A 72,089-nucleotide genomic window follows, 5' to 3' on the forward strand; every position below is an offset into this window, starting at 1 on the left:
AAAGGTGATAGATATACCATAAGAACTAGGTAATTCCACCTTATAAGCATTGTTGTTGATCCTTTGCACTATCTTGAATGGACCATCAGCTCTTGGGGATAACTTGGCATTTAGTTGTTTAGGAAATTGTTCCTTTTATAGATGTATCCAAACCAAGTCTCCTACCTTAAAAGTTTACTGCCTTCGATGCTTGTTATGTTGAGTCTTGTATATCAAATTTTACTTTTAGATTCGCTCGCGGACTTGCTCATGCAACTTCTTAATTTCCTTAGCCCTTTGGTCAGCATCAGAGCTATATTGCTGCTTATCAAGTGAAAGGGTCAACTTTAGCGGACTAAGGGGATGAGTGCCATAAACAACTTCAAACAGACACTTCCCAGTTGCTTAATTGATAGAGATATTGTAGGCAAATTCAACATGAACAAGAATGAGATCCCATTGCTTCAAATTCTTCCCCACGAAACTGCAAAGAAGATTACCAAGGATCCTATTGATTGCTTCAGTTTGACTGTCTATTTAAGGATGACTAGCACTGTTAAATTGGAACTTAGTTCCCATCTTCTTCTATAGTGTCCGCTAAAAGTGGCTGAGAAACTTTACATCATGATTAGAAATGATAGTCTTGGGAATGCCATAAAGGCGCATAATCTCCTTAAAGTATAAGTCTGCTACTTGAATAGCATCGTTAGTCTTCTGGCATAGAATGAAATGGGTCATTTTTTAGAAACAATCCACAACTACCATGACAGAATCTTTTTGCCTTTGAGTCTGTGGTAAACTTAGAATAAAATCCATAATTACATCTTCCTAAAGTGCTTCTGGAATTGGTAAAGGCAATAATCCAATATTCTAACCCTTGGATTTAGCCAAGTGATAAATTCTGCATCTTTATATATGCTCGTTGACATCCCATTTAAGTCGAGGCCAGTAAAAGTTCTCCTTTACTAGGTCAACAGTTTTATCCTGTCTGAAATGTCTAGCTAATCCACTGTCATATGCTTCCTAAATTATAGCTTCTCCTAAAGAACCTTGTAGAATGCATAGGGATTTGCCTCGAAATAGAAACTCATCATGTCTGTAGAACTAGTGGAGAGGTTGATTTATAGTTGCTTCCCACACTCCTCAGAAATCAAGATCATCTTGATACAACTCTTTAGAACCATTTCAAAGTTGGACACCCAAACCTAAAATGATTTGTTTTCAAACTATAACACACATAATGGTGTCTAAAACTCACAATCTAGTGCCAATAGCTTTGAAACCACTTGGACCAACTCAAATGGACCACAAACAACTTGATAAACCAATTATATCACAACAACAATGATATATACACAATCTGGCCATCAAAACCCTAATTCCATAATGAATTTAAGGGGTGATAATCTAATCGCAAATAACATACTATGGCCTACCACACATATAAAAAATTACAAAATCATCACATGCACTAATATCTCAACCTCACATGACAATTTCTACATAGACATGTCATTTGAGGTTGAGTAACACTTTAGAAAGAAAATGTGTTGCCGGTTCGTTACTACGAGGAGAAGAAAATTTATGCTTACTAGGCATGGAGTTCAGGAAAATACACACATGCCCAAATGGTTGCATACTATACATGAAAGAGGATAAAAAGGAGCAAAAGTGTTCGATATGTGAGACTCCAAGGTATAAAGAAAATAAAGCTCCTGCAAAGGTGTTATGGTATCTTTCAATTCTACTAAGGTTTAAATGGTTGTTTGCTAAAGAAAATGATGTGAAGGATATGAGAGGCAGATGAGAGGATTTCAAATGGAAATCTCTGACATCTAGCTAATTTAGAGCAATAAAAGAAAATTGATACTTTATTTCCCAAGTTTGATAATAATCCAAGGAACCTCAAGCTTGGACATAGTATGATGGCATAAATCCTTACGGAAGCCTTAGTAGCATATACAATTCATGGCCTCTCCTCTTGGTGATTTACAACATGTATCCAATGTTGTGCATGCAATGTAAGTATATCATGTTGTCTATGATCATTTTGGGACTAAAACAATTGAGAAGTGACATTGATACTTACTTAAGACCCTTAATTGAAGACTTGAAAAAGCTATGGGAAGTAGGTTTGGATGCGTTTGATGTGAATAAAAAGGAGGTATTCAAGTTGCGTGCGATGATGTTTTACACCATAAATGACTTCCCTGCATATGAAAACTTGTCAAGCTACATGTTGGATCATGTGTTTTAGTGATTACAAAATCAAGAGAAGAGGTATTTGTTATGCGTGCAGATATAAAGAATCATGGATGAAGAAGTTTATGATAAGTAATTTAAATTCTCTTAGATTCAATATGAAAACTTAGAGAGCTTAATCACTTTTCTTAATCACTAAATGAATGCATCATATGTCTCGTCTATATGCATTAAGACTTATCTAAGTATGTTAAAGTTTGCAAACAATGTCCCTCCTATGTATCTAAGTATGTTAAAGTTTGCAAACATTATCCCTCCTATGTATGGTTTTTCAGAGATAAAGTTTGCATTGTGAAGAGGTAGAATTGTAACATCCAAAAACTTCAAATCTGGAAAAATTAACTAATTAAGGGATAAATCAGTTAAAACGATGATTAATTAATTTAATTATATTTTTGGTTTGCTAATTGGCTTTTTAAGTCATATTGCTCTAAATTGAGTTAGGATAGAAGTCGGATCAAATTAGATGGTATTGAGGGGAGCAAATTGACATTTTGCTCTCTGCATCGTGAGCCGTGGCTTGTGTGTCGTGCATTGCAGCACATGGTACAGCATAGGCATAAAACACCAAAATGATCTGAAAAAGTCATTTTTGGTAGGAGAAAGCTTGAAACTTGACAGAGGAAGATTTTGGCACTATTATGGCATCATTTTAGGAGGATTTTGAAGATAAATTGGGCCTTCAAACTCTTAAGTAAGTTTCCTACCCTTCTCTCCTACCTTTTCATCTCATCTTTCATGGGATTTGAAAGTAGGAGAATTTGCTTTAAATGGATTAAACTATGAGTCTATATTTTAAAGGTTTCTATTAACTATAAAAGTTTGATTTAAGTTTCTCAACCTTAGATAAGTGGTAATATGAAATTAAATTGTTGTTTGGTGAAAGTTGGATCAAGCCCTAGCTTGATTATAGGGTTTTGAGGTGTGACAAGTTGAGATGTCAAGTGTTATGTTATAATAGAGTTAGAGGGACGCTTGAAGGGATTGTGTGAGAAAATTATAATCTTGACGAGCCTATTTCTTAAAAATATGAGTGAGAAGTGGGAGAATTGGGATGTTATGGATAGCTAATAGTGCTTATGTTAATTGAAAATTAACATATAGTACTTTTTGATGTAGATTGTGGTGTGAAAAACTTTCCTTGACACAAGAAGAGATTTAGTACCACAGGTAACCCTTTTAGTAACAAAAGGGTTGAGGTAACTAGATAATTTGCATTATTTATTACCTTGTATAAGTTATTCTCAAGTTGTTCTTGCATGATTTGTTATGTATATATACATATGAATTTTTAAAAGTTAACTGTTTTAGAAAATGAGTGGAGTATTCAGTTGTAAAACGTCATGTTTTAGAAGTAAGTGGTAATATTCATTATATTGGTTTAGAAAGTGGTTTATGCTTGGTCAAGTGGAGATATGTAATAAAATGTGGCATATTAGAGGGTGGGAGGTCACCTTAATGGAGTTAGTGGAGATTAAGTCTATATGACACTATTGGCACCTCGGGATGCCAAGTACAACTCATATTTCTCCTCAGTGCTTGACAAAGGGTGTAGTGTTAGAGACTTACTCTCCTTAGTACCTAGAAGGGTGCGGAGTTGGAGACTATACTCCTTAGCATCCGTAGGATGCGGTGTTTGAGTAACAACATACCAATTACTTGTAATAGGGGCAACTAGTAATTCAGAAGTGGTTTAAGATACCTTGGCTAGGTAGTCCTATTATGGATGGTGATCTTAGGGACCAGACATGTGGTTTGGTTTCATGAAATAGCCTACTGTTTTGGTCGAGAGTATTGGAGGATTGGATGGTTAGTAATCATGCATGTAACTTGTGGTGATTTTATATGGTGTGTTATTATGCTTATTTTGAGTCTTGTTTATAACTTGGCATGTTAATTAATAATGTAGATTATCTTAGTTTCTGAGATATTTATCTCACCATATGGTTATCATTTTACAAGTTCTATCGCTGAGTTTGAGCAGGGGAAGGAATCGGGCAAGGACTAGCAGATTTGCTACATTATGAATAGTAATGCCCAATTTTGGTTTGAGTAGTGTACATAAGCTTGTGATATGATATTATATGTTGCCAACTAGAAATGCATATCATTTTGATTGGTTGCACTTGTTTCATACCATGTTATTTTATATTTTAGCCCAATATTATTTATGATGTGAATATGTAGTGATTTTTGTGGTGATGGGCTAAAATACTAATACAAGTGTAAGGAATGTTTTATATATGTGGTGACAATGTATATGTGGCGTATTACGTGGCAATAGAAACCAAATAGTATATGTGGTGTTGATTTTGTATTATAGCCATGTTGAGTGAAATTGGCATTAAGTGGCCAAATTTTGTGTTTGAATGCTCAATCAGGTGTATTTTGATCCATTGAACTTAGTTCAAGCCTCAAAACGGGTTAATGGTTTAAGTTTTTGAATGCTTGAAAATCACTTGTAAAAAATGACTTTTGCATCTAAGTATCTAAAATTCTCAGATTACGTCGGATCATAATGAAACTTATACCATTAGCTTATTGAATAAGCTTCGTGTAGATGTTTAAATCACTCCAATCGGACATTAGATATGAAAATGGTGCGCATTCGAAGTTCATCCCAAAAAGCTGTCATGATAGCATTTTGCTGTCATCGACACATGTGTCGTGGTACATTACGCGCACGTTGCAATATAGGTATAGTAGCTGAATTTGCCTTTCTATGCTACATGCCGCAGCGTATGGATCTCGAGCCACATCACATGTGCCAAAATACTCAAAAATGATATTTTTGGCTCTATTTTGAAGTGTTTTGCTTCTCAAAACTTTTTCATGCTTCCCATACCTTTACAAATCATTAAGTTTGAGCTCAAACTAAAAATTTGAAGGGTTTTTATGAGGTCTAAAATATTCCACAATTATTTCTAAAAGTTTATTTAGTTTTTACCCTTATATATATATAATGTGAGCTTAGGAGCAATCCTTGTTCCTAATTATGATTATTTGTTGTGATAGTGTGGTGAATTTTGGTAATGTCAAGGCGGATATTAAAAGAATTACACATGATTCTACAGGTCGTTCATGAGTTTTTGCATGTTAGGCATACTGAATGCTAGATCACAGAAGTGTGAAGAAGTGCTTCATGTGTGATTAAGCACTTGTATTGTATGTTGCCTTATGCTCTGTCTCTGCATGCAAAACCACACATGAAAGGCTTTAGTGTTCACGCAAGTTTTAACACCTATATTTCATTGTATTGTGACTAAGTGTAAAACCACACGTGAGACTAATGGTAGCCAGTGTGATTTATCACTTGTTGCACAATCATACTTTGTTTTGTTGAATCGTAAATCTTCTCAGGTTAAGTTAGAATTGTTCATATGTATGATCATTGATTCAAGAATTCATATCTTTTGATCAGGCAAAATCTTGCTTGAACTATGCATTATTCCATGCATGAATATGCATCAGTCAAGTTTTTACTTTAGTGCTTGCAATATCACGTGTGATATATTTCTTGTTCCACACGAGTTTTGATCAAATTGAATGGCTTTAGCATTTTGCCAGCCATTTCATGCATGAGAGAGTAAAGGTTCCATGGGTGATTTGTCACACAGAACTGATGATAGTTCTTGATGTGCAAAACCACGTGTGAGAGCAAGTAGTGCACTTGCAATTTTTAGGACTTTGTTATGTTAGTATATTTATAAATGCAAAACCACGCGATAGAGTAATGAGGTACCATGCATGATTAAGCACACAAAACTGAATGATCTTTTAGAACTGTAAAACCATGCATGAGAAGATTAAAATTTGACCTAGCTCTAATACCACCATTGGATAGGGAGGCGTGGTGGAAGATTAAAATTTTAAAGTCCCTATCCTGATATGGATCGAACAAACTCGTTTAAGTCAAGGTGGATATAAGAGTTACCTTTTAATTCTTTGAAGTTGGCGTACATTTGGATCTCAAGAGCTGACAACATAGATCTGCTCCCTTTACCAGTATCCACACGAACAGCTCTCTAACTTGAACACCGTACTAGTGCTCTCAGCGTCGGTTCTTCTTTGAACGTTAATTTTCCTTTCTATAGGGTGTTTTGTGGCTCTCAGAATATTTTTCCGTCAGAACTTTTCTAACTCTCTCCTCCTTTATAAGGATGCCCTTATCTATATATAGTATATAGATAACGGTTTTTGTCTTCCACTTAAAAGCTCACGAAATTTAATTAAATTTATCTTATAAGTCTTCCACTTAAAAGCTCACAAAAATTTAATTAAATTTATTTCATAAATTTAATCCATAATATCATATCTAATTCAAATCTATCTTATAAATTTAAATTATAAAACTAACATGACATTCTTTCTTATCATGTTAGCTATTAAATTTAATCTATCATATAAAATTAAATTTTAAACTAACATAATATAATATAATATATATCACATATACATATTATATTATATATATACGAATGTATATATATGTACATATATATTTTGAAAATATATATATATATATATATCATATTATCTATATTTCATTTTATATTATATATATATATATATATCTGATATATATATATATATATGGAGATATATATTTTGAATATATATATACATATATAGAATTATATTTTAAATTTTATATTTCATATAAATATAAATATATATATAAATATTTATCAAATAAATATTCAAATATATATATCTATATATATATATATAATTCATTCACCTTATATTACATTCATTGAATCTCGACACAATCCAGATTCAACGAACTTGGACATTATAGCTTGAGTTGGGTTGCTCTTGTGCGTGACCCTATAGGCCTATATGAAATTGACAGTAGGCTAATTGTGCTATTAGCCCACAAGTCACAAGTAACCTTTAGCAAGACATTGCAACTACCCAATTCTTATGAAAATCGATGATCCAATATAACCTATCATGCAACAATATCACATTCCTTTTGTCACGTGATATTTTGGTCAAGTACAAGATATGAAATTGTCATTCTCCTTTACCTGACCGTTACTTTCTCGATCTCTGAGTAGACTGATAGTAGCAATGAAAAAACCCTTTTTATTATAGTATGGCCATACATTTTCTCAGTCTTACTCATCAGGGGCCTAGTAATATCTCTCACTTAATGTGAGGGACAAATTTCATCTTGACCACTCATATTCCTCTGCATGAATATTACTAAACTCAATCATAGCCTTTATGATCACCCAATCAAAGGTGACTTTTGACTAGGTCAAAGTTAGTAGTCATCACGTAGGAATCCATGAAGATCTCAAGTCAAAAGGCTTAGTAATATAGTTACATATGAGATAAGTTTATGACTTGTACCATACAGCTTTCTCATAGTGAGTCAGTCTAGCACCTTGTACTCTTTCAAGTGCCTATGACTTTAACTTATATCTCTATAATTAATCAAAGTCATACTGGTCTTGTTTAATCTATGATCCTTCAAAGATGATCGACTAAGAGCATTTAGGACAATTACTATAGTTTGTCCGGGATACAGTTATCATATTGAACATGTAATTGTTATGATAACAAAAGAGAAATTCATTAAATAACGATGTTTATAGTATAATGATTGGCCCTAGGGCATAATCTCCAATAGCAAGAAGAGGCTAAAGCATCTTCAAACCTAATCAAAGGTATTATTTCTATTTACAACAATAGAATATAATCTTTGTTTGATTCAGAGCTACACATTCTTTCATCTTAGAAGAATATGTAGATAAATTAAAATTTAAGCTGAAAGAGTTACCTGTATTGATTAAAGTGACAATGCCTTTTAGGTCTTTAAGTATTACTAGTAGAGCATGTCAGAAGGTTGATATTGTATTTAAGGATTGAGTATCTGTGATCGATCTAATTTACATTCTCATGAAAGGGATTGAGGTGATAGTTGGCATAGATTAGCTAGCAGCTAATAATGCTACACTAGACTGTTCTAGGAAGCTAGTATCCTTGCTAGTGTTGTTGCCAGGAACTAGTTCTACTAGGCAACCTAAATTTTTATCAGTTGTGCAAATTGAGAAGCTGATCAAGCAAGGGTGTGATGCTTACATGGTGACTTGTGCAGCAAGTAGTGTATATGATGAGGGTATTGAAAAGATTAGAGAAGTAAGTGAACTTCTCAAGGTATTTTTCGAGGAGATGTCTGGATTACCTCCGAAAAGAGAAGTTGAATTCTCAATAGACTTGGTTCTTGGTAGAAAACTAATTTCTAAAGCTTTATACCGAATGTCACCCTTAGAATTGAATGAATTGAAGAAGCATATAGAGGAATTACTTGATAAGGGTTTCATCAGGTTAAGTGTATCACCTTGGGGTTCACCAGTGTTGTTTGTGAGAAAGAAGGATGGTAGCTTGTGATTGTGCATTGACTACTAATAGTTGAATAAGGTGACGGTGAAGAATAAGTACCCTTTACCCATAATTGATGGTCTGTTAGATTAGTTGGCTGAAGTCTCAGTCTTTTCTAAGATTAACTTGAGGTTAGGGAATCATTAGTTAAAGGTTTCTGAGAATGATGTACCTAAGACAGCCTTTCGTATATGTTATAGGCATTATGAGTTCCTTGTCATTCCATTTGGTCTGACTAATGCACCTGCAATTTTCATGGATTACATAAACTATATCTTTAGACCATATTTAGACTAATTTGTTATGGTTTTCATCAATGACATTATGGTTTACTAGAAAGATGAGGAACAACATGCCAAACATTTTCAGATTGTCCTCCAGATTGTTAAGGAGAACAAGCTCTATGCCAAGCTCAGTAAGTGTAAGTTTTAGTTGAAGGAAGTTAGATTTTTAGGCCATGTCGTATCAGTAGATAGCCTAGTTTATTTATAAAGATTCCAAGTTTTTTGGGATTGGTTGGATACTATCAAAGGTTTATCCAAGGTTTCTTTCATATTATTTACCTATTGACGAAATTGACTTAGAAAGATCAACCTTTTGTTTGGGATGACAGTTGTGAGATTGCATTTCAAAAGTTGAAAGAAAAAATTAACTACTACACTTGTATTAATAAACTCGAATTCAAGATTACTATATGAAGTGTACACAGATGCTTCTCTAAGAGGTTTAGCTTGTGTACTAATGTAAGATGGACAAGTAGTGACATATGCATTAAGACAACTCAAGCCACATAAAGAGAATTACCCAGCTCATAACTTAAAACTGGCAGCAGTGGTTTTTGCATTGAAGATTTGGCATCATTACCTATATGGTTCAATGTTTAGCGCGTTTAGTGACCACAAAAGTTTAAAGTATCTAATGGATCAAAAAGTGTTAAACATGAGGCAAAGAAGATAGATGGAATTCCTTAAAGATTATAACTTTGAGTTTAAATACCATCTAGGGAAAGCTAATGTAGTAGCTAATGCGTTAAGCAAGAAGGTGGTACACAGCTAGTTTGATGGTTCAATATCATAATTTGATGGAGTCTTTCATTGATTCTCAACCAGATGCATCATTGAAAGCTTTAGTTGGTATTTATACTACTATGGTCAATAGTAATTTTTGGAAGGAATTGAGAATGGCACGGTTAGAAGGTGAGTATCTTCTTAAGATGCGAGAAAACGTTGAGTCAAATTTGGCTATGGATTTCAGCTTCAATGATGATGGATTCGTGGTTTATTAGGATAGAATTTGTGTACTTAATGATGCAGACTTAAGAAGAGTGATCGTAAATGAAGTACACTATAGTAAATACACTATTCACTTGGGAGCTATGAAGATGTATCGAGATGTTAAGCATTATTGGTGGTGGCCAGGAATGAAAAGAGAGGTGACTAAGTTTGTAGCACGATACTTCACTTGTTAGAAGATGAAAATTGAGCATCAGAGGCCAGTTGGAATGTTATAGTCATTAGAAATACCTAAGAGAAAATGGGACAGCATTTTTATGGATTTCATCTCTGTATTATTGAGAACTCAATTGAGGTATGATGCTATCTGGGTAATAGTTAACCGGTTGACGAAGTTAGCTCACTTCTTAGCCATTAGGATTAGTGATTCTCTAGAGAAGTTGGCTAAGATTTATATCTATGAGGTTGTATGTTTATATGGAGTGCCTAAGGATATAGTCTTTGATCGAGATCGAGATTTACATCTAGGTTCTAGATAGCATTACAAAGAGCTATGGGTACTACTTTGAAGTTTAATACCGCTTACCATCCTCGACTGATGGGCAAACTGATTGAACCATTCAAACTCTAGAAGATATATTGCAATCTTATGTGCTAGAGTTATGTGTTAGTTATGATAGCTACTTGCCATTGGCTAAATTTGTGTATAATAAGAGTTATCATTCTAGCATTCAAATGGCCCCATATTAAGCTTTATATGGAAGGAAATGTAGATTGCTATTGTGTTGGACCAAACTGAGTGAAAGAAGCATAGTAGGCCAGATATTGTGGACTAGACCAACCAAAAGATTGAGTTAATATGATAGAAGTTGTTAATAGCTCAAAGTAGGCAAAAGAGCTATACTGATTGAAGAAGAAGACCGTTAGAGTTTTTGGTAGGTGATCACGTAGTTTTGAAAGTTATGCATTAACAGGAATTGGGAGATTAGTTAGAGCAAAGAAATTGACTCCTAGATTCATGGGTCCATTCAAAGTCTTAGAGAGAACCGGGCTGGTTGCTTATCAAATTGCTTTACATCTATAATTGTCTGGGACTTATAGTATATTTACGTGTCTCAACTCAAGAAGTATTAACTGGATCCTTCCTATGTGATTAAGCTTGAAGAGGGAGAGCTACGAGAAAATATGACCTATAAAGCAGAATTGAAGTGAATAGTAGATGTGAAGGATAAATAATTGAGAAACATGACTATTTGATTGGTAGAAGTGTTTTGAAAGGGTATGACTCCTAGTAATGCAACCTAGGAGATAGAAGCTAAGATGAGACAACTATACCCTCAGTTGTTCCCTTAGGTATATGTGAGTTAAGAGTTGTTTTAATTTTAGAGACAAAATTCTTAAAAGGAGGGGAGAACTATAACATCTCAAATTTCTAATCCTGTGTTAAGGACTAATTAGTAGATGAATTAGTGATTTAATATGGGATTAGGGTTCTGAGTGGTGAAGTGTTATATTAACTCATTGGGATATTATGTTAACATAGTAAGGATTTCCCTCACTGTGTCACATGCCGGGATGAGGTATAGATGCACCGCGGTGCATGGAGCAAAAATTACATTAATAGGGACGTGTCCATCTTATGAAACAGAAGGGAGAAACATGGAGGAGAGGTCTAGCATGGAGAAGAGCAAAAGGTGTGCTAGGGCAAGCATAATCAGGAGCAAGGATGGTGTTTTTGACTTGCTACTTATCAGATAAGTCACGTACTGCCTTAACCTCCGAATCAACCCTATTTTTCCTTAGTTTTAACTAATGAGAAATTGAATTTGGGAGTTTTAAGGAGTTGATTTCTTATCCTATAGTAATAGAAAGGTTCTTCAAAACTAAATTAGTGCTTTGTGATTGGTTGGAGTTGAAATGATAAAGCTTTGAAGTTGTAGGCAAGAATTGCCCTAATCTAGAGATAGAAATTGGCTAGAAATGTTAAATATTGGAATGAGGGGTAATTAATGGCAATATACATAATCAAGTGTGAAATGTGGAATTGCAAGTGATTAAGTGTTTAAATGTGATAATTGACACTTTTGGTCAATAGAGGAATTAACTCCGAATGCCAATTCTATGTAGATTCTAGTGTGTGATGCACAAATTGTGAGAAAGGAGCTTATATAGGGTTGAAGTTACACGGGTAGCCCTTTTTATCAAACAAAAAGATTAAGATAACTATATAGTTTATTATGTTTATTAACAATTATAACAGTGTAGAAGTGAATACCAAATGATAAATTATGAATTTAAGAGTTTTATGCATGATTGTTATTGAATGGTTTTAGCATGAACTTTGGATTGTGAAATGAATTTAAAAAGTTATTTTTAATGGATATATATATATATATATATATATGATATGGAAGTATATATGTTGTGAAAATGTGCATAAGTAGTGGAAATTATAAAAGAGCATGATCATAGGGGGTGAAAGTTCACCCAAGATATGGGGGGATGTATAGGTGGAGATATGTGAGTGAAAAATCCATATGATCGAGCTGGCACCATGAGACATCTAGTGCAGTATTATACAGGCTGTTACCATGGGTAATTTGGTACATCATATTATGGAACTGTTACCATTGGACATCTGAGTAGCCTAGCAACTCTCTAGTACCCATTAGAGTGCGGTTAGGAGTCATCGATATCTTTATCATAAGTGTGTGAAGAGGAAAAACCATAGTTCATAGGTGAGTTAGATTACCTTTGGCTAGGTGTTTCTACCACCGCAAGTGTGTTGAGGTTAACAAGTGGTTGATCCAAGAGAGCCTATAGTTTCATGTTGAGGAACATTGGAGGTTCAATGGTTAGATGGTTATACTAGTGTGTATTTGTGGGGAATTGTTTTAAAAAGATGATATTTCTTCATACATTGATATATATATGATATTACTTTATTTTGTTACTTTGGCATGGTTATCTGTGGAAATAGGCATTAAATGAGCTATATTGGTTATTGAGATTTTAATCTCACCCATGGTTATTTACATTTTTCAGGTTCTAGTACTAGTGGGTCAAAGGGAAAGTGTACCACTTGTCCTGAGTGTTATCCAAAAATTACACAATTCAAATAAACTAAGTGTGGTTAAGGAGTTAACCCTAAAACTAACTTAGGAAACAAACCATTTAAATCATTAAGCAAATACACGATTACAAAGTAAACATTTAAAACATTTTTTAAATAAAAAAAATTTATAAGTTTTACGTATAGCGAACGAAAGCAAGTTAGGTGAAAGTAAGGTAAAAAGATACTGTCACAACAGCATTAAATTGCTGTCATGACAACCTTCATGGGCCAACTTTCGGGAGGCTTTGTTCTATCATCCAATCCCCGATTGAAGAAATTTTAAAGCTCACACATCACATTCAAATGGTACTATAAGTGTACCAAATTTTAAAAAGATCCAACGGTTAGATTAAAAATTGACATGTTAAAATTTTGGTCATTTTTGTTATCACAAAAGCTGTCATGACAACACCTCTAGACTAACTTTCGGAGTGTACTATTTTATCATTCGACTCTGATCGGAGCGATTTCAAAGCCCACATGTCAATTTTAAATAGTACTATTAGCATATCAAATTTTGGAAAGATTCAACGGACGGATTGAATTTTGCGCATGTTGCAACATCATCACTGTTGCTATCATGACAACACTTATGCTGTCATGACAACTCCTCCGGACCAAATTCCGGAGTGTGCCATTTCTTTGTTCAACATCCGATCGATTTGATTTCAAAGCCCACACAAAGCTTATAAAGGGTTTTACTTGTGACCCAAATTTTAGAGAAATCCAACGGTCGGATTAAGATTTGGACACTCGGATGCAAAAGTGCAGTTTTTTGGTAAAAACCATTTTTAAAATTGTCCAAATCTCATCCTAACGGTCACAAATCTATGGGAACACTTTGGACATGTCAAATAGGACTAAAAAAACCTGATAGAACATTTAAATGATAGAAAACCCTTTATACCAAAATTTGACCACCTGAGTGCCATTTCTCAAAATTGACCCTAAACCCCCAAAATGCACAAATCACACAAGAGTGGCCAAAAACTATTCCAAATATCATATACACATATGAATACACACGCTAAATATTTTCACTTAGCTCAGAGATCTCTGTGGGGCCCACGCACCACTCTCTCTATCCAAGGTGTATGTTTGTCCGTAGCACACCATTTGCAATGCAACCACTTTGCATTTGCTTGTGGAATCACATATATACCAAAATAAATATTTTCTTGTAGTGAAAACTTGGTCTACTAAATAAATCCATCAAAACCACACACCATAGCCAAGTTTCCTAGCCACAAGTCTACAAGCAAATAAAAATTCATACACAAGCCATACAATCTCCACATATATATAATCACATCCTACTGGCACCCTAATTCTAAATACATTACAATAGATTTTCTCAAAAGAAAGGGATTGTAGTTCTTTACAATTCACAAACAACCCCTAGCTATGTTCCTTTCCCCATCCTCTATTGGTTCCTTTGCCTGGACCTGAAAATATTGAAAAGAAAAGGGTGAGACAACCACAATCTCAGTAATAGATAAATCTACATTGATTATTACAAAGTAAGCCATAATCAAAAAAATGAATAATAAATTCAACATAGAATATAATTTAGTCATTTAAAATGCATGAATGCATGACATAGGCCGGTATGGCCTTTCATGACTAATAGAATGCCCCCTAGCACTCTTAACTCACAAGTAAACCTTATACCTACTGGTACCTCCATAGGCACAAAACATAATCTAAGGCATGATCTAATCCACCGAACCGCCTATGCCTCTTCGACGTGAATCCTAAGCAGTCAAAGTTAACTCCCTCCCAGAGCTAGCCCGACTTACTCTCCATGTGAGGGCTACCTTGGCCCAGGCACTCAACCTCACACTTCATATGTCAGATTCCCTCCCCCACTGAGAGGTGTCGAACACTCAATACACTAACCACTTTAGTGCACTAAGCCCACAATACGTAAGGCAACACTGAGTACTAGCAATGTGCCATAAAATATCAAAAGTCTACACCTTCTCATTGGTGAACTCCCACCAAGATCATGCCTTTTATTCGTATCTATCTTTCTCGAGTATTGACCACTTTAACACTCTAAGGTAGTATAACATTTATAAATCTCCTTTAAATAGTTCCTTAGCCTATTTAAGGTACCTTACTTAGTTACACTTTCTTAAGTGCAACTTCTATTTTTTATTATTACAATGCATGTAAAAAAATCTCGTTTCCATAAAAATATTGTTGTTAAACAATTAGACAACATATTTTCACTATAATCAAAGTAGTACCCCATAACCCCTTATAAAGCACATTTAATCTTTTAAAACATGTAATGTATGATAGCCAGTAATATTTATTCAAAAATAGCTAAAATAAAGTAACAAGAAATATAAATTCCCCTGTTACCTTAACCCTTTAGGACCAAAAGGGTTCCTCTTACACAAAATAGGACTTGGCTTGTTCCTTAACTTCTCAATAAGTTCCACCAATAATTTTCTACAACATATAAGTGATCCACATCACTTATCATGATAAATAGCATTAATGAAGACTATAACTCATACAACACAACTTAGATCAATGAGTCATAATCCATCCTATTGGTCTATATATTAAACCAACCATTCACATAGTATCACTTAACCACCAAAACCATTTATTAGCCATCGTTAGGATAATTTTTAATTTATATAATTATCAATTAAAAACCTTCACTTAGTGTCACCAACTTTTACCATTAGCCTTTATAATGAAAACCAAACCTTAATTTAAATCTTATTAGGCTCAAATAGTAAAATTATAACTAAATCAATAGACTTAAACCATTAAGCAGCAAAACCCAACCTCTTAAGGTTTGACTTGTGCCCAAACCACCTCTTTTCATCCAATTATCTACTCAAAATATTATATCACTATATAGAAACTCAAAACATCCTCTTTAGGATCCAAAGAAACCAAAGCTTACAAAAATAAAGTCTTTGGAATCAAAATTCAAAAATTTCCTCTTCCAAAAATTGAAGAAAATTAAGAGGGAAGGAAGCAGATTGAAGTAGAGAGTTTACCTATTGTGTAGTCGAGCTCGCAACGATTGCAAAGCCTTCTAGATCCAAGCCTAACTCCCTCTCTTTCTCCTCTCTTCTTCCTCTCTCCCGTTTGTTTCTTTCCTTTTTCTTTGTTCCATTTCATTTTTGCATTCATTTTGCACATTAAAATACTGATCTAACACTTTAGGGCAAATTACAAGAAAGGGCCCAACATTTTTTTTATAGCACAAAAGCTTGGGTTAACTTTGGTAATTTTTTCATAGTTAAAAATCCAATAAAACCAAACTTTTGCTGAGAAAAATTTAAACTCTGGACCTCTATCAAATTATTCTAAATTTTAATTTAATTATAAATATTTTATTTTATTTTTAAAATAAATTTGAGTCTTAAAATTTCAGGATGTTACAGAAAGGATATAGGCTGAGTTGATATCTCTCACCTAAATCTTTAAAAGATATGGTGTGATAGTTTGTAAATTGTTAGCCAAAAGTATGTATAAGTTGCTTTAGGACTTAAGCATCTGCATATTATGGTAAATATTGTATTTTGTGATTTTAAGCTTCGTAGCCCTTGTACATGTGTGAATAATGAAATGACTAGTTGGGCTAGTGGATGAATGTAATTGTGTGTAAATACGAGATGTGTAGAGATTATATGTGATGAATTGGCCTTGTATGGAATTAAAGAAGTGAAAATATGATTTTGGCCTAAAGTATGAAATGGGCAGTTTATAGGCCAAATATGTGTATGCGTGATATATTGTGCATGTGTATGGTCAATTAGGTGTGTATTATCCATTTGGAGTTAGTTAAGGCCTAAAAAGTGGCTAATGACAATTGGTTTCGAATTAAGACACTTAAGTAGCAACATTTTGATAGAAATTGGTCAAAATGCACTTAGGTATTCAATTTTTAATTAAAATATCAGATTGAGTTGAAACTAGTGTCATTAGTTAGATTTCATAACAAGTTTCGTGTGGGCATTTGAACCATCACAATCGGACATCGCATGTGAAAATGGTGTGCATTTGAATTTCATATGAGAAACAGCCATTTGATAGCAAATTTAGGTGTGTGCGCCACAATGCATGTACTCACAGCCTCGGCGTATGGCATAGAGTGAGTGACTATGGCCTCTGTGCCATATGCCATGGTCTATGGTGCAAAATTTCACTTTATTTTTTGTATGCACATGTTTCTTTTGATATTCAGTACCTGAATACTTGTTGCTTCCGCTGTGTATGTATTTGTGTGTTAAGGTTTTATAAACTGAATGAGTTACGAAATGATATTTTTATAAATATTTTATTGGGATCCCAATGTTTTCAGTATTTTCAACTTAAATTATTTCAAAGTGATTAGAAATTTTATAATGGAGTATATGGTAATGTCAATGAGGGCATTACATTGATGCCTGGACACATTAAGGCTAAATGCCCTCTGAAGCAAGAAAGTAAAAGCTACAAGTATGACAAAAAGAAATTCAAAGCTTATCTCTCTTCAATCTACAATCACAGTAATGAGGAGTCTATAAAAAAAGAAGAAGAAAACTTGTGTCTAATGGCCAAAAGCCATTTTGATTAGGTAAATGATTCAGATTCTGACTTTGAATTTGATTTTACATTTGAAGAACTAAAAATTACTTTTAAAGAATTGCACAATGAATCTTTTCTTCTTATGAAAAATCTTTCGCAAGTTAAAAAGGAACTTCCTATTTCTGAAAAATAAAACTTGTCTCTCAAATCTAAGAATAATACTTTGAAAAAGAATAGTACTATTTTGGAAAAGGAAACCTCATGTACTAATTGTTCTCTTTATATATCTGAAAAAGAAGATCTAAAATATACACTTGCAAAATTTATTAAGGGTAGAGATAATTTAAACAAAATTTTAAGTCAACAAAGAAGTGTTTTTGATAAAACTGGCATAGGCTGTAAACTAAATAAGAAGAAAAAAATATTACATGAACTTCTTTGTTCTTACTGCTATGAATAACTCTCCTCAATCCACTTGTTCCTACTGCAACAAGAAAGGGCACAAGACTAAGTCATGTATCCATAGGAAGGGTTGAGCAAAAATATGAAGTGGGTTCTAAAGAGGTCTACTAACCTATTAGGACCCAAATAAATTTGGATACCTAGGAAAACATGAAATTTCTGCAGGTATCAAGGAGAGCCACAAATGAAAAGTGGTATCTTTATAGTGGCTGCTCCAAGCACATGACTTGATAGCTCCATATTCTTATATATGGTGGAAAACAAAGATGGTGGAATTGTCACCTTTGAAAATAATGAAAAGGGAAGAATTCTCGATATAGGTAAAGTTGGTAGGAATGCATCTAATTCTCCTTGTATTGATAATATTTATTTAGTTGATGGTTTAGTACATAACCTTTTAAGCATAAGTCAATTATGTGACAAAGGTTATGAGGTTATTTTTAATGTTGTGTATTGCATTGTGAGAGATGAATAAATAGGAAAAACCATCCTAGAAGGAAAAAGAGTTCAGAATATATATTCAATAAATTTTTGTGATGATGACTCACTGAACACAAAATGTCTCATCTCTGTGAATGATGAGAGTTGGTTGTGGCACAAAAGATTAACCTATGTCAACATGAAGCAATTAGACTAGCTTGTAAAGAAGGTACTTGTTATTGGACTGTCAAAGAAAAAATTTAAAGCTGATAAGTAATGTGATACTTGTATGGAAGGAAAACAAACTAAGACTATATTTCAAAGAAAAAATGTAGTATCCACATCAAGGCCTCTTGAATTGCTTTATATGGATTTAATCAATCCTTCAAGGGTAACATGTCTAGGGGGTAATCTCTATAATTTTGTTATAGTCGATGATTATTCTAGGTTCATATGAATTATTTTCATGTCTTACAAGGATCAAACATTTGAATATTTTGCAGCATTTATAGCTAAAGGATAAAATGAAAAAAGTTTGAAAATTGTAAAGATAAGAAGTGACCATGGTAGAAAATTTGACAATTTTAACTTCATTGAGTTTTGTGAAAAATAAGGAATTAGTCATGAGTTTTTATCTACTAGAACACCTCAACAAAATGGAGTTGTGGAGAGGAAGAATAAAACTTTCAAACAAATGGTCAGGACCATGCTAAATGAGAAGAAACTTCTTAAATATTTATGGGCCAATGCCAAGAGTACAACATGTTACATAACCAATTGAGCACATATCTGACCTATTCTGAACAAAACTCCTTATAAGCTCTACAAATGAAGTAAGCCTAATATCTCTCATCTTCATGTATTTAGCTGTAAGTGTTTTATACTTAACAATGGTAAGGATAATCTAGATAAATTTGATTCTAAATGTGATGAAGCTGTATTTCTTGATTATTCCAATAGAAGTATTTAGAGTTTTTGACAAAAGAACTTCATGTATTGAAGAGTCAATTCATGTTAGATTTGATGAATCCTTATCAGATAAGAATAAAGAAGAAGAAACTGTGAATCTTCCTCTTGATGATCTCTCACTAACAAAAAAGGAGGAAAATCAAACCGTAATGATACCATAACTAATGATCAAAGTGGAGAAAAAAATAATGTTCTAAAAGGTTGGAAACATATTAGGTCACATCCCATTGATCAAGTCATTGGAGAAGTTGGTGATAGAGTTAAAACAAGAGGTTTACTTAGAGAGATATGCCGTTTTAGTGCATTTCTTTCTAATATTGAATCTTCTGATATTAAAGAAGCCTTAACTAATGAATATTGGCTTATAGCTACACAAGAAGAGTTAAATCAGTTTGAGAGAAGCCAAGTTTGAGATTTAGTACCAAGACCAAGTGATCATCCTATTATTGGGATGAATGGGTCTTTAGAAACAAACTTGATGAAACTCAAATTATGATAAGGAATAAAGCCAGGCTAGTAGCTAAAGGTTATAATCAAGAAGAAGGTATTGATTATTATGAAACGTTTTCTCCTGTTGCTAGACTTAAGGCTATTAGACTTTTACTTTCTTTTTCTTACATTAAAGATATTAAACTTTATCAAATGAATGTTAAAAGTCTATTCTTGAATGGACTAATTAATGAAGAAGTTTATGTAGAGAAACCTCCAGGATTTGAGGATCCATCAATGCTAAATCATGTTTACAAATTAAAGAAAGCATTATATGGACTGAAGTAAGCACCAAGAGATTGATATGACAGGTTAAGCACTATTCTATTAGATAATAACTTCAAAAGAGGAATGGTGAATAAAACATTGTTTTAGCAAACCGAAGGTAGTGATATCCTTGTAGTTCAAATTTATATTAATGATATTATCTTTAGAGCTACTAATGAGGTTCTTTGTGAGAAATTTGCTAAGATTATGTAAGAAGAATTTGAGATGTCTATGATAGGAGAGCTAAACTTCTTTTTCAAATTGCAAATCAAGCAACTGAGGGATGAGATCTTCATAAGCCAAACCAAGTATACACAAGAATTGCTAAAAAAGTTTGGATTTGAAAATTCAAATCTAAGCAACATACCTATGAATGCATCAATCAAAATGGATAAGGGTTAAAAAGGAAAAAGGAGGATCAATCAAAATTTAGGAAAATGATTAGATCGCTACTCTACTTGACTGCTAGCAGACCTAATATCATGTTTATTTTTTGTATATGTGTAAGATTTGAAGCTGATCTAAAGGAATCACTTTTAAGGGCTGTGAAAAAAATCTTCAAGTATTTGAATGGAACTACACAACTAAGACTATGCTTTTTAGAAGGAGGAAAGCCTAAATTGATTACGTATTCAAATGCTGATCATGAAGAGTATAAGACAAATAGAAAGAGCATTGGTAGAACTTGTCTATTCTTTGGTGGCTCATTAATATTATGGTTCAACAAGAAACAAAATAGTGTTTCCTTATCATCATGTGAAGCTGAATACTTTACGGCTGGAAGCTGTTGTGCACAGATTTTATGGTTAAAACAACAATTGGAAGATTTGGGAGTTGACCTCAAGGAAATTCCAATTAGATGTGACAATACCAACACTATCAACTTAGCTACGAATCCTCTCTAACACTCAAGAACTAAGCATATTAACATTAGACATCATTTCTTAAGAGATTATGTACAAAAGAAGGACATCATATTGGAATTTGTGCCTACCACCAAGCAACTAGAAAATATTTTCACCAAACATTTGGATAAAGAACAATTCACATTCATCAGAAGGGAATTGAGAATGGTAAATCCCAATAAGTTGTAAGTTTCTTAAATTTAAATAGATTACACTTTGAATCTTTTACTAACTTGAGCTTTAGAGTTGTCTTAAGTTGCTCTTGCGAGAACATCTATGAATCCTAATTTTATTAGAATAAAATAAGGCAAATCTTAAAGAAAGAAGTCAGAAGATTAGGTATAATACGTTTAAAAGATTGGTTATTACTGTTAGAAAATAGTTCTTGTAAGTTTAATTGCCATATCTTATGTGAACTTGCTTGATTCTATGTCTCTATCTATTTGGCTATATTTTCATGCGTGAAATAGGTATGCACACTCGTGTGAAATGGCATTTAGGATGTCTTTACTTCTGAATTGGGCTAATTTAAGAATGAAGACATTAGTCTTGCTTGCGTGAAATAACACTTAGTGAATCCTTCTTTTTAAGATGTGTTAAATCACACATGAGAGAGGAAGGCTCACTTGCATGAAATGCCATCCTGAGAGCATGGTGTTCAATTGTGGCCATTTCACATGTGAAAGTAATTTGTGATCACATGTGACTTTACTTGTATTTATTGTGCATTATTTGAACATTATACTTACTACCAGATCACATGTAAAACTTCTTTGTCACAGATGAGATTTAGCACCTAGTTAGTTAAAAGTGTAAAATCACGCACGAAACCAATTTTGTTTCATGCGTGATCCTATATTACCTATATATAGATTCCTCATCTACCTTCATTTTCACACATGAACCAAAGTTACTTTTTCTAGTTGTTACTTAATCCTTCCTTCTTAAGTGCCTTCCTAATTCTTCTCTGGCCGTTTTGACATTCGAATTTCTTTGCCCATCTCTTCTAACCTGCTTCTCACATCTCACTTTAGTCTAAAATCATCTCTTCCTTCAACCTAAATTCTTGTATTCTCTAAACTTATCTATGATGGTAACAATAAAAGAGACTGGAAAGAGAACCAGTGAAGAGGTTATGAAGAAGAGAAAATTCACAAAAGCTCTAATTAGAGAAGGCAAAAAATCACCTTCTTGATCATTAAAGAGGCTTAGAACTCCAAGAAAATCCAAAGAGCTTGCTTGTACATAAGAGCCTGCTATAACTAATCTACAAGAAGAATTTCAAACCAGAATTAGCATATACTTATCCAATGATGGTAGTGATGCGCTTCTAAGTGAAGTTTCAAAGGAAATATTAGAGATGGAAAGCTTTTGAGCTCCGAGCATCAATCTAGATTTAATCAGTATTTTTACTTTTCCTCGACTGTGATGGTCACGAGTCATTACACCAAATATGATTCTTTTATCAAAGCTCATAACTTTGATATAGATGAATATTTGAGAGATTACAAAGGCCTGTTAGAGCTTAATCTCTCATGCTCAATTGAAGTATTGAAGGCCTTCTGTGCTAGCTTTAGATGGGATAAGCAAAAGAAGACTTACAAGACCAATGTCTGAGGATGTCTAATGTACTTCACTCCAAAGAGCTTAGGACATATTCTTGGTCTTGAATCAAAGGGTCTGGAGCTTCAAGAGTTCAAATGTGATAATCAAAGAAATGTTCCTAGACAATACAGGAACAAAGAGAAATACAAAGCAATTATGATGACAGAAGACGTACTTGAGGAGGCTTTGAAGCCTGGTTTCATCTTTAGATCCACTTCATTCCCTTTCAAGCATTGAATGCTAGCATACATTTTGGCAAGGTTCTTTCTTAACAAGAGGACAACCTTCATGTAATATCTTGAATTTCTTAATCCTAAGTAAAGGTTAATCGAGGGTGAAGTGAAAATTAAAGTGAGATTAGAGATTTGGATGATTAATTGGTATTTTAACTTGTTTGTGTGTTGTATGAATAGATATGGGTGATAGAAGTACATTTCAAGTCAAAGAAAGTGTGCATGGTGAGAATAGATCTCAGAATTTACCTTCATAAGTCATGAAATTTTAAAAATTTTAGAGGAAAAAAATTGAGAAACACACGAGATAGAGAGAGGAGAAGGGCTGAAGAACTAAGTTAAGTCATTTTAAAGCAATAGAAGGTGTTTCGGATTAGTAACTTGTCAGGTAAGCTATGTATAACTCTTACCTTCCATTCTACACAAATTTCTCTGAAAATGAGTTATAAAAAAATTGAATTGGTGGAATTTGAAGGGTTTGATTCTTGCTCAATAGTAAAATTAAATGTTCTCGAAAGTTAAATTAGAGCTTTGTGACTGGTTTAGAGCTGAACGGCAGATCTTTGAACCTATAAGCTCAATTTTAGCCTTTAGAGAGAGAAAATTAAGGCAAAAATATTTCTTGAGTGAAATAAGACTAGTTATGGTGATGTAAAGTAGTAATTGAGTAGCTATAAATTTAGAATGGATAAATGAAAAATATTTTATGGATGAATATAGCCTTAAGTGGTAAAAATGAGCTTTTGGTCAAAATGGACGAAATGATTAAAATGTGCCAAATGTGATCAGATTGGCATATTGGACACGTGAGTAGAGAAAGGAAGCTTGAGATAAGCTTGTGTGATAGTTGAAATCCATGAGTAACCTTTCTAGTGACAAAAGGGTTGAGGTAACCAAATAACATCCTTTGTTTGACTGTTTATTGTAATTATATGTTAGTATGCTATGTAACGCATGAGCATTGAGTAATTGTTATGTGTGAAAATACTTTTAGTTTAAATGAGCATTGAAACTTGTGTTTTGAAATGAAAAATATTATTTGTATGTAATGTGCAAGAAAGTGTGATATGGTAAATGGGAACCTTAAATGGTTCAAGAAAGCATAACCATAGGGGTGGGAGTTCACCTGAGTATAGAAAATGATAAAGACCATATGGTAAGGTTTCTTTAGTACCTTGTTAGGGTGCGGTGTTGGAAACAATTCTCCTTAGTGCCTTGAAAGGTGCGGTGTTAGAAAAGATCTCCTTAGGGCCTACTAAGATACAGTGTTGGAGATTCCTTAATATCCTTGTGATACAGTGTTGGAGTCAATGACGCTCCATTGTGTGTATTGAGAGAAACCATAGTCTGTATTATGCGTTAGAATATCTTTGGCCGGGTGATTCACTACAGGTGAGCTTAAGACTAATGAGAGTGTATATTAGTTTGAGATGAGTCTATAGTTTTATGTCGGGGTGATTTAGAGATTTGGTTGGTAGAGATCATGCTAGTATATTATGCGATATGATAAAATATCTTGAGATAGCATGGAATCCTTTAGGATTGACAAAAAGTTGAAAATGAAATGAGATACATGATGTAAATACTATTTTATGAGATTTTAATGATATACTATGTTTATTTTCATATTATTGCATGTGATTGTCAATAGGAGTGAGTTATTCTGTTACTGAGATTTTTATCTCACCCCCATGGTTACATGTTTATAGGATAGGGAAGTGATCAGGCTAAGGGAAGAGAGTCTGGACTAGCTTGAGTTGAGAAGCTGTGTACTCTGAGGTTGTGTAATGAACAGAATTGAGACCATATATGTATAAGTGTATATGAGTTGCCATAGGGTTGCATGCATGTATTGAATTGAGTTTTTTTGTAAAATCAAGCCCGATTATGTGTATATGTGTTGTTTGAGACAAACAGGCTATGATTTGAATATGGTTGTGTTGAAATGGTTATTTGTGTTGGTGAATCTTAAGCTAAAGAACAAATTATAATGAAATGAGTAATTTGAAGGTTAAGATTGTATGGTGAATATGATTGTATATGTATGTGTTGAGAAATAGCCAAGTGGGTTAAATTATGCTAAGAAATGGCAAAGTATGTTAAGTTAGTGAATTGTGAAAATTGACCGTAGAGAGGACAATTTTTGATATATGAATATGATTTTAAATAATTATGGTTAATCAGGTGTATTAGATCCTTTTGGACTTAATTTAAGGTCTAGTATGATCTACTGACAGTAAGGGATCAACTTGAGCGCTTGGGTGTGCAAAATTTTCAAAAAAAGTGACTTTTTATACGCAGATATTCAAATTTTGATCAGACCATTAGATCATGTCCAACCCTATCTCATTAGCTAGTATACGAGCTAAACTTCGTGTGGGCGCTTGAATCACTCTAATTAGATGTCGTATGAGAAATTGGTGCATGCCTAAAGTTCGTCATTTTTGCTGTCAAAATGACAGTAGAAATCTATACGGGCATGCCGCGGCGCATGGTGATACATGTCGCAGCGCACGACATGAGCAGGGCAAGCATGTGGCTTTATGCCACATGTCGCAATGTACTAACCGCCCGTCGTGATGCACGAACTAAAATTTAGTTTTATTTTGTGATAAAATGCATGCAATTAGAATAGGAATGCTAACGGGTCATGTCCACTATGTAATTGATGTATATGATTTACTTCCGCTATGTTTTTCTCTGATTGTGATGTGAACTGATCAATTTTATAAAATAAGTTTTTAGCTGAAGCTTTTGAAACAAAAATTAGTTATCATGATTGATATGGGGTAATGGTAACACCGTAATCTTCTCTTATATTGAGTGGATATATGAGAAAAGGTTACACGTCAACACTTAAATTAAGTTCAAGACTGAGTTCCTCACTAGAATGATCCAAAAGAAAACGATCAATATGTGTCACTACATATTGACAAAAATGCTGCATGTTTCGAAAGTAGGCACCAAGAGGAAGAAGGAATAGAAGAAAGATGAAATCTTTACTTTGCATCAATCATATCACCTATTTTAAAGAGATTTCGAGTCAAATACACTGAAGGAGTAATACTGGAGCTAGAATAATTTCAGGACACTGCTCTCTATAAAATGAAGTTCAAGCTAGAAGGGAACACTTTTGTTCCAAAGGAGGAAGAAGTACTCGCTAGTCTTATTACAGCTAGGAAGAAAAAGCACTAGTGTAAAAGGAGTTTTTCGCCACAGTTAAAAAGCATTTTCGTGATAAAAAATAATGTGGTAGAAGCAAGTATGGTAGTAAATGACACTTTTCACCATAGTTCTGCAAACTTGGGGAAAAAAATAACATTAACTACCACAGGTCTAGCTCAAACTTATTGCCGTAAATGGTTTGCATCACCATTTATGGCCACAGTTATTAACTATAACTGTGGCCATAAATGACATTTTTGGCCATGGTTATAATAAATAATTGTGGTTGTAAATACTTTGTTTTCCTTTCTTTCCAAAAAAGTACTTGTAATTAGATACATCTCTTACTAATTACAAAACCTATATAAATGCATAAAAACAACTCCAAAGACTAAGACAAATATATCCAATATAAACATATCAACAAAATATATGCATTTCTAATACAAATATCTATAAACTAGTTACTCTAATCTTGTTAACTCTGGGAAGAAAATGGACCAAATGTTATGTATATGTCTCATATCTTGCTTAGAATATAGCTCTAAACTTATGAAATACTGCAAATTCAATAACAATATATATATATATATATGAATAACAATTCAAGTATAAGGCGAGCTTCAAAATATAAGCATTAAAAATATATTATTACCTCATTAAATGACTGGATAATAGCATATTATTAAGAAAATAAAAATAATTCAATGCATAAAACCAATAATACAATCTTTTTTCTAATTAGGAAATGAATTTAAAATACTTACTTGAATATGCACCCACTTGATTTCATTTTTCTTCTTGTCAACTTTATTTGGTAACCTTCAATAATGAAATAAAGATCTATTTATCAAATACGCATAGTTAAAAAAATATTAAACATATGCTAATAATATCACAAAAAGAAGTTAGTCAAAAAAGTCCCTAGTGCATATTAAATAAAACACAACATGCAATAACCACTAAATCCAGCTCTACTTAATTGGAAGGGAGGAGAAGCACATTTTGAACATTCTATTTAGCTAAAAATATGGTAATGCTTTGAATAGAAGCAAGAGGAGAATAACATGGATTGAACCAATGGAATAAGCCAATAATAGTGCTAGTATCAATATCGTTCCATGCATAATGAGAATCTTTGGAATAGTGAAAAGATATCACCCTTATTGTGGAAAGAGATATTTCATCATTAAGTATATAATCATAGCTAGCAGTTTTCAGCATTAATAAAAATTACCCCTATATATATATATATATCTTGTAATTTGAAAATAAACCAAACTACCCGAAACCTTGAGAACCATAAAACCAAATATCCAAATCAGCACTCCCCTTTGGAGGACCAATTCGTTTTAAATCCCAAAGAGTCGCAACTCTGTTATGCACTCCCCTTTTCAACAACTCTATTATGCACAGCACCAGTGGACCTTTTCTTCTTTATTTTCTTAATCTCCAGCCCTTCATCTCCAGCAAGTAATCCGCAAGTCTTCTCTTCAGTGTTCGAACAGAACTCTCATGCTTTTTTTTTTTTTTTTTATTCTTTTGCCTTATGGCGGCTACAGAACTTCTTTCCATCTGGATGAAAAAGAGTGAACAAAAAGCAAAGTAAGAATGAAATTAGATACACATAGTCACATAGATCATTAAACTTTATGTTTCCAGAAGTGAAGAAGGGGGAAAGGGAAAACTAAGGATCAAAGTTATACTAACGAACTTTACAATATGTAACTAGCATTATTAATGCTTGTAGACTAATATAAATTAAAGTCCCACTCATTTCATTCAATTCACCTCAAACTCAAGAAACTTAATTACTTTTTCCACAATGAAAAGTAGATAAATTCTTATTTTTGTCAACCAATGTGCATCAAGGCATTTCCCGTTCACAAGAGTGCCACTATATTCTTAATAACAAGCAGATTGTAAAAAGGCCTGAAGCCTTTAACAATGCAAGGAACAAAATTATGTGCTAAAAAAGTTTGATATAAGAATCTTACTTGATACAGACGAAGGCGAGACCAAGATTGGAGCATCGTCAGGGGTTTTGTAAACCTGGCTGCCCAACTTTGCTAAGTTTACCCTGCCTCCCCTCTCATGTGACAAACTAATGTCAAGACTCGTAATAAAATAAATTGAATCAAAAGTACATGAAAGCAAACTACAAACGTAGCATAAACTTCCAACACCAAAGGGCAGGATTTTGAAAAGAATTTTAATGTTCATCAGGGTAGTTTAAAATGTTATTATAAAAAAACGCATGCCCAAAATACACAAAAAAAAAATGTTTGCAGCAAGAAAGGATCACAAAGAATGGGTCCCAAAGGTGCTAAGCAAAAAGAACCCAAGAAAAAAGGAATTCAAGATAAAAAAAACTCATTAATATTTATCATATATTTCCTGCATCATGATGATGCTGTCCCCATGAATCTTCCTGATTATATAAAAATCATTCATTTCACACTGGACCCAGCCATTTTTTAGTATTATTGCCATTTAGTATAGAAAGCAGAAATTTCATTTCTCAAGAATATATATGTTAGAGGATGTTGATGGATAATCACAAATATATATACCTTGCCTTTTTGGAGGCATATAGGAAACTAAAATTCTTTTGATCCACACAAGGCTTTTGGATCTATGAGTTTTGGTGTAAACTCTAAAAGAATGATCCTCTTAAATACCTCATAGAGGGACAATGAGGATTTTGCTTAGCTATGTTGACCTAGTATATTTCTTATTTCCAAGTGTAATTGGAACTACTAAAGGAAAACACTGAGCAGAGGTGCCATACCTGGTTAGGTTATTCCCAGAACTAAACAATAAGCTGTTCAGCTTACTAAAACTTCCAATGAACTAAACAATAAGTGTATATGTGTATGTATATATAACATATATAAATATATATAAGAGCAACAGTACTTGTGACGAAAATTAACTACCTGCATCTGGTCATGATCCCGACTAATAATAAAGGAATCAGCTCCTAGATGTTCAACGGCTTCCTTCTTGTTAGGAGAAGTACTTATGACACTAACCTTTGCTCCAAAACCTTTGGCTATCTTGAATGCCATACGGCTGAGGCCACCGAGACTGACCACACCCACATGAAGGCTAGGCTTGTCGAGACCAAAATATCTGAAAGGGCTGTCCACTGTGATCCTAGCGTAAAGCAGAGGAGCTGCAACATCGAGAGGTAATGCTTTTGGAGAAAGTATAATCTAACTAAACACTTGTTCATCAAGGGCATGGTGCGGCAAAGGGAAAAAGTAGAAATGGGCTTACTGAAAAGAGAGGGAACAAAAAAGACTAGGAATGGTAAGGAAGTAGCGGGTGCAAATGCAACTGCAATGCTATGGCAGCAGATAGAATTGGCAGAGGAGGATCTTGTGCAATAGCAAGAAGGCGAAGGGGAATGAGAGGTCAGAATGAGGTGTGAGGTAAAAGGTAGGACATCGGTAAAGCGCCAAAAACCCATCAATATGGAGCTAACAGAGACGAGCTGAGGTGAGGAGCTAACAGAGATGTGGGGTGGAGTTGAGGAGGCAGTCGGGACTAAAGAGCTAAGGGCGAGACCTGTGGGAGAATTATAAGGCGACACACAAAAGCTGGAGGCAATTGTGGTATTGGGACTAGGTGAACGGCTAAGGGACTTTTTGGCGAAAGGCGCCCATTAAACCTGTCGCCATAGATTATCCGAAGGTCACTTTTTAAAAAACATTAAAAATGAACTTGGGGTGGGCCGTAAGGCCTATGGCAACAGTCTCATTGAGACCTGTCGCCATTTGTCTTTTTTTTTTTATAATTATTTCAATAAATATTAATTAATAATTATTGTAATTAATTATTGGTTAATTTAAATTATTAATTAATAATTAAAATATATTAAATTCTCCTAATTAGTTTATAATTTAATTTTTAATTTTTTAATTAAATGTCATTTAATTAATTTCATATCCTAATTTATAATTTTAATTAATTAAATTAATTAATTTTATTAATAACTTCATTTTTAAAAAAATTTAATTTAATGATATTTAATGTGTCTGAATTTAGAAAATTTAAGCTTAATTAAATTACTTAATTAACTAAAATTATATATTACTAAATAAATTTTATTAATTGATTAATTAATTGTCATAGACACATATAATTTAAATTAAATTAAGTAATTAAATAATTAATTTTATTATTAAATTAAGTAATTAACTAATTCTAAATGCACATAAAAGTAGACCTATGGCAACAGGTCTCCATAACACCTTTTGCTATAGGTCATCTATGGCGACAGTTTAATTTAAACCTATCGCCAAAGGTCCATTTAAAAATAAATTAAAAAAAAGTTGAAAAAGACATATGATTATATGTCTTTTTGTAAAAAAAAAAATTATTACATTAATTATTAATTGATAATTATTTTTAATTATTAATTAATAATTTGAATAATTTAAATTCTCCTAATTAGTTCATAATTCAATTTTACTAATTAATTCAATTTTTTTGATTAAATGTCATTTAATTAGTTTTAGATTTTAATAAGTGATTTTAAATAGTCAAGTTAATTTAATTTATTAATAAATTAACTTTTGAATTAATTTAATTTTTTTATTAAATGATATTTAATGTCTTTAAATTCAAAAAAATGAAGTTTCATTAAATTACTTAATTAATTAAACTTGTATAATTAAATTAATTTTAATAATTTATTAATTAAGTGTCTAACACACATTTAATATATACTAAATTAAATAATTAATTTATTTTTATGGTGATAGTTATTATTTATGATTGTGGCAATTAAATCTATGTTTTTCTATTTATTTACAAGTTTACCATTATATCATTTATTAGCACAATTATTTTGAAAGTTGTGGCAAAAAATATGTCGTTAAAATCTTATTTTGTACTAGTGAAGAAGTTACACAAGAAAGTTGCTGTTGGAACATTAGAGGCTGCTAAAGCTTCTTCTTCTCAACTTCCTCTTCAGATGCCCACTCCACTTGACATGTCTAATGCTTTCCCATATAAAATCCTAATAAAATTGAAGGAAAGCTTGACCAGGTAGTGGTGCATATCAAAAACAACATCAAAGGACTTGGTAACATGATATTATACTTAAATGGCAAGTTGGATAGAATCATGAATCACCTTAGGATCTCTAAGACATAAGGAGGAATTGTCAGACAAGAAGATGAGGCTAGTCCTTCAAGATTTAGAGAGGGTTTGGTACATACAGTAGATTCTTCCTTAACCTCCAAAACACACTCTGATCCACCCCATTCACCATTCAGAATGCCCTCACCTATTGACCACCTTTCATCTCAAGAGCAAGAAAATCTTCTTTCTTAAAGAGATTAAGGATCATCCATCCACCTCCACCTATAACACCAAGCTCTAAACTCCTAGCCTGAGTATCAAAGCCATCATGACACTTCAAAGCCAATTCATCCTTTTGATAGCATGCCACTCCCTCATATTCCCTCTCTACCAAAATCCTTAGACACAGCCAAAACTATAGAAACTCCTTCCTTTAAGGAACTGTTTAGGGACATTGATGATATGAATCTTATCAAACTTGTTAGTAAACTCACTAAAAATGTTGGAAAGTCTACCACATCTTCATCCATACCAATGCCTATGACCTCTCCTACCATCTCCTTTACTCAATTAGTAATCAAAACTTTTTAATGGAAGAAATCTGCCCCCAAACATAGATAAACAAAACCTTCCCTTGCCCTAATTATTAAGGAACTCATCATTGAAGAACATGAGGATGAAGGACCAGAAGATCATCCTCAGCACCATCAAGCTCCTATACCTCCTAAAGGGAAAGTTAAAGCTGCTAATCTAGAATCATCCCTATTGTCTCCTTGAGCTATTGATGGCTCAAATGAAGCTTTAAATCTTATTCCCCCTATGGATCCAAATGATTTATATACTTGGGCAATTGTTTTATCAACTCCTGCCTTCAATCTAAATTCTCTATCTGATAGAGAAATCTTAGAAGCCACTCTTAGGCATTAAGTGTCCTCTCCCTTAGGAAGGCCTGCATCTTTTCAATGATGCCAAAGGGAGAGAAGACATGTGTAGAGGGATAGGCTAGGCTTAAGGAGGAGTTATGTAATTCAACCTTAGGAAGAAATTCTTTTTCCTTGATGATATGACTATAATATTTTTGTTATCAATGACATTTTATGTTTTTAGTTTATATGATTCAATCTTTTTACTTAATTATGCACTTTTATCTTTCAATTCTCCCATGTCAGTTTAAGGGAGAGTTTTATATTAAACAGAACTAAGAACCTTGATCTTAAGGGTTTGTCATCATCAAAAAGGGAGAGATTATTGGATCATGTGTTTTGACGATTACAAGACAAAGAGAAGAGGTATTTGTTATGTGTCCATATATAAAGAATCATGGATGAAGACAAAACCTTAAGAGCATAAAGAATCAAGAGAAGATCAAGAAGTTTAGGATAAGTAATTCAAATTCTCTTAGATTTAGTATGAAAACTTAGAGAGCTTTATCACTTTCCTTAATTACTAAATGAATGCATCATATATCTCGTTTATATGCATTAACGCTCATATAAGTATGTTAAAGCTTGCAAACATTATCCCTCTTACATATGGTTTTTCATAGACAAAATTTGCATAGTGAAGAGGCAGAATCACATGTGATTTTGCACATCATTCATGAGTTTTTGCACGTTAGGCACTCTATATGCTAGATCACATGAGTATGAAGAAGTGCTTCACGCCTGATTAAGCACTTGTGTTGTATGTTGCCTCATGCTCTATCTCCGCATGCAAAACCATACGTGAAAGGCTTCAGTGTTCACACAAGTTTTAGCACCTATGTTTCATTGTGTTGTGACTAAGTACAAAACCACGCGTGAGATTGATGGTAGCCATGTGTGATTAGTTACTTGTTGAACAATCATACTTTGTTTTATTGAGTCTTAAATCTCTCAAGTTAAGCTAGAATTGTTCACGTGTATGATCATTGATTCAAGAATTCATATCTCTTAATCATGCAAAATCTTGCTTGAGTTATGCCTTGTTCCATGCATGATATGTCTCATCATATAAATATATCATGTGACAAGACATATGATGCATCATCTAAATGAATGCATCATACTTAGAGAGCTTAATCACTTTTCTTAATCACTCAATGAATGCATCATATGTCTCATCTATACACATTAAGACTCATTTAAGTATGTTAAAGCTTGTAAACATTATTTCTCTTACATATAGTTTTTCATAGAAAAAGTTTGCATAGTGAAGAGGTAGAATCACGCATGATTTTGCAAGCCATTCATGAGTTTTTGCATATTAGGCATACTGAATGCTTGATCATGCAAGTATGAAGAAGTGCTTCATGTGTGATTAAGCACTTGTGTTGTATGTTGCCTTATGCTCTATCTCTGCATGCAAAACCATATATGAAAGGCTTTAGTGTTCATGCAAGTTTTAGCACCTATTCTTCATTGTATTATGACTAAGTGTAAAACCACACATGAGACTAGTGGTAGCCATACATGATTTGTCACTTGTTGAACAATCACACTTTGTTTTGATAAGTCTTAAATCCTCTCAAGTCAAGCTAGAATTATTCACATGTATGATCATTAATTCAAGAATTCATATATCTTGATCATGCAAAATTGTGCTTGAGTTATGCTTTATTCCAAGCATGAATATACATCAGATAAGTTTTTTCTTTAATGCTTGCAATATCACGAGTGATATGTTTCTGGTTCCACATGAGTTTTGATCACATTGAATGGCTTTCACATTTTGCTAGCCATTTCACGCATGAGAGAGTAAGGGTTCCATGCGTGATTTGTCACATGGAACTGATGATAGTTCTTGATATGCAAAACCATACATGAGAGCAAGTACTGTACTTATATATTTTAGCACTTTGTTATGTTAGTATATTCATAAGTGTAAAATCACGTGAGAGAGCAAAGAGGTACCATGCGTGATTAAGCATACAGAACTAAATGATCTTTTAAAAGTGGAAAACCACGTGTGAGAAAACAAGGTGTTCATGTGTGATCTGTCAATTCAATCTTGTGAAACTTCGTTAGTGCAAAAACAAACATGATTATACCAGTCACTCACAAGAAAATGCACTACTGGATAAAATCACTATTCTAAAGTCTGTCAACTTCTAAAAACTATATAAGTGATTCATTTTGAACCAGAACAGAGACTAATGATCTTTGAATGAAAAAATTAATATTTGTGCATTTAAAGAGATTTCAAATTGTGATTTTTACTGATTGCATTCATTCATTATTCTTAAAAATACTTGTGAAAAGCTCTTAAAGGTGAAAGAGATCATTGTTAACTTTGGTAAAACTATAAAGAATAGTGAAAAAAAATATATGAAAAAAGAGGTCTATCTTCTTTGGCCTTCCATATTAGCACTATCTCGATGTGAAACATTATTTTGATATAATGCATATGGAGAAGAATGTGTGTGGTAATATTATTGGAACACTTCTTGACATAGCAAGCAAGTTTAAGAATGGCGTGAAGGAAAGATTGGATTTAGTGGACATAAAAATTAATGAAGACTTACATCCAATGCTGAATGGTAAAAAGACCTATTGTCCTCCAAGTAAACATACTTTGCGTAAGGATGAGAAAATAAGCTTCTGTGAGTTCTTACACGACAAGAAAATTTCCTCAGGGTATTCTTTAAATTTTAAGAAACCTATGTCGATGAAGGATTTGAAATTAGTAAGACTCAAGTCCTATGATTATCATGTTTTAATGTAGCAACTACTACTAGTGGCTATTCAAGGCTTTTGGAAAGATGAATTAAGAGACTTTGTAACCAAGATTTGCTTTTTCTTCAATGCTATATGCCATAAAATCTAGGAGCTTGAAAAGTTGGATGAATTAGAAAATAAAGCATATCTTATCTTGTGCCAACTTGAAAAACTCTTTCTTTTATCATTTTTTTGACATTATGATACATCTACTTATTTATATAGTGAGAGAGATAAATTTGTGTGGCCTTGTTTATTTATGATGGATATACCCAATTAAAACAACAAAAGTTCTAAAAGGTTATGTGAAGAGTCCATACCATCCTAAAGCATCCATTATTTCAAAATATGTCTCTAAAGAAGCGGCAAAATTTTACCAATATTACTTGAATAATGTATAACCTGTTAGGTTGAAATAACATGATGTTAAAGATCATAATCGTGGTATTTTTATGAAGATCACTAATCCTCATGAATTACAATAAGCACACTTACATATATTGAATAACAGTAAAGAACAAATATCCTTTACTAAGGATTGATAATTTGTTAGATCAATTGGTAGGAGCTTGAGTTTTCTTGAAAATCGACCTAAGGTTAGGATACCATCATTTGAGAGTACACTTGAAAGATGGTAGAGATCTACATTCAGGAAGATATGAGATTGCATAGGCCAAAGGACATTGTCTCTAATCATGATTTGAGGTTCACCTTGAACTTTTAGAAAGCATTGTGGAGAGCAATGGGTACTGAATTAAGATTCAGAACAGTGTATCATCTACAAGCTGACAGACAGACAGAAAGGACTATACAGACTCTAGAGGACATGTTGAGAGCTTATGCCTTAGAACTAAGAGGCAACTGGGATAACTATCTTCCTTTGGCTAAGTTTGCCTACAATAATAGTTTCTACTCCAGTATAGAGATGGCTCCCTATGAGACACTATATGGAAGGAAATGTGGATCTCCTCTTTATTGGGTTGAACTGAGTGAGAGAAGAATTATGGGTCTGGATATTATGGATCAAACGATGCAAAAGATTCAAATGATAAGGCATAAACTTCTAATGGTTTAGAGTAGACAAAAGAGTTATGCAGATAAACAGTGAAGGCTGTTGGAGTTTATGGTTGGTGACCATATTTTTTTAAGAGTTTCACTTGTGATAGGAATCAGGAGGTCAATCTAAGCAAAAAAATTGTCTCCTCAATTCATGGGTCCATTCGAGATCCTCAGGAAAGTTGGGCTGGTTGACTACCGAATCGCCTTGCCACCACAATTATCTGGGATTCATTATGTTTTTCATATTTCTCAACTGAAGAAATATTAACCTGATCCATCTCATGTGATTAAACTCGAAGAGGTTAAGCTGCAAGAGAATGTGACTTATCGAGCAGAGCCAGAATAAATAGTGGATGTTAAAGATAAGCAATTGTAGAATAAGACTATTCAATTGGTTAAGGTAGTGTGGAAAGGAATAGCTCTTGGTGATGCTACTTGGGAGACAGAGAACAAAATGAAGCAACAATATCCTTTTTTGTTTCCCTAGATATGTGTTGTGGTTGTTGTTGAATTTTGGGGGCAAAATTCCTTTAAAGGAGGGGAGAACTATAATATCTAAAAACTTCAAGTCTAGAAAAATTGACTAATTAAGGGATATATTAGTTAAAAAGATTATTATTTAATTTAATTATATTTTTGGGTTGCTAATTGGCTTTTTAGGTCATATTTGGCTCTAAATTAAGTTAGGATAGAAGTGTGGATCGAATCGGGTGGCATCAAGGCGAGCAAATGTGAGTTTTTGTTCTTTACAATGTGAGCCACAGATTGTGCATTGTACGTTATGGTACACGGTACAACATAGGCATCAAACACGAAAATGATATGAAAAAGTCATTTTTGGTAGGAGAAAGCTTGGAACTCGAAGGAGGAAGATTTTGGTACTACTAGGGCTTCATTTTGGAAGGATTTTAAAGCTAAATTGGGCTTTCAAACTCTTAAGTAAGCATCTTACCCTTCTCTACCTTTTTATCTCATTTTTCATGGAATTTGAAAGTGGGTGAATTTCCTCTGAATGGATTAAGCTGAGTCTATGTTTTAAAAGTTTCTATTGCCTTTAAAGGTTTGATTTAAGTTTCTTAATCTTGGATAAGTGGTAATATGAAGCTACTTTGTTGTTTGGTGAAAGTTAGATCAGGCCCTAACTTGATCATGGGGTTTTGAAGTGTGATAAGTTGAGATATTAAGTGTTATATTGTGATAGAGTGAGAAGGAGGCTTGAGGGGTTGCGTGAGCAAATTGTGATCTTGACATGCCTCTTTGTTGAGAATATGAGTGAAAAGTGGGAGAATTGGGATATTATTGATAGCTGATAGTGCTTGTATTAATTAAAAATTAACGTATAGATTATGGTGTAGAAAAACTTGCCTTGATACAAGAAGAGATTTAGTACCACAGGTAACCCTTTTAGTAACGAAAGGGTTAAGGTAACTAGATAATGCAAATTATTTATTACCTAGTATAAGTTTTTCTCAAGTTGTTTTTCTATGATTTGTTATGTATATATATATAAATTTTGTAAAAGTTAACTATATTAAAAAAATGACTAGAGTATTGATTTGTAAAATATCATGTTTTTGAAGTAAGTGGTAAGATTTGTTATATTTGTTTAAAAAGTAGTTTATGTATGGTCAAGTGGAGATATGTAGTGAAATGTGGTATATTAGAAGATAGGAGGTCACCCTAGTTGAGTTAGTAAAGATTAAGTCCATATGGCATTGCTAGTATCTCAAGATGCCAGGCACAACTCATATTACTCCTTATTGCCCAAAAAAGGGTGCGGTGTTGAAGACTTACTCTCCTTAGTATCTAGAAAGGTATGGAGTTGGAGACTATGCTCCTTAGCATCCGTAGGATGTGGTGTTAGAATAACGATACTTCGATTAATTGTAATAGGGGGAACCTATAGTCTAGAAATGGTTTAGGACACCTTAACTAAGTAGTCCTACTATAGATGGTCAGCTTGGGGACCATACATGCAGTTTGGTTCTGTGAAATAGCCTACCAATTCGATTAGGAGTATTAAAGGACTGGATGATTGGTGATCATACATGTAACTTATGGTGATTTTATAAGGTGTGTTTATGATGCTTATTTTAAAGCTTGTTTCTAACTTGCAATGTTAATTGATAATGTAGATTATCTTAGTTATTGAAATTTTTATCTCACCCCGTAGTTATTATTTTATAGGTTCTACCACTGAGACTGAGCAAAGGAAGGAATCGGGTAAGGGCTAGCATACTTGCTACATTATCATTGTAAAGCCCGATTTTATTTTGAGTTCTGTACATAAACTTATATGGATGATAACATGAGTTGCCAACTAGGAATGCACGTCATTTTAATTGGTTGCATTTATATTATACTATGATATTTTGTATTTTAGCCCAACATTGTATATGATGTGTACATGTAGTGATTTTTATGGTGACGGGCTAAAATACTAATACAAGTGTAAGGAATGTTGTTTATACATGGTGATAATGTATATGTGGTGTATTATGTAGCAATAGAGGCCAAATAGTGTATGTGGTGTTGGTTTTGTATTTTGGTCATATTAGGTGAAATTGACATTAAGTGGCCAAATTTTGTGTTTGGTATATTTTTGTGTATTTGAATACTTAATCAGGTGCATTTTGGTTCATTGGACTTGGTTCAAGCCTTAAAATGGGTTAATGGTATAAGTTTTGAGTTTTGGGTACTTGAATGCTTGAAAATTACTTTAAAAACTGACTTTTGCATCTGAGTTTTTAAAATTCTCATACAATGTTGGATTGTAACAAAACTTATACCATTAGTTAGCTTATTGAATAAACTCCGCGTGGGTACTTGAATCACTCCAATTAGACATTAGATGTGAAAATGGCGTGCATTTGAAGTTCGTTTCGAAAAGCTATCATGATAGCATTTTGCTATCATGGACACATGTGCCGTGGTGCATTGCGCGCAAGTGACGGTACACGGTATAGTGGCCAAATTTTCCTTTCTGTACCACATGCCACAGTATATGGACCACGAGCTATGGTGTATGTACCAAAATACTCAAAAATGACATTTTTTGGCCCTGCTTTTATGTTTTTTGCTTCCCAAAACGTTTTCATGCTTTTAATACCTTTATAAATCATTAAGTTTGAGCTCAAACTACAAATTTGAAAGGTTTTTATGGGATCCCAAATATTCTACAATTATTTCTAAAAAATTATTAGTTGTAACCCTTATATATATAAAGTAGACATTACAGTTCACACTAAAAAATTCCAACAACATAACACCCAAGACAAAAACCACATGTAAGCTTCTAATTTCATGGCTTCTACCAAGAATCTCAACATGCAATGCCATATAAAACTTAAACACAATCTTTTCTACCATTTCTAGCCTTTAAATGCACATTTAACATGAAGGAGAAAGAGATTGAGCTAGCAAAATGTAACATTCTGAATTTCTTAATCCCATGATTAGTTGTTAATTGAGGTAAAGTAGTAATTAGCGTGGGATTAGAGATTTTGATTACTTGATGATTTTACTCTTTAGAATGTTAAATGAGAAGATATGGGTGGCACATGGTATCACATGTCACGACACATGGCATAGAAAGTTGGATGTGTGGCTCTGTGCCACATGCCACAGTGCACGTACTGCATGCTATAGCATATGGCCCATTTTCTCACTTGATATTGTGATTTTAAATACATGTAATCAATGATGTGAATGCACATAAATTGCTTCTATTGTGTGTTACTCAAACGCGTTATAGTTTTGATGATTTTGCAAAACAAGTCTGGCTAAAGATGGAATCCCCTTTATCAACATTATCATGCGCTTCACTACAATCTTACTAATCAAATCAAAATACTTTGCCTTGGAAACATTGAAAACCTTGGGATTCCAAGAAAAGATTTCCAAAAATCATTTTATAAATTCCTCAAAACATATAATTACACACATAGTGTAACATCCGAAAACTTCAAATATGAAAAAACGGATTATTTAAGGGATAAATTGGTTAAAAACATGATTAATTTATTTAATTATATTTTCAGGTTGCTAATTAGATTTTTAAGTCATATTTGGCTCTAAATTGAGTTAGGATGAAAGTTGGAACAAGTCGAGAGGCATCGAGGGGAGCAAAATCAACTTGTTACTTGCTGCGTCGTAAGCCGCGGCTTGTGTGGTGTGCGCTGCGGCACACGGCACAGCAAGCAACTTAAAATTTTACAAATCATCAGAAATTGATAGTTTTTAGGGTAAAAAACCTAGAGCATAAAGGGGGCAACTTTGGGCACTGCTAGGGCATCAATTTGGGAGGATTTTAAAGATAATTTGAGCCTTCAAACTCTTGAATAAGTTTCCTACCCTACTTCTCTACCTTTTCATCTTATTTTCCATGGGATTTAGAAGAGGGAGAATTTGGTCTAATTAGATTAAGCCATGAGTCAATGTTTTGAAGGTTTCTATTGACTCTAAAGGTTTAATTTAGGTTTATTGATCTTGAATATGTGGTAATATGAAGCTACTTTAATGTTTAGTGGAAGTTGGATCAAGCCCTAACTTGATCATGGGATTTTGAAGCGTGATAAGTTGAGATATTGAGTTTTATGTTGTGAGAGAGTTAAAGGGAGGCTGAAAGGGATTATGTAAACAAATTCTAATCTTGACAAATCTATTTGTTGAGAATATGAGTGAGAAGTAAGAGAATTGGGACGTTATTGGTAGCTAATAGTGCTTGTATTAATTGAAAATTAACATGTACTTGTTAATGTAGATTGTGATGTGGGAAGACTTACCTTGACACAAGAAGAAATTTAGTACCACGGGTAACCCTTTTAGTAACAAAAGGGTTGAGGTAATTAGATAATTTGGATTGTTTATTACCTTGTATAAGTTATTTTCAAGTTGCTTTTCTATAATTTATTCAGTATATATGTATAAATTTTTTAAAGGTTAACTATTTTAGAAAATGAGTGGAGTATGGGTTTGTGAAATTTTATATTTTTGAAGTAAATGGTAAGATTTGTTATATTTGTTTGGAAAGTTGTTTATGTATGGTCAAGTGGAGATATGTAGTGAAATGTGGCATATTAGAGGGTGGGAGGTCACCCTAGTGGAGATAGTGAAGATTAAATCCATATGACATTGCTGGCATTTGGGGATGTCAGGTAAAGCACTTACTCTCCTTAGTGCCCGAAATGGGTGTGGGTGTGGTGTTGGAGACTTACTCTCCTTAGTACCCAAAAGGGTGCAAAGTTGGAGACTATACTCCTTAGCATTCGTAGGATGTGGTGTTAGAGTAACGACACTCCAATTACTTGTAATAGGGAGAACCAGTAGTCCAGAAGTGGTTTAGGACACCTTGGCCAGGTAGTCCTACCATGGATGGTGAGCTTAGGGACCATACATGTGGTTTGGTTCTGTGAAATAGCGTACTAGTTCGGTCAAGAGTATTGGAGGACCGGATGGTTAGGGATCATGCATGCAATTTGTGGTGATCTTATATGATGTGATTATGTTACTTATTTTAATGCTTGTTTATAACTTGGTTTCGTAATCAATAATGTAGATTATCTTAGTTACTAAGATTTTTATCTCACCTTGTGGTTATCATTTTACAAGTTCTACTAGTGAGACTGAGCCAGGGAGGGAATCGGGTAAGGGCTAGCATATCTGCTACATTCTTTGTAAAGCCCGATTTTGATTTGAGTGGTGTACATAAACTTATTATATGATATTATATGTTGCTAACTAGAAATGCATATCATTTTGATTGGTTGCACTTGTTTCATACTATGTTATTTTGTATTTTAGCCCAATATTGTATATAATGTGAATATGTGGCAATTTTTGTGGTGATGGACTAAAATACTAATACAAGTGCAAGGAATGTTTTATCTATGCGGTGACAATGTGTTTGTAGTGTATTATGTGGCAATAGAGGCCAAATAGTGCTAGTGTTAATTGTGTACTCTAGCCATTTTGGGCAAAAAGGGCCATTGAGTGGCCAAGTTTTGTGTTTAGTATGTTTTTGTGTGTTCGGTTGGTCACTCAAGTGTATTTTGGTCCATTAGACTTAGTTTAAGCCTCACAATGGGTTAATGGTACAAGTTATGAGTTTTGGGTACTTAGATGGTTAAAAATCTCTTTAAAAACTGACTTTTGCATCCGAGTGTCTAAAATTCTCATATGGCGTCGGATCGTAACGAAACTTATACCATTAGTTAGCTTATTAAATAAGCTTTGCATGGGCGCTTGAATCAATCTAATCGATGTGTAAATGGCGCACATTTAAAATTTATCCAGAAAAGCTATCATGACAACATTGCTGTCATGGACACATGTGCTGTGGTGCATTTTATGCAAACTGCAGCGCACGATACAATAAGGAAACTTGGCTTTCTGTGCTACATGCCGCGGCGCATGGACCACGAGCCACGACGCATGGACTAAAACCTTAAAAATGACATTTTTGGCAATATTTTGAAGTCTTTTGCTTCCCAAAACTTTTCCATGCTTCCAATACCTATATAAATTATTAAGTTTGAGCTCAAACTATCAATTTGAAGGGTTTTTATAGGATCCCAAATTTTTTAAAATTTATTTCTAAAAGATTATTAGTTTTAACCCTTATATAGATAATGTGAACTTAGGAGCATTTTTTGCTCCTAATTATGGTTGCTTGTTGTGATTGTGTGGTGAATTTTAGTAATGTCAAGGTGAACATTACACACAGCGGAAGCAATCTCTAAGGATATATTCAAGTCCAAGAAAACATGTGTAAAATTGAAAAACAAAGTGAAATTTGACACTACGCACCATAGCTCATGCCATAGACACTGCAGCATGTGGCATAGAGGCCACAGTTGCTTGCTCTATGCCATGCACTGTGGCATACAGGTACATGCACCATTGTACATACATTTGAATTTGCTATCAAATGGTAGTTTTTGATACGATATTCAGATGCACGCCATTTCCACATACGATGTCCAATTGAGATGGTTCAAGCACCCATATGAAGCTTGTTTTGAAATCTAACTAATGACACTAGTTTCATTTCAATTCGATATTTCTATCAAAAATTAGACACTTAAGTGTATTTTGGCATTTTCTGCCAAAATTTTGCCACTTAAGTGTCTTAATTCGAAACCAATTGTCATTAGCCACTTTTTAGGCTTTGACTAAGTCTAAATAGACAATATACACCTAATTGACTACACACATGCACAATATATTACACATACACGCATTTGGCTTGTAAATTGCCCATTTTACACTTTGGGCCAAAATCATATTTTCACTTCTATATTCTCATACATGGCGAAATCACTACATATACTCTTCAACCATCTCATATTCCCACACATATACATTCATCCACTAGCCCATTCATTCATTTCATCTTTCATACATATACAAGGGCTAGGATGTTTAAAATTATCAAATACCATAATATGCTCATGCTCAAGTCCTAAGGCAACTTATATATATTTACAGCTATTAGCAACAAATTCATTACATCAAATTCTTACAAAGACTTAGGTGAGAGATGCCAACTCAACCTATATCCTTTCCCTTTGATCCACTAGCACCAGAGTCTGAAAAATATAAACAACCACATGTGAGATAAAAATCTCAGTAACCAATATAGCTCATTTAATGCCTATTACCACAAATAACTATGCCAAAGTAATGAAAATAAGGTAATATCACATGTATATCAAAGTATGAAGAAATATCATCTTTTCAAGAGTATTTCCACACAAATACACACTAGCATGATCATCTAGCCACCAACCTTCAATTCTCCTTAACATAAAACTATAGGCTCTCGTAGATCAACCACTTGTCGACCTAAGCACACTTTCGGTAGTAAAAACACCCAACCAAAAGTAATCTAACCCACCTACAAACCATAGTTTTTCTCTCTTTACACACTTGTGATAGAGACATCGTTGACTCCTGATCATACCCTATCAAAAACTAGGGAGTTGCCAGACTGCCCGAATGTCCCATGGTAATAGTCCCATAATATGTTGTATTGAATTACCTATGGTAATAGCCTATATAGTACTGCACCGGATGTCTTATCATACTAGCCTAATGATATGAATTTTTTACTCATACACACACACATCCCTATATATCCTGGGTAAATTTCCATTCCTTATGATCATGTTCTTTCACAATTATCAATACTCATCCACATTTCCACAACATATATGTAATGCCCTCACTAACATTACCATATGTTCCACTACAAAATCACTAATTATTTCTAATCTTTGAGTTAAAATTGTTGAAAACATTAGGATCCCAATAATAGATTTCTAGAAAATCATTTTATAATCATTTAGGTTATTCAACCCCATAGACAATTACATATACAGTGGAAGCATAAAGAATTGGTGCATTAAAAGTCAAGAAAACATGTGCATCACTTAAAAATAAAGTAAAAACTTACACCGTGCACGTGGCTTGTGCCACATGCACTATGGCGTGTAGCACAGAGGCCATAATTGCCTACTCTATGTTGTGCACAGCAGCATATGAGTACATGTATTGCAGCGCACACACCTAAATTTGCTGTCAAATGGCAGTTTTTGATATGAAATTCAGATGTGTACCATTTTCACATACAAAGTCTGATTGAGATGGTTCAAGTGCCCACATGAAGCTTATTTTGAAATCTAACTAATGACACTAGTTTCATCTCAAACCGATATTTCTATTAAAAATTGAACTCTAAAGTGCATTTTGACCATTTTCTATCAAAGTTTTGCCATTTAAGTGTCTCAATTCGAAACCAATTGTCATTAGCTACTTTTTGGGCCTTAACTAAGTCCAAATGGACAAAATACACCTAATTGACCATACAAATGCACAATATAACACACATACACAAATTTGTCCTATAGTTTGCCCATTTCACACTTGGGGCCAAAATCATATTTTCACTTTTCTAGTCTCATATATGACTAAATCACTCCATATAATCTTTGCCAATTTCATATACACACATAATTATATCCATCCACTAGCCCTTTTAGTCATTTCATCATTCACACACATATAAGGCTATGGAGTTGAAAATCAAAACATACCATAATTATAACTAATGCACATGTACAAATCCTATTAAAACTTATACATAATTTTGACTCATAATTCACAAATCATTACACCATATCTTACAAAGATTTAGGCAAAAGATGTCAGCTCAGCCATATCCTTTCTATTCAACTCACTAGTACTAAAACCTGAAAAATAAAAATAACCACAGGTGAGATAAAATCTCAGTAACCAAATATAGTTCATTAAACATCTATTACCACAAACAGCCATGCCAAAGTAACTAAAAAATATTATATAGCACATCTACATATAACATATCAATACTAAATTATCTTTTTCACATATAAGTCACTCTTTAAACACTTTTACAGCACAGCATGATCAACTATCCACCCATCCTCCAAAGCTCCCTGACGTGAAACCATAAACTCTTCTGGATTAACCACTTGTTGACTCGAGCTCACTTTCAGTGAAACCATAAACTCTTCTGAATCTTATGTCAATTGGAAGGCATTGACAGGAATAGAAATTATAGAGATAACCATTTTCTCAAGAACTTGGAAAATTTTCTTTAGAAAGATTATGAACAAACTCTTTTACAAGAAGAGTTGATTTGGTTTCAAAAATCTAGGTGCATATGGTTAAAATAGGGCAATCAAAACACAAAATTCTTTCGTGCAACATCTGTTATTAGAAGGAAAAGGAAAGGAATAGATTCTATCACTCTAAGCTGATAATGACACTTGGGTCCATGACCAAAATAAATTGAAAAATATGGTTGTTTCCTATTTTGACAATTTCTTTAAGGAAGACACAGTTATCAAACCCAAGCTTAATACTGATAGAAGTTTCCTACCTCTTTCTCCTATCCAACTTCAATCTATTTATAGAGAGGTGATTGAAGAAGAAATTAAAAATGTTTCTTTTAAGATTAAGGCCTTTAAAGCTCCAAGTCCTGATAGTATCAATGCTAGCTTTATTCATACTTACTGGGATGACTTGAAAGTTAGTATTTACAAGTTAGTCAAAAAAGCCTTCAAGGAACCTAAAATCATTAGGACGGTTAATCACACTTTCATCACTCTTATCCTGAAGAAGGATCATCCTACTTGTATGAAAGATTTTTCATCCTATATCCCTTTATAACATAAGCTATAAAATTATCACCAAAATTCTATCCAACCGGCTTCGTGCTTGTATGAATCATTTAATCAATGATAATCAATGCAACTTCATACAAGGGCATTAGAATAGTGATAATATCATTATTGCCCAAGAAATCATCCATACAATGCGAAACAAAATGGACAAAAAAGGTTTCATAGCCCTTAAAGCTGATCTTGAAAAGGCTTTCAATAAGCTTTCTTGGAACTTCATTGATGATACTCTTCAATCCATTGGAATTAATAGTCACTATAAAAATTTGATTCAAGCTACCATCTCTACCACTCATATATGAGTCCTTTGGAATGGAGAACCTTTTAAGGAATTCACGCCCTCCCATGGCATTCAGCAGGGAGACCCTCTTTCTCCTTATCTTTTTTTACTTTACATAGACCATTTAAGTTACTGCATTAACAGTAGTATTGATAGGAATGAGTGGAAGCCTATTAAACTAACAACTAATGGTCCTCTTATCTTATTGATGTTTTATTGATGACCTTTTGCTTGTTACAGAGTTTTCTCTTTCACAAGCTATGATCATTCAATGATGTCTTTCTAATTTTTGTAATGGCTTGGGTTAGAAGATAAACACAGAGAAATCTAAGTTTTTCTGTTCTAAGAATGTCAATATTAATAGAGCTTTACAAATTGGTGAAGAACTAGGGAATCTACTCACAAGCAATCTTGGAAAATACCTTGGAATCCTCATTATTCATGAAAAGGCATCTAAACTCACTTTTGCCTTGCTTCTTGATAGAACGAACTCTCACTTGGAAAATTAGAGAAGTCGATACCTAAACATGGCTAGGAAATCTGATATTATCAAATTATTCTATTCACCCTTCCCTGCTATACTATGCAAATTATGCTCTTACCGGATAATGTTTTGTTTAATTTGGAAAAAATCTCTAGAAATTTCATATGGAATTTGACTGATGGAAACAAAAAACCACATCTACTCTCTTAGAATAGAATCACCATGGATAGAAAAGATAGGGGACATGGACTCAAAAACTGAAGAATCAAAATATTGCCTTCATAATGAAGCTTTATTGGGGCCTTATCACTAAGCCACACTATCTTTGGGTTTGGATTTTTCGTCATAAATATAAATGTAACAAACCTAAAATTTTGATAGTAGTTAAACCTGATTCTTGTTCTTATACCTAGAGCAGCATTTGTAAAGTTTGAGACAAATTCATATCTTATGTAGGTTGAAAAGTTAGTAAAAGAGATCAAATATCATTTTGGTATGACAAATGGTCTCCGATCCCTGACCCCCTCATCAAGCATGCTTTTTTAAATGCTGATTATATTCTCTATGCTAGAGTCTCTAATTTTCACCATATTATAGGAGGATGGAACATTGATATTCTAAATAATTACCTCCACTCCAATGTAATCAAACAAATATTACTTGTGCAACCTTTTAACTAACGAGGCAAAGAAGATGTTCGCATTTAGAGACCTTCCTCTGATGGAAACTTCTCCATTAAATCTGTTTACAAAGCCATGGATTTTTAGAAGGATCAACATCACTCTGATATATGGACTAAAATTTAGTAGTACGCTACAGATGAAAAAATAAAAATACTTTCTATGAAAAGCTGCCTCAAATTGTCTTCAGATCAATCACATGCAAACATCTAAGAATGCCTCCCATCAATGTTTCTATCCATTTGGTTGTAAATCTCCTAATTCTTTGATTCATATTTTACATCATTGTGAAGAAGCCAAAGAAGTTTAGAAAAAATTAGTTAAAGCTATAAGACTCAACACCTTCTTCTCTTTTAATATGCAGGATTGGATAATCTAGAATGTAAAGAATAAAGCAAGAAGCTTAAGAACAAGAAGAATGCCTTAGCAAAAACTTTTTGCACAAGCTTGATAGAATATTTGGAAAGCTAGATGCAAAAAATTATACTCAACAGATGACATCCCTAACAGTGATATTGCCTTCTCCAATACTCAATAGATAAATAATGATTTGAAGCTTCTATCCAATATCACCTACTTGGGCAAAAGCAACTCTACAGATGAAGGAAAATGGAGCCTACCTAAACCGAGATTTGTTAGACTTGATATTGACAGTTCTATTAACACTAATGGTACTGCAACTTATGGAGGTATCATTAGAAATGATAAGGGTAATTGGTTTAAAGGATTTTCTAAGTACCTTAGATATCAACCTAGCACAGTAGTATAACTCGTATGAATATTCGAGGGTCTTAAACTTTATTGGAATGCAAAATTATGAAGAGTCAATATTCACTTTCATTCGATGGAGGCATTGTCATTCATTCATTAACTATAACCGCCTCCTATATCCACTTAATATAGAAGAAGATTACGGTGTTACCATTTACTCACATCATTTATGACAATTAAATTTCTTTTCAAAAGCTTCGGCTGCAAACTTACTTAATAAAACTAATTAAATCACAACACAATCAGAGAAAACACAATAGAAGAAATTCATAGACTCCTCAAATATATAGTGGACATAACCCACCAGCATTCCTATCTCAATTGCATGCAATTCAGCACAAAATAAAACTGAACTTTAGTCCGTGCACCGTGGCGGACGATCAGTGCGCTGTGGCATGTGGCACAAAGCCACACGCTCATCCTGTCTGTGTTGTGTGCCGCGGCATGTGCCTCCATGCACTGCAGTGTGCCTGTTTGGATATCTGCTATCATTTTGATAGCAAAAATAACAAACTTCTGGCATGCGCCAATTTCTCATACGACATCCGATCGGAGTGATTCAAGTGCCCACACAAAGCTTAGCTTGTATACTAACTAATGAGACAGGTTTAGACATGATCTAATGGTTTGATTAAAATTTAGATACTCGAATGTAAAAAGTCACCTTTTCTAAAAATTTTGTATACCCAAGCGCTCAAATCGATCCCTTTCTCTCATTAGACCATACTGGGTCTTGAACTAAGTCCAAAAGGATCTAATATACCTAATTAACTATAATTAATCACAATCATAATTATATATCAAAATTTGATCCTTCTACAGCAAATTTTCACAATTCACTAATTTAACATACTATGCTATTTCTTGGCATAACTTAGCCTACTCGGCTATTTCTCAACTCATACACATGCAATCGTATCCACAATACAATCTTAGCCCCTAAATTACTCATTTCCTCATAATTTGTCCTTTAACTTAAGATTCACTAACACATAATCATTGTAACACAAACATACCCAAATCAAAGCGCTTTTTATCTCAAACAACACATAAACACATAATTCGAGCTTGATTTCACAAGAACTCAATTCAATACATGCATGCAACCTATGGAAATCCATATATACTTATATATACAATCTTTCATTTTAGTTCATTACACAACCTCAGAGTACACAGCTTCACAACTCAAACTAGCATAGACTCTCTTCCCTTAGCCTGATCACTTTCTGGTCCTATAAACATGTAACCATAAGGGTGAGATAAAAATTTTAGTAACAGAATAACTCTCTCCTATTGACTATCACATGGAACAATATAAAAGTAAACATAGTATACCATTAAAACTTCGTAAAGTAGTATTTACATCATATCACATTTCATTTTTCACTTTTCATCAATCCCGAAGGATTCTGTGCTACCTCAAGATATTTCATTATATCATAAAATACTAGCATGATCTCTACCAACCAAACTTCTGAATCACCTTGACATGAAACCATAGGCTCATCTCAGATTAATGTACACTCTCATTAGTCTTGAGCTCACCTGCAGTGGTAGAATCACCTGGCCAAAGATGTTCTAACACATAATACAGACTATGGTTTTTTCCCCAATACACATAATGGGGTGTCGTTGACTCCAACCTGTATCACAAAGATACTAAGGAATCTCTCATCTCCAACACAGTACCTTAATAGGCACTCAGGAGATCTTCTCCAACATAGCACCTTTCATAGCACTAAGGAGAATTGTTTCCAACAGTGCACCCTAATAGGGTACTAAGGAAACCTTGCCATATGATCTTTATCATCTCTTATACTCGAGTGAACTCCCACCACTCAGATCATGCTTTCTTGAACCATTTAAGGTTCCCTTTTCACAATTTACTTTTTCTTATACATAACATATATATATATCACTTTACATCATAAAACACAATTTCAATGCTTATCTCAACCAAAAGTCATTTTACACACACAATCACTTAATGCCACATCAAAACTAGTTCATGCATTACATAGCATACTAATTTACACACACAATCACTTAATGTCACAAAACATGCTCAATTCAAAACTAGTTCATGCATTACATAGCATACTAACATATGGTTACAATAAACAGTCAAACAAAGGAAATTATTTGGTTACCTCAACCCTTCTGTCATTAGAATGGTTGCCTATGGATTTTCACTATCACACAAGCTTATCTCAAGCTTCCTTTCTCTACTCACTCGCCTAGTATGTTAATCTGAACACATTTGGCACATTTTAGTCATTTGATCCATTTTGACCAAAAACCCATTTTAATTATTTAGGGCTATATTCATCTGTAAAATCTTTTTATTTATCCATTTTAAGTTTATGACTACCCAATTACTACTTTACACCACCTCAATCGGTCTTATTGCACTCAGATCAGATTTTATCCTAACTTTCTCTCTCTAAAGGCTAAAATTGAGCCTCCAGGTTCAAAGCTCTACCGTTAAGCTCTAAACCAGTTACAAAGCTCTAATTTAACTTTCAAGAACTTTTTTTATTACTACTGGGCAAGAATCAAACCCCTCAAATTCCATCAATTCAATTTCCCTATAACTTATTGTTAAAGAAATTTGTGTAGAATGGAAGGTAAGAGTTATACATAGCTTACCTACCAAGTTATCAATCCTTATCACCTTCTACTGCTCCAAAATTACTTAACTTAACTCCTCAGTGCTTCTCCTCTCTCTGTTTTATGTGTTTCTCAAATTCTTTCCTTCAAAATTCACGACTTATGAAGTGAATTTTTGATCCATGCGCTGCAGCGCATGTAGCACAAGCCGTGGCGTGTGGCACAGTAAGATTTTTTCTCACGACGTGTACTTGCGTCGACCCAAAACATACTCCTATCACCCAAATCTGTTCATACAACACACAAACAAGTCAAAATACCAATTAATCATCTGAATCTCTACTCCCACTTTAATCTCCACTTTACCCTTAATTAACCTCTAAATTTAGGATTAAGGAATTCAGGATGTTACATTAACCGCACCTACTCTGAGAGTCACCCTTATTCTGACACTATTAGGAAGATTAGAGATCTTGTTATGAGAGATTGGATGGTCACCTTTAACTATGTTCATAGAGAAGTAAACATATGTGCTAATCTCTTAGCTTACCCAGCTCCACATGATGTAACATCCAAAAATTTCAAATATGAAATAAATTGACTAATTAAGGGATAAATTAGTTAAAAAGATGATTAATAAATTAAATTATATTTTTGGATTGTAATTGGCTTTTTGGGTCATATTTGACTCTAAATTGAGTTAGGATGGAAGTTGGATTAAATCGGGTGGCACAATTTTTCTCATTACATCATGAGCCGTGGATTGTGTGTCATGTACTATCACACATGGCATAGCACAGATAGCATAAAAAACAAAAAATTAAAAAAGTCAATTTTGTGGAGGAAAGACCTAGGATATGAAGGGAAAGGCTTTGGGCATGTTAGGGCATCATTTTGGGAGGATTTTGAAGATAAATTAGGCCTTCAAGCTCTTGAGTAAGTTTCCTACCCTTCTCCTCTACCTTTTCATCTTATTTTCTATAGAATTTGGAAATGGAAGAATTTGCTCTAAATAGATTAAGCTATGGGTCTATGTTTTAAAGATTTAAATTAATTCTGAAGGTTTGATTTAAGTTTCTCAACCTTGGATAAGTGATAATATAAAGCTACTTTATTGTTTGGTGAAATTTGGATTAAGCCCTAGCTTGATTATAGGGTTTTAAGGTGTGACAAGTTGAGATGTTAAATATTATGTTGTGATAGAGTTAGAGGGAGGCTTGAGGGAATTGTGTTAGCAAATTGTAATCTTGGCAATCCTCTTTATTGAGAATATAAGTGAGAAGTGGGAGATTTAGGATGTTATTAGTAGCTAATAGTGCTTGTGTTAATTGAAAATTAACATATAGTACTTGTTGATGTAGATAGTGGTGTGGAAAAACTTGCCTTGACACAAGAAGAGATTTACTACCACAGGTAACCCTTTTAATAACAAAGGGGTTGAGGTAACTAGATAATTTATATTATTTATTACCTTGTATAAGTTATTTTCAATTTGTTCTTGTATGATTTATTATGTATATATGTATAAATTTTGTAAAAGTTTACTATTTTTAAAAATGAGTGGAGTATTGATTTGTAAAATGTCATGTTTTTGAGTGGTAAGATTCATTATGTTGGTTTAGAAAGTGGTTTATGCATGGTCAAGTGGAGATATGTAGTGAAATGTGGCATATTAGAGGGTGGGAGGTTGCCCTAGTGGAGATTAAGTCCATATGGCACTGCTGGTATCTTGAGATGCCAGATGTAGCTCATATTTCTCCTTAATGACTAAAAAAGGGTGTGGTGCTGGAGACTTACTCTCCTTAGTACCCAGAAAGATGTAGAGTTAGAGACTATGCTCCTTAGCATCCGCAAGATGTAATGTTAGAGTAACGACACTCCAATTACTTGTAATAGGGGGAACCAGTAGTCTAGAAGTAGTTTAGGATACCTTAGCCAGGTAGTCCTATCATGGATGGTGAGCTTGGGGACTATACATGTGGTTTGGTTTCGTGAAATAGCCTATCGATTCGGTTAGGAGTATTGGAGGATTAGAGGATTAATGATCATGCATGTAACTTATGGTGATTTTATATGGTGTGTTTATTATGCTTATTTTAAAGCTTGTTATAACTTAGCATGTTCATTGATTATGTATATTATCTCTCATTCTGTGGTTATCATTTTACAGGTTCTACTGCTGAGTTTGAGAAAGGGAAGGAATCAAGCAAGGGCTAGCATACTTGCTATGTTACCATTGTAATGCTCAATTTGATTTTGAGTTGTGTACATAAACTTATATGGATGATAACATGAGTTTCTAACTAGGAATGCATGTCATTTTGATTGGTTGCATTTGTATTATATTATGATATTTTGTATTTTAGCCCAACATTATACATGATGTGAATATGTGGCAATTTTTGTAGTGATGGGCTAAAATACTAATACAAGTGTAAGAAATGTTGTATACACGTGGTGATAATGTATATATGGTGTATTATATGGCAATATAGGCCAAATGGTATATGTGGTATTGATTTTATGTTTTGGCCATATTAGGTGATATGGGCATTAAGTGGCCAAATTTTGTGTTTGGTTTGTTTTTGTAGGTTTAAATGCTTAATCAGGTATTTTGATCTATTAGACTTGGTTCAAGCCTCAAAATGGGTTAATGGTATAAGTTTTGAGTTTTTGGTACTTGAATGCTTGAAAATTGCTTTAAAAACTAACTTTTACATTTGAACGTCTAAAATTATCATACGGTGTCAGATTGTAACAAAACTTATACCATTAGTTATCTTATTAAATAATCTTTGCATTGATAATAGATCACTCTAATCAGACATCAGATGTGAAAATGGCGCACATTTGAAGTTTGTCTCAAAAAATTATCATGACAGCATTTTGCTATCATAGACATGTACGCTGCGGTGCATTGTGCACAAACCATAATGAACGGTATATCAACCAAATTTGCATCTCTGTGCCACATGCCGCAGCGCATGGACCATAAGCTGTGGCTCTTGTACCAAAATACTCAAAAATGATATTTTTGTGTTGTTTTTAAGTGTTTTGCTTCCCAAAACTTTTTCATACTTCCAATACCTTTATAAATCATTAAGTTTGAGCTCAAACTACTTATTTAAAGGGTTTTTATGAGATTCCAAATATTTCACAATTATTTTTAAAATAATATTTGTTTTAACCCTTATATATATAATGTGAACTTAGGAGCTATCATTGTTCCTAATTACAATTGTTTGTTGTAATTGTGTAGTGAATTTTGGCACTGTCAAGGTAGACATAATACATGATACCTTTAATATTATGGTTTTTGATGAACCACTACATGAATGTAGAAACCTCATGGTTTTATATATGACTAGATCTTAGTCTCGTTGCACAGTTTTACTGTGGCCTTGTAATTAAAAAAAATCTTATAAAAGAGAATGGAAGGAAACAGCTATATAATGTGCATATTTCTTGCACATTAAAGGTACAAACATTGGATAAAAAATCTCTAAAAATCACTCACATAATATTCCCTCATAGTTACTATATTAAATCACAAACAGCTAATAAATACATTTTACAACTAATTACAAAACATAAAGGACTGTAAAATGCTCCTTCTTACATTAGATAGTATTAACCATATTCAATTTTCCAAGAAGTCCTACAATTGTATCACATGAAAAGTCCTTGCTAATAAATAATATAATATATGTAGTATATTCTCTATTGGGAATGCATGTCATGCAAATATCCTCTACTTATGTTTATGATCTCTTCCAAAAATAGAAGGCCATTCTTTCAAGTACCACATAAAAATGATATTTTAGTCTTTTATATGTATAAAAAATAACATATTAATCGCTTGAAATTTATTTCTAATCTAGTATACATATTAATTTATATTAAATTTTCTCGTTGAATACTTATTTGTAATTTTCTTCGTTCTTTTTTTATAATTTTTAATATCATTTTTTTGTAATTTTTGGGGGTTAATTAATAGTTAAAATTAACATTTATTAACCATATGTGTAATTGTGCATCACTTTCAAATATTGAAGAGAAATATTGTACTATAGAAAAGCTTAGGATACTATACACTTCACAAATAGTTGAAATTAAAAGTAAAAATGCCGTATAAGATTTATTTTTATTATAGTATATGAAAATAAGTACTTAAGCATTTTAATATTAGGTATATATATTGAAGTCTTCTAATGTATATGGTTATCATAAGTAATAGGGGAAAAGAAGATCTCATTTCATACATATGCTCACAGTATACATTTTTAATCTATCAAAGAAAATAATGTAAATGACAAAAAAGGAACCAATGTAAAACACAAGATATAATTTATCACATGGAATCACAGTAAGTTTATGATATCTTGTAGGAAATGAGAGAAATTAAACACAGAATGAAGTTGATAGTACAAATTCCACTTTTGGGGTTAACAAAGGTGGAAACAAGTACAATCCTTAGGATTGTCACTAGGACACACTCCAGATACACCTGCTTGTCTTGGGAATGTCTTACAGAAATCATTGCATTCATGACATTAAAATCTAGCATATAGTTATGTGTCTTACAAACTTGCCTAAGTTGTCCCATTTCTTCCTTGCTACCTACATCATCAGCCATAAATATTTGTTTATTTATTTAAACTTTAAGATCTTCAAGCATTTGTCTACATATAAAATAGAAAATTATACCCCCCAAGTCTTTCATCAACCAAAAACTCAATGGCCATACTATGTTTTAAAAGTTGTCTTGGGCACATCTATCATACTGACTCTTAACTGATGGTACCTAAACATCAAATCTATCTTGGAAAAGACTGAGGCACTAGCCAATTGATCTAAAAGATCATCTATCCTTGGCAAAGGATACTTGTTCTTCATAGTTACTTTATTCAACTACCAGTAATCAATGCAAAGATGTAGGCTACTGTCCCTTTTTCCTCACAAACAACACTGGTGACCCTTAGGGTGATACACTTGGTTTGATAAACCTTTTGTTTAACAAGTATTTAATCTACCTCTTTAATTTAGCCAATTCTGATGGTAACATTGTATATAGGGCCTTGGATATTAGTTTAGTTCCAGAAACCAAATCAATTTAAAACTTTACTTCCCTTTTAGAAGGTAATCTAATCACTTCATTGAAAAATACCTAAAAAAACTCACTTACTACCCCAATCTTCTCAATTCCACCACCATACACTGTACTGGAGCAAAGAACACCATATACGCTTCACAACCTTACTAAATTAACTTCTCAGCACTAACAACTAACAAGAACTTGAGTTGCTCTAAAGAATCCACTAATGCATACAACACCGATAATGAAGTCATCTTTCTGGCACAATCAAGCATAGCATTATTTGCTACTAGCCAATCCAAACCAATAATCACATCTATTCCTTTCATAGGAATGCAAATTAGATTGATCTTGGAAATCTATCCTCAAATTGAATCTCCATACCTTGACAAGCTCTACTTATGATACTAGACAATCTAGAAGGTATTGTCACTCTAATAAGCACAGGTAATTCTTACAATGACAAATTCAATCTATCCACACACTCCTCAAACACAAAAGAATGTGTGGCACTCGAGATAAACAATGCCTCTACTCGATGATCACAAAAAAGTCACACCTCTGATTAGGTTTGGAGATGCTCTAGCCTCTAGCAGCGTGACTGTAAACACTCAGCTAGGAACTGTAGATCTCTGCTCAGTCCCCTCAACTCTGCCCTTCAGACAGTACCCCACTATGTGTCTCGACTTGCCATAGTTAAAGCAAGCCCAACATATTCTTGGATGAGATTGGCCGTAAATGTTGCACTGGGGTATCCTTCTAGTACTTAAAGTCAGAGCTGGAACATTTGACGCTTTCCTCAAAGATTATGGAGGTCCAATTCTCATACCCCTACTTCTTTACATTGACCCTCTATGTTCAAGTCAAGACTGAGATCCTTTAATAAAACCTTTCCTTCTTGAGGAACTAGTATATCAATACTAAATTTAGGCCTCTTTAAAATTTTGCCTGTCAGACCCAAAGGGGATGAAAATCTCCCTATACTATCTCATCTCCTCTCAACATCTACCTTTTTACCACGCCTAACTGCTGCTCTCAACTTAAGGCACATCTCCTTATAAGTTATCGCATCTAGTAATGCTATCTACTAGCGATACTTAGGTCCCATCTTCTCTAGTAACCCCTTAGCTTTTCACTTTGTATCACTGCTGTGCTGTAGGTATATGGAATAAGCTGATAGGTCATTAAACCTTCTTATGAACTCCTCTTTGGCTAGATCTTCCTGCTTGAATGCATGAAATTCTTCTTCCTTTTTTATTCTGTACGAGACTAGGAAGTATTGGTCAAAGAAAACTTTCTTGAATTCATCCTAACTCATCTAAATACCACTCGAAGGCCTTATAGATTCCCACCACCTCTTGGCAGCACTAACTAGCTGCACTATGGCCAAGATAACCTTCTACTCAAGGGTACAAATCACCACCTCAAAGATGGTTTCAAGTCACTCAATCTACAGCTCTACTTCTCCCTCTCTCATACTACTATCAAAAGTTAGCGGGTTAAACTAAACAAACATCTTTCAAGCACGATTAATTGATGGATTAGTGTCAGGAATCTCTTGCCTGCTACTCGAACCTTGAGATGGTCTAGGTCTTCTATGTGCCTCCTCATGCACTAGGATGTTCTAAGCCTCAACTCTCTCTTCGTTCTCTACCTCTCAGAATCGTGTCATGATCCCTAGCTATTTGCCTTATATCTACCACTATATCTCTAAGCTCCTCTAGTAGCTCATCATGTCTATCCCTTCATGGTTGAACTAGTTGAACTTCCAGCTCTTGCTCCTCCTCAACAACCCGTCTAAACACAACACTTCTAGCATAAGTGCCTCTCCTCATACTATATTATTTTCTCCCCTCTTAAAGATCAAAATAAAAAACACAAAGGACATTAGGAAAAGAGTTTTGTAATGAACAATAAGTTGTCATATCTTTAAATGAATGCATCAAACAAGAGTCAATCACTACAATAAGGTCTCGAAACTCGAGAAACTGATACCAAAATGTAACTTCCTCCTATATCCTCCAAATACAGGAGAAGATTATCAAGATTACCAAGTACAAATACACCAATCAGTAATCAAATATTTTGTTTGAATTGTAAAATCAATAAAATTACAACACGTTTATCAATAGGACAGGCTTAATAAAATGTATAAGTTAAACAGATAATATCTACTATACACAACACAATCTTCACATATTCTCAACTAAAAGTTTGTGTTTAGTTTATCAGTAGGCTAGGCTTAACAAAATATATAAGTTAGGCAGATAATGTACAATACAATATCTACTATGCATAATACAATCTTCACATATTCTCAAATGAAAGTCCATGCGTGTCTAGTTTATCAATAGACTAGGCTTAACAAAATGTATGAGTTACACAGATAATGTACAATACAATATCCACTAGGCACAATACAATATTCATATATTCTCAACTAAAAGTCCATACGTGTCTAGTTTATCTATAGGTTAGGTTTAACAAAATATACAAGTTAGGCAAACAATGTATAACACAATATTCACTACCCACACCACAATCTTCATATATTCTAAACTGAAAGTCCATGTATATCCAATTTATCAGTTAGCTAAGCTTAACGAAAAGTTTCTCATAAACAATAAAAAGTCTGTATATAACATGACAAGGTCCACTTATTAACAACATAATGTCCATCTATTTCACATGATTTATGTGATTAAACTAAACAGTTGAAAAAGTTTCTCAAGTTTATAAAGAACAAATAGTCCGTATATTACATGAAAGTATCCATTTGCTAACAACACAATGTCTACATATTTACAACACAAAGTCTGTTGATATGATATACATAAATATCTGCACAAGTTAATTACAAAGTTTGCACAACATAAACTCCATAAATAGTAGCATAAATTTCATAAATAACATCTATACCAAAACATGTATATCCATTACAAAAAAATATGTATCAGAAATAATAAAAAGTCTATAAATAACAACTTGTTTTCATTAAATGAACATGAACATGAACATGTATATTATGACTAGATAAAACTGATATAGCTCAAACTCTCTCTATGTCCTTTTTTGACAAAATAAAAATGATAATGGATTAATTGAAGCTTCTAAGACTCTGACCAAGATGAATGGACGAAGTAAGCTCATAGACAAGCCTAAGAGCAATAAAAAAGTTTCTTCTACAACGGCAGATGTAATAGCTTGATCCATTCTTTCCACACTATGGTGGATCATTCCAAGAAGTTGGTTGGCGTGAGAGAAATGTAATCAAGCGAATGCCTGATCATCTTTTCCATAGCCATATGGATAAAAAGGGATCACCTACTCATACCTGTTGAACAAAAAAGCTTCAAATGAGAGAAAGAAAGAAGAAGAAGGAAGAAGAAGAGAGGGAATAGAGAAGCATGATAAGGAGCAAGATGAATTTGGTTATTACATCAGTGTTGAAAGAGGAAGAGATAGAAGGAAGAGGGAGGAAGAAGAGAGGAAGAAGAAGAAAGTTATCATTCAGCAACTGGTTATAGGAGGGACAAATTAGTCATTTCACCAAAAAACCTAATTGCAAATTAGGCCTTTAGGCCCTTAGAATAATTTGAAATTTTATTAGGCCTTGTTTGCAAACTTCTTACCTTTTAGGACCCTTAGTACCATTCCCCTAATAAAGAAGGAGAATGTTATCCAAATGCATAGTACAAACACATATTTTTAGGTGTCAAATCAAAGAATCTTTTTGATGGAGATTATGTTTGGAGAGATTTTAGCCTCTCAACTATGGGAAAGTATTTATCTCTTGATTTTGGATCTTACTTTATGTTATGTGTGTTGGAAATTGTGCCCTAGGGCTAATCATTGTATTATGCACATTATTATTTAATGAATTTCTCTTTTGTTATCATAACAATTGCATATTCAATATGATAACTGTATCCTTAGACAAACTATAGTGATTTTTTTAAATGTCCTTGGTTGGTTAGCTTTGAGGGATTATAGATGAAATAAGACGGGTATGACTTTGATTAATTATGGAGATATAAATTAAGTTATACGCACTTGAAAGAGTATAAGGTGCAGGACCGACCTGCTATGAGAAAGCTGCATGGTACAAGTCATAAGCTTATCTCATATGTAACTATATCACTAAGCCTTTAACCTGAGATTATTATGGATTCCTACATGACGACCATTAAACTTTGACTTAGTCAAAAGTCACCTTTGACCGGGTAATCATAAAGGCTATGATTAAGTTTAATGATATTCATGTAGGGGAATATGAGTGGTCAAAATGAAATTTGTCCCTCACATTAAGTGAGAGATATTACTGGGCCCTCAATAAGTAAGACGAAAAAAATGTATGGCCATACTATAATGGAAAGGGTTTTTTCCATTGCTACTATCAGCCTACTCAGAGATCGAGAAAGTAATGGTCAGGTAAAGAAGAATGATAATTTCATGTCTCATACTTGATCGAAATATCGCGTGACAAAAGAGATGTGATATGATTGCATGATAGGTTACATTAGATCATCAATCTCTATGTGAATTGCGTAGTTGTAATATCTTGCTAGAGGCCACTGGTAGCTTATGGGCCAATAGCGTAATTTGTCCACTGCCAGTTTCATATGGGCCTATAGGGTCGCATACAAGAACGGCCCAACTCGAGCTATAATGTCCAAGTTTGTTGGATCTAAAATATTTCTAGATTCAATGAATGTAATATAGGATGAATAAATTATATATATATATATATATTTTAATATTTATTTGATAAATATTTATATTTATATTTATATGAAATACAAAATTCAATATATAATTTTATATATATGTGTATATATAAATATATATATTTTTGAAATATATATATATCCATATATGTATATATATATATATGATATATGTATATGATATACAAAATTAAATATAGATATATATATATATATATTTTTCAAAATATATATGTATATATATATTCATATATATAATATAACATATATATATATATATGTGATATATATCATATCATATCATATTATATATATTATATTATATTATATTATGTTAGTTTTAATTTAATTTTATATGATAGATTAAATTTAATAAATAACATGATAATAGAGAATATCATGTCAATTTTATAATTTAAATTTATAAGATAAATTTGAATTAGATATGATATTATGGATTAAATTTATAAGATAAATTTAATTAAATTTTCGTGAGCTTTTAAGTGGAAGACAAAAACCCTTATCTATATATATAGATAGAGACGTCCTGATGAAGGCAGAGAGAGTTTGAAAAGTTATGATGGCAAAAACACTCTGAGAGCCATGAAACACCCTATAGAAAAAAAAATTAACGTTCAAAGAAGAACGGATGCTAAGAGCGGTAGTACACTATTCAAGTTAGAGAGTTGTTCATGTGGACACCAGTAGAGGGAGCAGATCTACATTATCAGCTCCTAAGATCTAAACGTGCGCCAACTTCAAAGAATTAAAAAGATAACTCTTATATCCACCTTAACTTAAACGAGTTCGTTCGGTCCATATCAAGATAGGGACTTTAAAATTTTAATCTTCTGTTGTGCCTCCCTATCCAACAATGTGGCACCCCTCCTTATTATTTGTGTCAACGAAGGCCATTAGTTGTGTGGACTATTATATTGAAGACGTTTTGATTGAGTCTTGTGGTAAAACATATTTGCTTTTAATTTGCATTAATACTAAATAGAAAAATTGTTTGGTTAGGGAGAATGACATTAAAGGCCTTAAAAAGAAAAGTTATTACATAAGTACCTATCAGTTTTGTATTGGATACTGTGTTATAAAAAACATGGACATGTTGTTGTGAAAAATTAAACCTTAACTTGTTAAATCTTTAAGGAAACCCTAACCAAAAAAAAAAAAGTTAAAGTTCAGCTTTTCACAACATGTCCTTGTTTTCACAACACAATATTGATGCAAAAATGAGAGGCCTTTATTGTAATAATTTTCCTTTTTAAGGCCTTCAATGTCATTCTCCCAAGAAAGTAATTGCTTTGTTTGTTTCTTTGTCTAGTGACATGTCTACTATATAAGTCTTTCAAATATTAGTTAATTTGCAACGATCAAAATTTCTTTTCTTTTCTTTTTTTCATTTCTAAGCACCTTAAATTATCCAGTTTTAATTAAAAAAGAAAAATAATAAATAATAAATTGAAATAAGAATGAAAAAATAGAAGAAAATAATTGGTTTTTATTTTTTTATCTAAAACTTTCAATTGTATGAAAAAATAATATAAATTTGATACAAAATAAAAAGATATATATTATTATTAATAGATTCTTTTTTTTTGAAAGTTTTAAGATAGTGAATGGAGTTTTTCCATTCTATCCTAACCCATCACTGATTCCGGAATAATTTGTTTCCTCTATTTTGTCTTAGTCTATGACCATAGATATTCTATATTCATAACTTGTCTCAAACAAGAGAAAGAAACAAAACAAAAATATTCATAGATATTCACAATGTGTTACTTATGGTAATTAGGTACATGAATTATGGTCAACAAATAGTATCAGTTGCAAGGTACATTAGTCAAAATTTCATGATTACCTTAGCCCACACAAATCATTTACCTACAACTATTCAATATCTTATGAAAAATTAATAACATTGAATGTTTCTAAGGTCAAATCCATTTTGAATTTGATAAGTGCATTGCTTGTGAAGTATGTATTCATGTATGTCCTATAGATCTACCCATTGTTGATCGGAAACTATAAATTGATATTCAAAAGAATTGATATTCAAAAGAAATGATTGCTTAATTACAATAGATTTTTTTTTTAGAAAGCCCCAATGACCATAGATAGAACCTATCCTATTTTTACAGTATGATGGTTGGCTATTCACGAACTAGCAATACCCACCTTTTGCTTTTTGGGGTCACTGTCAGCAATGCAGTTCATCAACAATTCTATATATATATGTGAGAAAAGGATGGAGACTAGTATTGCAACCTTACAAATAAATTACATAAAATATAAATTTTTTTAATAAAATAATGAAAATAGTTTTAATTTTTAAATCACTAATTTTAAGAGTTTTTTGCAAAAAATATATCTTAAAAATTAAGATTGGGAAATCTTATTTCTTAATTTTTTTCTGCTTTTCAATAAATTAACTTAATTAATAAATAGATAAGTATCTTTAATAAATTATTGTGAGAATTTAAATTTTTTTTAATTTTAGTAAAAACTAGTTTGAAGAAGAAAATCAAGCCATCAAGTTACTATTATTGCGCATACCTGAGATGAGAAGGAAAAGTGCCAGAATTATAGCAAATATATTGATCCTCATGTTTTTGGAATGAGTGATTTCTTCACTTTAATTTGCTCTGCAAATGTATAACAACGATGCGTTTTATATTAACACACACACACACACACAAACACACGCATGAACACGCTCAATCATGTCTAACACTATCATGCCTTATTAGTGCTTCTTCATGGCCATTCTCTTAGCTTCTTTTGTTTTTATAATAACTAAAACTAATAGTAAAAAAATATATATAATAGGATTTTGTTATATAGATGTAACACCAAATAAAGAAATAAACAAGAGTCCTAATCCTAATAATAATAATAATAATAATAATAATAATTTCTGTAAACCCAAAACCTATAAAATAGGATATATTAATGGAATTGGAATGTATAATCAACTTCGTAGGAGAAGAGAGAATTTTAATATGAGATGAGTGACATTACTTTTTTATTCACTTCGAATGCCATGCATATATATAAAGCATTTTTAAACCTTTATTTATAGACTCCAGATCATCATTAAATAGTAAATACTGATTTAAGAAGTTCAATGTATCTATATGTGTTCAATTTATTATTTATACGAGTTCGATGTATCTATGCTATATTATGATGATATACATTCTCCAAAGAATCCTTGATATATTTGATTTATTTAATTACAATTCTGAACTTGGTAACTTGGATTCATGAATGGAAGGGGAAAGTAAATAGTCAAGACTTTTCATGAATTATACATATGATTCAAGACTACCATAATCAGGGCCCTTAAGTTTCCAAGCATAAGAAGGCAGGCATTTTGTAATAAATTACCCATTAAATGTTAATTTAAGCTTTGGATTATGAAGGGCACTAATGGGCCGATTACTATGGGCTTAGAAAGGACGGGTAGGGCAAAAGTGAAGAAATATAGATATAGAAAAGGCTAATTAGGGGGTGTGAAGAACTAATAAGTGATTGTCTGAACGGTTAAGATCTTAGACAGCTTAACTTAGGGTCTCATGTTTAAGTCTTAGGGTACACAGACGCACAGCTGAACACATAAAGTGTGTCTCGCCAGTGATACTCGCAAAATCACCACGTTAAAGGCCCAACCTATATGGGGATTTAGATTAATTTAGAATGGAGTGGGTGGGCAATGAACCCAGAATACTCACATTCTTCAGGATACTGGTGAGAAACAAAAAAAAAAAGGTGTGGAGAATTTTGAGGCCTGTTTGAAACTATTTTTGTTTTATTGTTTTAAGAATTGATGTTTTGTAAAACATGCTTTTAAAAACAAATGATAAAAATATGTGTTTTTCATATTCTCTCTTATTCTAAAAAATAATAATCTTAGAATACTTAGAAGATATTTTTATGTTCTATTTTACATGACAATATTTTACCTTTTTGTTCTTTGAAATACTTTTTAAAAATACGTTACTAAACATATTTGTTTTGTGTGTGTGTTTTTTTTTGGTTCTAGAGCCAAACAAACCCTTGGTTGTTGTCTCTAGTTTTCCTCCTCCATGGATTTCCCTTTCTTCTCATAAATCTTCCCCTTCTCTGATTCTCTGTTTAATTTTCCTTACTAATCGGTATCTTTATTTTCTGTAATAGAGTTGTAACTCTTTTCGTGGCTGTAATATTGTTGAAACATTTGCTCCATAGAATTTATAGCAAAGCATTTGATAGTAATTAATTTCAGAGAATATTCTGCAGTCATTGGTTAAGTTGCATGACACCGATAACGCATTGACATTTACAAAATATGATAATATTTACATCACTTTTGCTTAGATGTTCATAACTAATTAATGACATGTTATATATATATATATATATATAATTTATATATATATATATATATATTTATTTACTTTAACTTTTCTCTACCATTTATTACAAATTTGTGATCCTTCGGTGTCATTGGTGTTTGTAGTTGTACGTCATTCTCTCTTAAAAATAAAAATTAGGATAAGACTTATCTTTGTCTTTTGGTCTGAAACAAATAATATTGCTTAATAAATACGCGTTAGGGCCCAAGCCCAAATTAGAACCTTTTTTTATTTTTCCAAAAAAAAAATTGCTACCGGGTGCTACCTATCGTGTTTGTTATATATATGTATGTGTGTGTGCACACACACACAAACTTTTAACAATTTCATAGGTATTATGAAATTTAGTAGTTCTGATAATTTTGATTGCTATATATTACGTTTTTTTTATGGTTTTCCAAAAGTCCAACATAAATAAATGGTGAACCTGGTTGCAACAAGTCCATTCCTCCATATCCCTTCCTTGGCTCATAATTGGAGACCTCAATCAAATTAATGATAGTTCAGAGAAACAGAGTGCATCTTCGTCACTTCTTGGAGTTTCCTCTTTTCGTGCTGTTTTGGAGCATTGTGGTCTTATTGATATTAAGCCTCAAGGTGGTTGGTTTACTTAGACTAATAATCACAAAGGAATTGATTTGGTTTGTGAGAGGTTGGACAAAGCGTTTTGCAATTCTACTTGGATTCGTTATTATCCTCAATCATCCCTTCACATATTACCCTTGGCTTCTTCGGATCATACTTCTATTTTATTCCAAACCACTTGGTTTAAATTTGGTCCAAAACCTTTTTGTTCTGAAAATTTTTGGTTTAATGGGAAAATAATAATTAAAGACTCTCTAAGGATATTAATCCTAATTAAGGACCATAAAATTTTGAAATCCATGATCCTTAATTGGGATAAAAAAATGTAGTTTGTTTTCAATGCCCTTGAGAAAAAAATGAAAATATCCACGCATATAGCCTGAGCCGTTCTTGTTCTATTTCATGGCCTATCATTTCTTTGTTCTTGTTCTCCTCCATTCTCTATCTTTGTCATTCCTCGATGTCTCCTTGCTAGCTCCAATGTTGTGTTAATCATCAGCAATAAGCTTGCTCCAATATTGGTCCCCATATTTCCAATGACAAGCATGAATATTGATATTGTAACTAGTGAAAACATAGAACCCCGCTTGAGAATAGATTTTTCCTTAGTATTTCAGACTTTGAAGTGTAAATGCTATTATAACATAAAAATTACTTTTGAAATGTTCCAAGGCCATGTACGAAAATACTAATATCACTTGGAAAGTCACTAACTTTAGTGAAGGATATGAATACAAATGTGACTTGTCAAATTTAATGCTTGTTAGTATATAGGTAAGACCACTTATGGATATAATAACATGGCATGAGAAGATTGCTATTGTATATTGTGAAAATGAAAACAACACTTGAGAATTGATTGTTTAAGAAAAAGTGACATCCAAATTGGATTCCACTAACGTGCATTGGAAATTCACTAACTCTAACGTACATTATGAAAAAAATGAAACTCCACTTAGGAATCGATTATTTAAAAAAAGTGACTTGCCCAAATTGGCATCCAATAACATGAGGTGGGATTCACTAACTCGACTTGAGAAAATTACTAACATATATTGTGAAAACATGAATCTCCACTTGAAAATTGACTGTTTAACAAAAAGCGACATGTCCAAATTGGGATCCACTAATATAAGGTGGGATTTACTAATACTACTCAGGAATTCAATAACCCGACTTTGAAAAATTTCTAATGTATATTGTGAAAAAATGAAACCCTACTTGAAAATTGATTATTTAACAAAAAGTGACTTGTCCAAATTTAGATACACTAACGTGAGGTTGGATTCACAAATGCCATTTAAGAATTTACTAACCTAACGTGGGAAAATTGCTAATGTATATTGTGAAAATAATATAATTGGAATTTCAACATAATTGGTTTTTTTTTTCTTAGGGGCATTTAAGACAAATTAATGTATATTGCTAATTAAGGACCTTAATTGGGATTTCAAAATTTTACCATCCTTAATTGGGATTAAGATTTTTAGAGGTCCTTAATTGAAATTTCAAAATTTTATCATCCTTAATTGAGATTAATATTTTTAGAGGGTCCTTAATTGTCATTTTCCCTTTTAAGGATGTGAGACATTGGTCCAAGATCAACGGTGTCAACATTTTCCCGTTTCATGGGCTTTCAAAAATGTTTCCAGAACGCTCATTCATTTGGAATAATTTGTTAGTAGGTAACATCCTTCAAAATATCTCAAGCTTGGAGAAGCCTTTGGCATATTTTCTAGGTCAGGACAATATTGCAGTTTTTTTGAATGAGGAAAGGAGTCTATTGCAATATCAATTAGAATTTTGGTATGATTGTGAGGAATCTCTATGGGCTCAAAAATCTCATTTTCAATGGCAATTAGAAGAAGATAGAAATACTAATTGGTCAATAGGAGGAAAAGTAATTGGATTATTTTGAGGATTCAGAACTCAAATGGCTCTCTATTCATTCTCTAGAAGAAATTATGTGTGAAGCTAAAAGTTATTTCTCAGAGGTTTATATTTAGAATCAGGACCTTGATTTTGTCAAAATGGAAGAAACTCTTGATCACATTAATTTGCCAACTTTATCAAATTTGCAAAGATCCCTTTTGCTCAAGCCTATTGATGATCTGGAAATTAATGCAGCGGTTTTGCAAATGAAAGCTGATAGTTCCCGTGGTCTTGATGGGTATCATGCAAAATTTTTCCATACGTATTGGCATTTGTTGGGAAGTGATATCAGGGCAATGATTAACCAAATGTTTCAAAGAGGATACATCCTCAAGGAGCTCAATAGAACTTTTATCATATTGATTCCTGAATGTAACCATCCTAATACGTTTAAGGACTTTCCTCCAACGGGCCTTTGCAATGTGCTTTATAAACTTTTTGCCAAAATCCTTTGCAATAGACTCAAATCTATTTTGGATGCTTCTATCATCCCTAATCAAAATGCTTTTCTTAAAGATCGTTTATCATCTAATAATATCATCCTTGCTTCTGAATGCATGTGAAAAATTCATAAGTCCAAGATATCTAAAGCTTATTTGCTTGAGAAAGTGTTACATAATATGTGTTTTCCATTTCACTAGATTTAGATTATTATGCAGTGTATTAGCACGGTGTCTTATCAAGTAATTATTAATGGATCACCTTCTGAAGTTTTTTTTTTTTTTTTTTTTTACCAAAACAAGGTGTTAGACAGGGTAATCCTTTATCTTCTTACCTATTTTTATTACGTGCTAATATTCTATCTCAGATGATTAATCAAGCAGCATAAAATTATGGATGGTGGCAAAGGAATATAGATTTTTGGGAATAATATTCCAATCACATATCTTATGTATGTTAATGATACTCTTCTACTTTGTAGGGCCTCAAATCAAGATTGTCGAATTATGAAGGCCATTTTGCATCATTACAGTATCAGTTTTGGTTGATGTATAAATTTCAATAAATATTTGGTTGCTTTCAGCCCTTAAGTTCCTCATTCCCTCAAGCGTTTGTTTTCTCAACTTTTGGGTGTTAAATTTAAATCTCACTTAGGTAAGTATTTGGGTATTTATATTGATGGAAGAGACAGTTGTCATTTGCATTTTAAGAACATTTGGGACAAATTTAATAATTGCATCTGTTCTTAGAAATCTCATTTTCCATCTTAAGCAGGGAGATTGACTTTGATTCAAAGTACCCTTTCCTCTGTAGAATTAGGCTGGCACCCAAGAGGAGGGGTGAATTGAGTATTCCTAAAATTTTCCTACAAAAATTTTTCAACTAAAAGGATGATGAAAAATTTAGAATAATTTATGCAGAAATTTGTAAGAAATGAGTTTCTAAATGAAAAGAAGAGTAGACATAGATGATTTATCCTAGTTCATCCTACCACTCGCCTTAATGATAAATCTTATTATTTACATTATTTTTATTCCCTTGATTCTTTGTTTTTGACACTTGTTGTGGGTTTTTTTAACATTTTGAGCATCATTTGAATTTATTAGACTTAATTTGTAATTTTGGGAATCTTCGGAATAAAATGGTAAATAATGATACTTGTTGAAAAATTAATTTGATGGATAAAATTAACTTGTGCTGTACATAATTGGGCATGTGAATGTGATTTTTGATTTCCAGGCATAAATAGAAATTAAAGAGAAGCCCAAGGGCAACCTTTTCAATTCCTAATTTTCCATCTTCTTTCTTTTTCTTATTTTTATTTCCTACTTGCATCAGCATACATCATGTATACATATAATTTAGTCTTATTTTGATTTATTAATTCTCTCCTTTGTTACATTTATTTTTTTAGCATTTAAATAATTTTTTATAAATATTTTATCATACTTACATGCATCTTTAGACACACATATACTCACACCACTTTAGGACACTTGCATAATAACTCATTTTTTTGTTACTTTTGGCTTTACCAAACATGTCCTTAGCATTTTCACTCATTGTGCAGATTTGAAAAAGGCGGAATTCAACATTTTTTCATATAGCACTTCTATGGATTCATAGTGTCATCTTCATTTTTTTCCGTTCAAGCATCGCTCTCTCTCTCTTAATTTTTCAGCAACTTCTCTCCATCATTTTTCAACATCCAACTGTCCAAATAATAATCAGACTTCACCATTGTCTTCCTCCTCAATCCACATCAAAACCTTATTAATCTTCCTTAGTTTGCTGAAGGTTTTGGTATTCAAAATTTCTCCCTACAAAGCTGGCATCGAAGTGTTCTTCAAGCTATTTGATAGAGTTTTGAAGCTCAAATTCATGCATGGCTAAGCTTCTTCCATGCCTTGCAAACAGACGCACCTATGAGCTCTACTTTAATGAGAATTTTATTCTCCTTTGACCTCTCTAATTCATGAATTGGGACTAAAATTATTGAGATGTTGATGCTATGTCTTTGAATTCATGAATGTATGATTGATGTTGACATACTCGAGGTGTTTAAGATTAATTTTATAGAAAGATAGAGTCTGAAAGTGTACCTGTAAGTTGTAGCATCCTGACTTTTAATTTCTTTATTTTCTAAGCTTAACTAAGGATAATTAAGTAGGTTGATGTGGTGTGTGGTCAGAGGAGAATAATAAGTGTTTTTAGTTGGAATTTCAGGTATAATTTAGGTCCAAAGTGAAATTGGATCACTTGGGGATGAAAAAGTAGATAAAAACAAGCTAAAAAGCCTCTATGCCACATGCCACGGCATGTGTGCAGTGCCATGAAATAAGAATTGCCTTCTTTGTACCACATGTCGTGGCATGTAAGGACAGGTGTTGTGGTGCTCGGTGCGAACTTTACATAATTTAGACAAGAACTGATGTGAAACACATCAAGGAAAGGAGAGGGAAACGGAAGAGACGTACCAAGCTCTGTTAGGGCATGATCTATGGGAGGATTTGAGAAGGTTTGGAGCTCTAAATCATCAAAAGTTTGAGGTAACCGAGGAAAACCTTATTTTGGGTAGTGATATGTTAATTGATTGTAAATTGACTTATAAATGTGAATGTTCTATGCATGGGTTGATTTCAATGTGAAAGCATGTGTTAGTTTCAATGAGTGTATGAAAATTGAAGGTGTATAATACTATTGTGGTTTGAAATGCAAATACCAGATCAAGATGTTTTTGAAATATGAATATGCATATGTCTTTAGAAAGATGAATGTGATGATATGCTGTAAATGATTAGTGAGTGATTGATTTGATAAAGATAAACAATTGTGATTGAAAAATGGGTATATGTGATATAAGTGAAAGATAAGAAATGATGTGCACTTATATATACAATTTTTCAATTATGTTCATTATATAACCTTAGAGTACATGACTTCATAACTCAAGCCAGTCTAGGCTCTCTTCCCTTAGCCTGATCACTTCTCAATCCTATAAATATGTAACCACGAGGGTGAGATAAAAATTTTAGTAACAGAATAACTCTCTCCTATTGACTATCACATGCAACAATATGAAAGTAAACATAGTATACCATTAAAAATTCATAAAATAGTATTTACACCATATCACATTTCATTTTTCACTTTTCATCAATCCCAAAGGATTCTGTGGTACCTCAAGATATTTCATCATATGATAAAATACTAGCATGATCTCTACCAACCAAACCTCCAAATTATCCCGACATGAAACCATAGGCTTATCTCAACCATGGACACTCTCATTAGTCTTGAGCTCACCTGCAGTGGTAGAATCACCTAGCCAAAGATATTCTAATGCACAATATAGACTATGGTTTTCAGCCAATGCATATAATGGGGTGTCGTTGACTCCCACCTGTATCATAAAAATACTAAGGAATCTCTCATCTCTAACACAGTACCTTAATAAGCACTCAGTAGATCTTCTCTAACATAGTACCTTTCAAGGCACTAAGGAGAATTGTTTCCAACACCACACCCTAATAGGGTACTAAGGAAACCTTGCATATGGTCTTTATCATTCCTTATATTCAGGTGAACTCCCACCACTTAGATCATGCTTTCTCAAACCATTTAAGGTTCCCTTTTCACAATTTACTTTTTCTTATACATAACACATATATACATAGCACTTCACATTATAAAACAAAATTTCAATGCTCATCTTGACCAAAAGTCATTTTACACACACAATCACTCAATGCTATAAGACATGCTCAATTCAAAACCAATCCATGCATTACATAGCATACTAACATACAGTTACAATAAATAGTTAAACAAAGGAAATTATTTGGTTACCTCAACCCTTCTGTCACTAGAAAGGTTACCTATGGATTTCACTATCACACAAGCTTATCTCAAGCTTCCTTTCTCTACTCACGTGTCCAATATGCCAATTTGAACACATTTGGTACATTT

At 33.0% G+C, this 72,089-nt stretch overlaps 1 protein-coding gene across 35 annotated transcripts; it reads right to left on the reverse strand.

Moving 5' to 3' along the window:
* Nucleotides 1-13,961: 13,961 nt before the first annotated feature.
* LOC129309088 (probable mannitol dehydrogenase) lies at nucleotides 13,962-29,688 on the reverse strand. Of its 35 annotated transcripts, none has more exons than XR_008592807.1 (7): nucleotides 29,321-29,688; nucleotides 28,036-29,197; nucleotides 26,806-27,613; nucleotides 22,816-22,924; nucleotides 22,638-22,721; nucleotides 22,223-22,302; nucleotides 13,962-14,426 (listed from the first exon to the last, which is right to left on the reverse strand). XR_008592807.1 is itself a non-coding variant. In XM_054950457.1 (4 exons), the coding sequence occupies exons 1-3, from the start codon at nucleotides 29,511-29,513 to the stop codon at nucleotides 26,849-26,851; spliced, it is 444 nt and encodes a 147-aa protein (XP_054806432.1). In that variant the 5' UTR covers nucleotides 29,514-29,688; the 3' UTR covers nucleotides 13,962-14,426; nucleotides 26,806-26,848. The 35 variants fall into 35 exon arrangements, 1 of the variants encoding a protein (XP_054806432.1); XR_008592806.1 differs by having other exon boundaries at nucleotides 26,806-26,860; nucleotides 27,466-27,613; nucleotides 28,036-29,688; XR_008592810.1 differs by having other exon boundaries at nucleotides 22,816-22,953; nucleotides 26,806-26,860; nucleotides 27,466-27,613; nucleotides 28,036-29,688.
* Nucleotides 29,689-72,089: the final 42,401 nt, after the last annotated feature.

This window comes from Prosopis cineraria, unplaced genomic scaffold (assembly GCF_029017545.1).
Source record: "Prosopis cineraria cultivar Desert tree isolate PC_DT_omini unplaced genomic scaffold, ASM2901754v1 PC4, whole genome shotgun sequence".
Classification (NCBI taxonomy): domain Eukaryota; kingdom Viridiplantae; phylum Streptophyta; class Magnoliopsida; order Fabales; family Fabaceae; genus Prosopis; species Prosopis cineraria.

Coding starts and splice junctions, on each gene's coding strand:
- LOC129309088 (XM_054950457.1), bottom strand. CDS start 29,513: ATGGGTTTTTGGCGCTTTACCGATGTCCTACCTTTTACCTCACACCTC. Junction 29,217..29,320: donor TTTTGTTCCCTCTCTTTTCA/GTAAGCCCATTT, acceptor TCGATGTTGCAG/CTCCTCTGCTTTACGCTAGG.